Source organism: Schistocerca nitens, chromosome 12 (genome assembly GCF_023898315.1).
Source record: "Schistocerca nitens isolate TAMUIC-IGC-003100 chromosome 12, iqSchNite1.1, whole genome shotgun sequence".
NCBI classification, from domain to species: domain Eukaryota; kingdom Metazoa; phylum Arthropoda; class Insecta; order Orthoptera; family Acrididae; genus Schistocerca; species Schistocerca nitens.
In genome coordinates this window covers 7,767,633-7,839,721 of record NC_064625.1, presented here as the reverse complement: position 1 = coordinate 7,839,721, position 72,089 = coordinate 7,767,633, and the positions used below count along the sequence as shown (strand labels likewise).

General features: G+C 46.0%; 1 protein-coding gene across 1 annotated transcript; it reads left to right on the top strand.

Moving 5' to 3' along the window:
• The first annotated feature begins 16,467 nt into the window (after positions 1–16,467).
• LOC126214841 (uncharacterized) lies at positions 16,468–52,727 on the top strand. Its single transcript, XM_049941472.1, has 2 exons — positions 16,468–16,518; positions 50,194–52,727. Exons 1-2 carry the CDS (start codon positions 16,504–16,506, stop codon positions 52,048–52,050), a joined length of 1,872 nt encoding a protein of 623 aa, XP_049797429.1. The 5' UTR covers positions 16,468–16,503; the 3' UTR covers positions 52,051–52,727.
• Positions 52,728–72,089: the final 19,362 nt, after the last annotated feature.

Genomic DNA, 72,089 nt, shown 5'->3' with positions numbered 1-72,089 from the left:
CACCACGCCGGATGGTTCGGTCTGGGGACCACGAATTCATGTCACCAGCGAGGTGAAACTGGCTGATAGGCAGTTCGTCCGATAGTAGCAAGTGTACTTTCTACAACGAACATCCAAGAGCTGGGTTCAACAACAGCGCAAATGCTTCCCTCTTAACAGCTGTTGCACAGAAGAGCATCTCTATAAAGAGAAGCAGTCACTTCCACATCTACAAATGTACTCCGGAATACACTGTACAGTACGTGGGGTACAGCTGTAACCAGAGGTCACTGTGCCGTGTTTCTTGGTCGGCAATTCAGTCTAGTGACCGATTGTAGAATCACATGAAGGAGTACGCACTTGAAACCGCCGCAAGCAGTTTCCGTCGTTTTCTACAGTTATTATTGTTATCACGTATCAGTTCCCGTTTTTTGTCCAGTACTTACAAATATTTCAAGTTCTACACATTTAAGTGATGTGTTACATATGAAAACTATTCGAAATATACTCATAATTCCTCAGTTACAGAATTTTAAGGCAAGTAAAATCCTATACGTTTTTAAAATTAGTTATACAACGTGTGGACAGTAAACCCATACTTTGTCAGTCGCGAAGAGTCTTGTGCACTGAAGCAGAAAGGGCTGTTGCACCAAGGAACATGGGATATTTCAAAATAAAATGAGTGTCGTTAATGTCTTAACAATTTTACCCGTCTTGAAAATGGAAATTTATGTTAATTTGCATTAGCTTCATTTTCAAAACGCATTTTACTTGATTTTTGACAACAGTTCTGATTAATTTGATTTCAGTTACTGATTATTGGTGTGTAGTACAGTAATAATGTAACAGATAGACGCTTAAATAGAGTACTTAAGGGGCTCCGGAAAGGCTCAAAATCTTGAAAAGTTCAATTTTTACTTTTTTGCGTTTTCTGAATCTGCAGACCATTACCTTTTAATAGATATATAATTTATTCAATTCCGAAGACTACAACTATTTTCAAATTTTTTTTGAAATGTGTTCCACATGGGCGTGACCCACTGTGGCGCTGTTAAACTGCTGTCAAATGGTGTTATTATTAACGTCCGTGTTCATCAGGTACATTTTAGTGATGTGAGATAAAGTATGTGTTGTGGCTAACCTGTGATGGTTCAATATATATCGCTGGTGTGATTGTCGATTGTTTCATGTTTATTTACTCTGTCGTTATCTCGAAAATATTCGTAATTAATTCTGTTTCTTGAGTCTCTGTTTTGTTGAAGTATAATAATGAGTAAAAGTAAAGTTATTAGAAATCCTCTGAAGGCTTTTAAGAAAAGGAGAAATGTTGGAAAGCCAAAGGTATGTGTTATTACTGTAAACAATAAAGACGATCAAAATCCCCAACATAGCTTGTGTCCCAAAGAAGAAGACAGTTGGTGTAAATATAACAAAGGATTGCTAACTGGTGAAGTGTACACTAATAAGTATAGTCTGCCTCATGCAATAATGGAGGTGATAAAACCTATTTTCAGAGACTTAGCAGCACCTGAACTGTTGAAAAAGTGTATTCACGGAAAAACTCAAAACCCCAATGAAAGTGTAAATAGTGTTATATGGTCGAGAATCCCCAAGACTGTATTTGTTGGAATAGAAACACTTCACTTTGGTGTGTATGATGCTGTTGCGACTTTCAATGATGGCAACATTGTAAGGTGCAAGGTATTTAGAAATATGGGAATGAAGATAGGTTCTAACATGGTACGAGCGATGCTTGCTTTAGACAAGGAACGCCTTCGGGCTGCAGACAGGGCTGTAAAGAGTCTAGAAATACAAGGAAGAGTAAACAGGAGGAGGAACAAGAGGAAGCTGGAGGAGGAGTTTGCAGAGGATGAAGATAATCCATCCTATGGACCTGGAATGCACTAAAAAGTTAATCCAATCTTTGTCGCTCGATTCCCAAAACTTTTATTTTTTCATACTAATTACATGTTTTCTAAGGATCTTCCAAACATATTTGTTTCAAACTTTCAGTAAATGTTACACAGTACCTTCTGCATAATTTAACACAGCCTTTTTCCAAAAAAACTGTATATTTTTGAATATATAAATAAAAAATTGCAAAAAAATGTTGTGAATTTTCATTACAATTGAAAAAAAATCATCTTTAATAACTGAACTAAAATTTTGTAAAATCCCTGTGTTAAGTTGTAGCCCATATTCCAATAAATAATCTGTAAAAAGTTCAACTTCCTACCTCAAATACTTTGTGAGGAAAGATGTAATTTATAAGCGTTATTTTAACATTGCAAGTATAGGGCGTTCCGGAGCCCCTTAAGAGATTTTCTCGATTGGAATGCCTTTAAATTTGAATAAAATATCGACACCTAGGTGCATGACCGTGTTGTACCTTGGAACATGCTTTTACATTTGGTTCAAAAATGGCTCTGAGCACTATGGGACTCAACTGCTGTGGTCATCAGTCCCCTAGAACTTAGAACTACTTAAACCTAACTAACCTAAGGACATCACACACAGCCATGCCCGAGGCAGGATTCGAACCTGCGACCGTAGCAGTCGCACGGTTCCGAACTGCGCGCCTAGAACCGCGAGACCACCGCGGCCGGCTTTTACATTTGGAAAAAACTTTAATTTTCCGGAGTAATTTTTTTAATTTCAGAAAAAGACTACAGTACACGAGAAGTGGATGCCATTTAAAAACGGAATAACGAAATATAAGGGGCGTTCAAAAAGAAACGAGCCGGAGGCATAATTACAGAAGCCAGTACCTGTGTGTCTGAACTATTGCCTCTGACTGTTGAGACACTTATCCCTCTGTGACACAAGGCAGCGAATGGCTGTCTCATAAAATTCCTGAGGCTGCGATGTTAACCAGTTCCGCACGTGCAGCTGGGAGTCATCGTCCGAGGTGAATCATTTGCCCCTCAGAGCCCTTTTTGGGGAACCGAAAACGGCGTAATCACAGGGATAGAGGTCCGCATTGTATGGAGGGTGGCCGAGAACCTCGCATTTGAATTTCTGGAGGCCGTATGAGGCTTTGCATTGTCGTGGAGCAGAATGACCCTACGCGTGAGATTGCCCGGTCGTTGATCGCTTGGCGAAGGGTGGTCGAGGTTTGCGAGTAACGCTGGGCATTCACTGTTGCCCCGTGCTGCAGGAAGTGAATCAGAAGGGGGCCATTTTGGTCAAAGACGAATGTCAGGATAACGTTTCCTGCACTCGTGTGGACGGCAGAGTCCAGCTGTACGTGCGGAACTGGTTAACTTCGCAGCCCTGGGAATTTTATGAGACAGCCATTCACCGCCTTGTGTCACAGCGGGACAAGTGTCTCAACAGCCACGGCCAATACTTTTAACATACAGGTACTTTTTGAACGCCCCTTACACATTAAACTTCTACTACAGGGTTGGCCAGAGGCAAAAGTGTGAAACGTTTAGCCCTAATCACTTATTAGTACCAATATCATAATTTTTTCGACCTATTCTATTAGCGAGTAGGAGATGACTGTCTACTTGCTACTACACGCGCCCTATTCTATATCTTATGCTCTCGATTTCATCGTGAGATTTAACGTGGTGGAAGCAGAACTCCCGCAGCGTTTCTTGCAAAGCGATCTTGGTAACTACTCCAAACGATGGAGCACTACTCCAGAACAGGTCGCAGTAGCGTTTTGTATGTGACTTCCCTACCAGCCGCACTACACTTCCAACAAATCGCTGATACTGACTATACACATTCATGCTATTTCATATGGCGTCTTAGTGTGAACCACAAATATTTAAACGATGTGACGTGCTATAGACGCCCGCTACAAATCTTGTAATCGGGTGCTATGCAGAGTCACTTTTGTTATGGCCGTTACTACGCTTTTACCCACACTGAAGAGAGCTGCCACTCATTACACCAAGGCAGGAAATACTCGGTGGGAGTGTAAACAGGTAGTCCTTCTTCACGATTGTTACTGATCGTAGCTACTTGTCCGTAATCAGCAGGTCAGTACGGATAGGATTCTGCATATTCTGTGGTTCTCGAGTGAGTAAAACATGCCAAGATGCGTCGCTCTATAACCTGTCGCATAGTGGCCTGCATCCAGAAAAAACGTGGCGAAAACTGGAAAAAAATTCCTAGCAGAGAAATGTCAGCTAAGTAGTTTGGCCATAGTAATGTTCGGACTGTCAGTTCCCAGCAGCTGACCCTTAACGATGAATTTCAGGTCACACTTAGTGCCCTGTCCTGAGCAACTTGTCACACTAGATAGGGCGAAGAAACCGTCGTCTTGCATCTGTAATACTTTTTTTCCGTGAACTTGAACCACGAAATCTTGTATTGGAGGCTCAAATAGGAGGTATAGTACTTACTACATAAATTCTTATTCAGTTGATTAATCGGACATAATCTAATGTTTTTTTTCTAAGGAGCTAACGTTCTTACCTAAAACTGAATGAAAGAATTATAAGAGCACAATGAAAACAGAGATCAGTCACGTATTCCATGACGTTCTGCTAAATTTCGAATTTTTCAATTAACTATGTACTACTTCTTCGTGAACCACCTATAAAATTTAACTGATCGTCATAACTCCAGTAATAAGCCACATTTGAAACCACAGTCTCAACATGCATTTCTCGAAAGTCGTTTAAAAAGTGAGTAATTTAGTCGAAATTTTGACGAAGAGCGCAGTAATCACTATCCGCAGCACAATTATGCCATGAAGAACATGTTTTCGCTTTACTTTGTTATGTATAAATAATAAAGTAACAGAACCCAGTACGTTGCCCTCGACGGCGACTGTTCATCAGCGAGAAAGGTATCGTCAGGAGTGCCCCATGGAAGTGTGACACGAGCGCTGTTTATTTTTTATGTACATAAATGATTTGACGGACACGGCAGGCAGCAATCTGCGGCTGTTTGCTGATGGTGCCGTGGTGTACGACAAGGTGTCGACTGCAGGATGTTACAAGATGATTCAGACAGAATTTGTAGTTGGTGGGTTGAATGGCAGCTGGCTCTGAATGTAGAAAAATTTAAGTTAACGCGGATGAGTAGGATAAACGAGGCCGTAATGTTCGGGTACAGTATTACTAGCGTCCTGCTTCACGCAGCCACGTCATTTAAATATAGAGGCGCAACGTTGCATAGCGATACGAAATAGAACGAGCATGTGAGGATTGTGGTAGGGAAAGTGTGGTACGTGTGTAAAGGAGACCGCACATAGGACGCTGGTGCGACCTATTCTTGAGTACTGCTCGAGTGTCTGGGATACGCACCCGGTAGCATTAAAGGAAGACATCGAAGCAGTCTAGAGGCGAGTTGCTACAATTTTACAGCCAGGTTACATTTCGCGTTATGGAGACGAAGATAAGATACGAGAAGTTAGGAGTCATACGGAGGCAGGCAGGCAGTCAGTCGTTTTTCCCTCGTACTGTTTGCGAATGGAACAGGGGAGGAAACAAAAAAATGTTCAAATGTGTGTGAAACCTTATGGGACTTGACTGCTAAGGTCATCAGTCCCTAAGCTTACACACTACATAACCTAAATTATCCTAAGGACAAACACACACACCCATGCCCGAGGGAGGACTCGAACCTCCGCCGGGACCAGCCGCACAGTGCATGACTGCAGCGCCCTAGACCGCGCGGCTGGGGAGGAAACGATTGATAGTGGTACTAGGTACCAAGCGCCACGCGCCGTACTGTTGCGTGTTTAGTACGTACGTAGATGAACATGTAAATAAAATACGTAAATTAATAATGAGAAAAAGCAAAGCTCAGAAACTGATGAAAAATAAATAATGACATACACACTGTGTATAATCATTAAAGTCGTAAATGCATACAGTTTAAAGTACACTATACCAGAAGCAAATAAGTCTCGGAAAACATGGGCTCCAAAACTGTTACCTTAACGTCTATGTGCACTTGTTCAGTAGAAGAAATGTGTTTCATAGTGTAGAAGACGAATAAAGTGCCCAGAGCTCTGAAGGTAGGCGTTTCAGAGCCCATGTCAAACAGACGTGTTTGCTTCTAGAATCGTGTACTTTCAACTTATACATTTACGCCGTTAATTATGGTATTGCTTGTGTTAATGTCAATCTAAACTTGGTGTCACACTCGAAGTTGCAATGAGAGAGACTTTCGTATATATGAAAAATCGCACGTCAAGTACATTGCAATTGACTGTTAACAACGTGGACTTTCAAGAGCAGACAATGTGAGGCACATTATTTGAAATTTATTTAGCAAACTGACGGCCAAATACCAAGAACTAGGGAATCGAAATGTTTTCATTTTAGGAAGTTCGACAGCTACTGTGATATCCTTCTCTGTTATTAAAACAACAAGAAAACATCAGCTTGCTCTCAAAAAGAATTTGAAGAGATATATGACAGCGGTAAAGGAAGGAGACCGGAGCATTTTCCTCGAATTACAGCCGAGTGCGAATGAGTCTCCTTGGTTCAAATGGTTCTGAGCACTATGCGACTTAACTTCTGAGGTCATCAGTCGCCTAGAACTTTGAACTAATTAAACCTAACTAACCTAAGGACATCACACACATCCATGCCCGAAGCAGGATTCGAACCTGCGACCGTAGTGGTCGCTCGGTTCCAGACTGTAGCGCATAGAACCGCACGGCCACTCCGGCCGGCGAGTCTCCTTGCTTCGCTCAAAATGGGAAACGGACGCTTGAGAGTTTGTAAGGGACACCCATCCACCACAACGTCCAATGCAAAAAAACATAAATAAATAAAATAAAAAATAGGAAAGATTAATATCGAACATTTTCAGACTAACTTAATCGCAATGAAGGTGCCGCTCTTATTTATACGAGTCGTGTTTTCTGAAGTAAGATACATTACGCAATAAAAATAAAACAAGCGGACTGTCCTTAGCAATGTTTTTTTTATATGGAAACCCGTACTTGTAATTTTCTTCATAGCTGCCACCAATATCAAGCGGTTATCGTATCGTACAGACAGCTGTGAATACCATCCTCACATAAATCTGCCGCTTTAGCGTCAAACGCTCTGCAAAAGTTTCATAAAGCACACTTCTGGACATTTACGAGGAAAGGGATGTTACGGTAATGGCCGTGCGGGTGTGCACGGTGAGGAACGAAGCGGGTGACCTTCATTCATTACAGACGATCTGGCGCAGAAAGTTCACGAAAAAGTGAGACCGGCCAGGTGCTTTACGATTTCGACGTTACGTGATGTGCTTCCTCCAGTGCCAAAACGTGAGCGTTATGGAGTCTTTACAGAACGTTTAAATTACCGGAAGTTACGTTCAGGCGGCAGCTTTATACGAGGATGGTATTCAAAGCTGGTCGTGCGATATGATAGATGCCCTAATATTAGTCCGAACTATGGAGAACAGTGGATTGAAGTACAGTCTTTCACGTAAAAGTAAAATTTCTACGAAAATTTTACTTGCTTTATTTTTCTATTTCAAAACGGCACTTAACCCAACAAGATGAGCCTCGTCCTAATTGGCATTGTTAAAAACTCCTTAGGTACACCGAGCGAGGTGACGCAGTGGTTGAAGCACTGGACTCGCATTCGGGAGGACGATGGTTCAATCCCGCGTCCGGCCATCCTGATTTACGTTTTCCGTGATTTCCCTAAATCACTCCAGGCAAATGCCGGGATGGTTCCTTTGAAAGGGCACGGCCGACTTCCTTCCCCGTCCTTCCCTAAAACCGATGAGACCGATGACCTCGCAGTTTGGTCTCTTCCCCCACAACAACCCAACCCCTTAGCTACCACCAGTTTTCACAAAAATAACAGTACTTCTTTCGGATTTTACCCGTCGTACTGGATCCGTCATTTTCAGTTTCGTTGTCAGGTTAGTTATCAGCAAGATCAACAAAGCCTTTATACAGATTTCTTTCCAGGAATGGTAGCGCGTATTTGACGCATTGAGCGTCTCGATCATAAAGCTCTACGTTAAAAAGTAGTAAGGAAAAGGCAGTGCAGGTAGCCGGACTGAGGCATCACTGTGTGCTTCCCTTGTGTAACTTGGTAGACATGACAGCGCCCTAACGTCGCCCGAATTCAACGGTGAGGTAATGGGCGGGAAGGCGTTCGAGTTTGTCGTCAACAGCCAGTGCTGTGAGGTAATGGAGACGTTCCGTTTACAAACAGGACGCGCGTTCCGTAACAGACGCATTTGCACTTAGCTGCACGTATCGCCAGAGCAATGCGATCGCAGTGGCTAGAAACAGAACGACTTCTTGGGTGGGGAGCCACTGCTGGATCAGGGCTTCCTTACATTAAGACGGCTAAGGAGTCTGACCTAGCTGTTATATGTTTTTGGAACAGCTCGGAGTAATCCTAGAAGAGGAATGGATACTGAACCGTGTTCCTAATTAATTTAAGTATATCTTGTAGTTAAAGATTCACTACTACTTTGTGTACTCGGTCGAGCTACCAACAAATTCAGCTGTCAGTACTAGACCTAGATTCAAAGTCTGTGCAACCATCAACCTTACTTCTTTATTATAACTGTGTAGGTAACAGTTAATTTCAGGCCAGCTAAGGACCACGTTTAAATTGCCACTTCGCTTTACGTTTTCTTCGGTAGGAGAGACTGTAGTATCTAAGAACAGAAGACGTTTTTTGGTCGACGCTTCTATCTAATGGCTGATTTTAGGATCCACTTGAAGTAACGCGAACTACACATCTCCGTAAGTAGTTTCAGTCATTTTCTACAGTTTTTGTTGCTGTTAGACAACAGGTTGCGTTGTTCGAAGTATTTGCAAGTGTTTGGAGCTCTACAAATTTAAGTGCTGCACAAAATACACTGAGGTGACTAAAATCGTGGGACACCGCCAGCATCGTCTCGGACCACCTTTCGCCTGGCGTACAGCACCAGGTCGACGTGGCGTGGACTGAAGAAGCCGTCGGAAGTCCCCCGCAGAAACGCTGAGCCACGCTGCCTCTATAGCCGTCCATAGCTGCAAAAGTGACGCCGGTTGAGGATTCTGTGCACTAACTGACCACTCGATTATCTCCCATATTTGTTCGATGGGATTCGTGTCGGGCGATCTGGGTTGGCCAAACCATTCGCTCGAGTTGTCCAGAGCGTTCTTAAAACCTGTCGTCCATAATTGTGGCGCATTGTCATCCACGAAAATCCCGTCGTCATTTGCTGCAAATGGTCTTCAGGCAGCCGAACAGAACCATTTCCAGTGGATGACTGGTTCAGCTGGACCAGGGGACCCACCACACTGCAAGTACACACACCCCACACCATTATGGAGACGCCACGGGCCTGCACTGCGCCTTGTTGACAATTTTGATGCTTGGCTTCGTGGGATCTGCGCCATACTGGAACCGTACCGTCGACTCTTGCCAACAGTAACTGGAGCTCGTCTGACACGGCTACAGTTTTCGAGTTGTCTAGGCAACCAGTATGGTCACCAGACCAGCACAGGCTGTGCAGGCGATGTCGAGCTGTAAGTAAACGCACTCGCGTCCGTCGTCTGCTGCCACAGCCCGTTATCTCCAAATTTTGCCGAACTATCGTAACAGGTACTCCTGCCATACGTCCCACGGTGATTTATGCGATTATTTCACGCAGTGTTGCTTGTCTGTTAGCACAGACAATTCTATTCAACCGCCCCTGCTCTCTGTCGTTAACTGAAGGCCTTCGGCCACCGGCCACTGCATTGCCCGCGGTGGGAGGTAACGCCACAGATTTAGTATTCTCGGGACACTCTTGGCACTGCGGCTCTCGGAATACTGAGTTCCCTAATGATTTCCGAAATGGGTGGCCCACGTGTCCAGGTCCAAACATCACTCCACGTTCGAAGTCCCTTAATTTTGAATCACCTGAGTGCAAACGACATCTCCCCCCCAATGCACTTCCCTTTTATACCTTGTGTAAGTGGTACTGCCGCCGTCTGTATACCTGCATATTGCTGTCCCACGACTTTTGTCACCTCAGTGTACACGGTGTAAATTTTAACTTGACAAACCAGAATAACTCGAGAAATAAGCTTCACACGAAAAAATATGTAGAATCCAAAGTTGATTATTTTCGGGGGTGGGAGGGGGGGGGGGACATCTATCTGCTGGTGTTAAAATTTGCCCGCCACCACCTGCTGGGGGTGGGTCGGAGCCAACTTAAAAATTTCAAATGGGAACCCCCCATTTTTTATTGAAGAATAAAATTCTACATAAAAAAACTAAGTACATTTTGTCTTAAACATTTGTTTTGATTCTGGGTAGTTGGCGCTGTAATTCAAGTAAATCCATGTTCTCCTTGTTGCGTGGAGAATGGTTACGGATAAATATAAAATACTTATTTACTTCGTAAATTTTGATTCGCTAAAACTAAAAATCTCAATCTCTCCTCATAGGGTGGGGTTTGAGAGAGAGGAATTAGTTTTGCAGATGTTGAGCCAAATATTAATTTTTTTCCACAGATTCGGATAAAATTTGTTTGTTTCGTGCTCATGAGGTCATACAACTTTTATTAATGAAACAAATCATCTGACTAGTTTTAGCGAATCAAAATTTACGAAGTAAAGCAGTGTTTTTTATTTATCTGTAACAATTTTCCACGCAACAATGACAACATGGATTTTCTTGAATTACAGCGCCAAACGCCGGCCGGGGTGGCCCAGCGGTTCTAGGCGCTACGGTCTGGAACCGCGCGACCGCTACGGTCGCAGGTTCGAATCCTGCCTCTGGCATGGATGTGTGTGATGTCCTTAGGTTGGTTCTAAGTTCTAGGGGACTGATGACCTCAGCAGTTAAGTCCCATAGTGCTCAGAGCCATTTGAACCATTTTTTTTTTTTCAACTGCCCTTATCTTAACGAGTAAGCCATGTAAGCCATTTGCTTTCCACACATACCATTAGAGGAACGTTTCCTCTAGTTTTGATCAATATTACGAGCTGTAGCAATATGGAGATTTTTTTCTAAACAGCCTGTATATGCATGTATGTATGTACCAGCTGAAAAATGCTCCTATCGGAGCACAAAACATCGAATACGCTCCCCCTTATTTAACAGACTCTGATTGAAAAGTGCGGTACTTGCTGCCTCATTCTACCTTCCTCAGCGACTTTAAAAAATTTTCCGAAAACTTTTGGCATGCGAACATATTCTTGCTTTTTTCAACATACAATTCACCTCAAACTGCCACAAGCTCCCCTCACTGTAACTCACTCACATCCACCAGTCCCTCGCAGTAAGTCGCTGATACCTATGCACTCCCAGTCGGCCTGTCTCACTCATTCAGTCCAACACATTATCCTTATCTCTCTGTCTCTCTCTGTTACTGTCTTCTGTGTCACAGCCACAGTGCCATTCGTTCTCCCCTACTACCATAGATTCCTGTCACTGCCACTGTCTCCCTCTTGCTCTCTTCTACTGCTACTCTCCATTCCTTCCTTCGCACTGCTGCTGCTCTCTCTCTCTCTCTCTCTCTCTCTCTCTCTCTCTCTCTCTCTTCCTCGTTATCATTTGGTCTGTCTCTCCGTATCACAGCCTCTTACCCACTTCAACTTTCTCTTTATCTCCCCCTCCCCCCTTGGCACTGTCTCCTTCACTCTTTCCCTAGCACTGTTCTGTCACTACTGACTACGTTCCACTACCACTGTCTCCCTCTATTTCTCTCACACTCCTATTGTCTCCTTCGTTCTTTCTATAACACGACGACTGCCTACTATGATCCAGTATTTATTACTTTTCCATCTCTTTACCATTGCCACTGTCTTCTCCTCTCTCACCATAAAAAGGGCGCGAATGTCCTCGCATCTCAGAATTTTTGGGGTAATTTATAAGGTAGAATGAGGCAGCTGGCACCCTATTTTTCAGACAGAGTCTTTTAAACAGAAGCATATTCGCCTTTTTGTTACCCAATAGGAGCACTTTTCCGCTGGTTCCCTTCTTTTCCCTGCTGTAGCAGGGTAAGTCATTCACATGAACGTTACGGGTCAGTAAAATTTTGAGTTTATTTATATGAAACTGAAATAAAGTAAAATTAATTTTAGACCTCAGATCGGATGTAACGTGCAAAACATTTTTGCATGTGTTTCAGTACTACAATATGGGATTCCTAGATGATGACGGAGGCACTTTACTGCATATTTCTCCGTGCTATATCATTTTATAAACTATGTTTTCGCCTCACACCTGATTTCACCTACACAAGTTGCATAACTCTGAACCTCCATATCTCGGAAACAGATAGGGATACAAATATGATTTTTCAGGTTCTGAGAGATCTGGATCTTAGGAATACACCGCAAAGATTACAGAAATTTGCTGTGGATACCCATTTCGGAATCCGCGGTTGGATTTTCGTACCCACAAATCTCGATAACGGATGAAGTTTTTCGAAACTGGGAAATACGTACAGAATATATCTTTAAAATTTGATCAATTTCCAGCTGTTATTTATTACTTACATTTCGCCTATACCGTTTTTACATACAGAAGTAGGGTAACTTCGAAACTGTGAATTTTGGAAACGAACAAAGATATCAAGGAAATTTCAGAATTGTTCGAGAGCGTTATCTTAGGACATTCTTGGTAAAAGTTTCAGCCATTTTCTGTACATAGCCGTCTTGGAATCCTCGACTGGGTTTTCGTCCGTTGGTGATGGAGAAAAACTAATAAAAACCCTTTTTTTCGGGTTTTCTGAGAAACCACACGAAAACTAATGGTGTCCCCATAAGTCGGATCAGATCCACAGTAGACCCCATCAAATACAAAGAAAACCAACCGATTTGCTTCATTTACCTAAGCAGGGGCGGTGTGTAACATTTATACCTTCAGGCTGTACTTTAGGATGGTGACATAAAGGCGATCCTTCTGTTGGGTATACAAATGGAGCCTAGCTCAAGGGCTGTCCAGAACACATGAACCTACATTTTTATTTTCAGTAAAATACGAGTTACGAGCACCGGAAAATACCGTTTCCAGGTGCGGCTTCCAGGCACTTGATGTACTCATATGTCGAATGCATACCATTGTATGTATGTATGTATACTGCCTATCTGAAGGTGGCAGGGGTAAAATACAGGGAGCGACAGGCTGTGTACAATTTGTACAGAGACCAGATGGCAGTTGTAAGAGTCAACGGACACGAAAGGGAAGCAACGTTGAGAAGGGAGTGAGACAGGGTTGTAGCCTTTCAAATAACTTCCGGGAATTCAGCCAGGTAACACTTTCAGCAACCGCCGATATTTCGGCGGGAGAACACCCCGCCATTTTCAAGGCAAACTGCAACGCAGTTTGCCTTGAAAATGGCGGGGTGTTCTCCCGCCGAAATATCGGCGGTTGCTGAAAGTGTTACCTGGCTGAATTCCCGGAAGTTATTTGAAAGTTGTATACGCCAGGAGAAACTCAGGTCTCAGGGTTGTAGCCTATCCCAGATGTTATTCAATCTGTACACTGTACAAGTAGTAAAGGAAACCAAAGAAAAATTTGGAGTAGGAATTAAAATCTAGGGAGAAGAAAGTAAAACTTTGAGGTTTGCCGATGACATTGTAATTCTGTCATAGACAATAAAGGACTTGGTTCAAATGGCTCTGAGCACTATGGGACTCAACTGCTGAGGTCATTAGTCCCCTAGAACTTAGAACTAGTTAAACCTAACTAACCTAAGGACATCACAAACATCCATGCCCGAGGCAGGATTCGAACCTGCGACCGTAGCGGTCTTGCGGTTCCAGACTGCAGCGCCTTTAACCGCACGGCCACTTCGGCCGGCTAATAAAGGACTTGGAAAAACAGTGGAACGGAATGGACAGCGTCTTGAAAGGTGGATATAAGATGGACATCGACAAAAGCAAAACGAGGATAATGGAATGTAGTCGAATTAAATCAGAAGATGCTGTGGGAATCAGATTAGGAAATGAGACACTTAAAGCACAAGGTGATCAAAAAGTCAGTATAAATTTGAAAACTTAATAAACCACGGAATAATGTAGACAGAGAGGTAAAAAATAACACACATGCTTGGAATGACATGGGGGTTTTATGAGAACAAAAAAAAAAAAAAAACACCCCATATTGCTAGGCGCTTGAAAGATCTCTTGCGCGCGTCGTTTGGTGATGATCAAGTGCTCAGACGCCACTTTCGTCATGCTTGGCCTCCCAGGTCCCCAGACCTCAGTCCGTGCGATTATTGGCTTTGGGGTTACCTGAAGTCGGAAGTGTATCGTGATCGACCGACATCTCTAGGGATGCTGGAAGATAACATCCGACGCCAAAGCCTCACCATAACTCCGGACATGCTTTACAGTGCTGTTCACAAAATTATTCCTCGACTACAGATATTGTTGAGGAATGATGGTGGACATATTGAGCATTTCCTGTAAAGAACATAATCTTTGCTTTGTCTTACTTTGTTACGCTAATTATTGCTATTCTGATCAGATGAAGCGCCATCTGTCGGAAATTTTTTTGAACGTTTGTATTTTTTTGGTTCTAATAAAACCCCATGTCATTCCAAGCATGTGTGTCAATTTGTACCTCTCTATCTACATTATTGCGTGACTAATTCAGTTTTCAAATTTATACTGACTTTTTGATCATCCGGTAGTAGGTGAGTTTTGCTGTTTGGGCAGCAAAATGACTGAGGATGGTCGAAGTAGAGAGGATATAAAATGAAGACTGGCAACGGGAAGGAAAGTGTTTCTGAATAAGAGAAATTTGTTAACATCGAGTACTCATTTAAACGTCAGGAAGTCTTTTCTGAAAGTATTTATATGGAGTATAGCGAGGTATGGGTGTGAATCATGGACGATAAACAGTTTCGACAAGATAAGAATACAAGCTTTTGAAATGTGGTGCTACAGAAGAATGCCGAAGATTAGGTGGGTAGATAACGTAACTAATGAGGAGTTACTGAATAGAATTGGGGAGAAGAGAAATTTGTGGTACAACATGACCAAAAGAAGGGATCGGTTGGTAGGACACGTTGTAAGGCATCAAAAGATCGCCAATTTAGTACTAGAGGGAAGCGTGGAGTGTAAAAATCGTAGAGGAAGACCAAGAGAGGAATACGCTAAGGAGATTTAAAAGGATGTAGGTTTCAATTGTTACTCGGAGACGATGAGGCTTGCAATGGATAGAGCAGCATAGAGAACTGCACCAAACCAGTCTCTGGACTGAAGATCACCACAACAACAACATGTAAACTAACAAGGGAACCTCCCCATCGCACCCCCGCTCAGATTTAGTTATAAGTAGGCACAGTGGATAGGCCTTGAAAAACTGAACACCGATCAATCGAGAAAACAGGAAGAAGTTTTGTGGAACTATGAAAAAGATGAGCAAAATATACGAACTGAGTAGTCCATGCGCAAGATATGGAACATCAAGGATGGTTCGAGTGCAGGAGCGCCGTGGTCCCGTGGTTAGCGTGAGCAGCTACGGAACGAGAGGTCCTTGGTTCAAGTCTTTCCTCGAGTGAAAAGATTACTTTCTTTACTTTTGCAAAGTTGTGATCTGTCCGTTTATTGACGTATCTGTTCACTGTAATAAGTTTAGTGTCTGTGTTATGCGACCGCACCGCAAAACCGTGAGATTAGTAGACGAAAGGACGTGCCTCTCCAATGGGAACAGAAAACATTTGATCGCAGGGTCATACGTCAACCGATTCCTCCACAGGAAAACACGTCTGATATATTCTATACGACACTGGTGACGGCATGTGCGTCACATGGCAGGAATACGTTGTCGACCCACCTAACTTGCACACTTGGCGAATGGGTAAAAAGTTTCTTCTACCTTGCCCGATTTAGGTTTTCTTGTGGATGTGATAATCACTCCCAAAAAAGTGATGAAAAAATAAGAGTTTGTCACATAAACTGAAAATAAAAAATTAAACTTTTCACTCGAGGGAATACTTGAACCAAGGACCTCTCTATCCGCAGCTGCTCACGCTAACCACGGGACCACGGCGCTCCTGAACTCACACTATCCTTGATGGTGCCTATCTTGCGCATGGACTACTCAGTTTGCATATTTTGCTTATTTTTTTCCATAGTTCCACAGAACTTCTTCCTGTTTTCTCGATTGATCGGTGTTCAGTTTTTCAAGGCCTATCCTCTGTGCCAAATTATAACTAAATCTGAGGGGGGTGCGATGGGGAGGTTCCCTTCTAAGGCGGTCCATATGACTGTTGTTGAGTAAGATCGATAGGATACGAAACTAACTAAGACGAAGGTGCGATCTGTAGACAGATGTGTCGACCTGGCGACCTACAGTTGCGGTGTGCCCCGTACAGGTGTTGCGCCGCAACAGGACAACAATGAGCGTAAACACGGCGGGCCTCTGGGAGCGCGCGGTGACGGGCGCGGGGTGCGATCGCGGGACGTCCACCTCCCCCCCTCCCCCCCTCCAGCTGCGTGGCCGCTCGCTCGCGGCGCCACTCGCCAGTGAAAGTGATCCGCGGCGGCGGCGGCGGCGCTGCGCTGTGGCAGGGGCCGCGCCGGTATAAAAGCGGCGCGGTGCTCTGGGACGGCAACACTCGCCAACCACACACACAGCTCAAGGGTCGGAGATGGCGAGGTTGCAGGTGAGTCACGTCACACAGCCACGCTCGCGTCTAACTAACTCCACTCCGCGTCTACTCGCACTAACACCACGACACTCACTCACTCACTCACGTACCTCAACACCACACAGCACGAATGAGTTCTCCAGCTCACGGTAACATCTTACTCACCCCACCAGCATCTTTCGCAGTAATTTCTGCTACGGTTGGCTAAAGTACGAGGAGGGTTGCTTCCATAGTCCACTTATCTTACTAGTCATTTTCCTCCGAAACGGATAAATTTCGAAAGGAGCTTCAAAATTTCGACACTGGCTCTTTTGGTCAGCGCGGGGGGTGTCACAGAAATGCTCAACAATCTGGAGTGTTGAGACGCTGAGACAGTAAAGTCGTACGGCGTGACTGGCTGGAAAACGCTACGGTTTTCTTCATTTGACCACGGTCGATGTGTGAGAGCAGAACACCTATAACTGTTCAGTGCAAGTGAGTTTAAGGCGCATGTGTATACAATGATGCCATGTCTGTGTCGTATAGCAAGGAGGCAGAGAGTCAGTCCGACACACAGCCTACCCCTCCCCGGGAGAACCAAAGTGACGCCAGAGTTAACGTCCCTGTCAGACGAACGGATAACAGTCAAGAGTGTGTCCCGCGCCATAGCTCCACGAGCCACTGCGGAGAGGTTTGGAGTTTCAGCCAAGATTTGGCGCAAAGTCTGATGACAGAAACCTGGATGCCATCACCTCTCTTTCCCTTGACGGCCAAATACTAGCTATTTATATATGTGGTGTCTGTTCTTTTCGACGTGTCTACAAAAACAGACACTACACATGTAATTGATTAAGGCGATGACAGCCAATGATCTACCTCTTCAGTGCAGGTGCACACCAAGTCCAACTCTTGTGTGAATCGAGTAACGAGGCTAACGACCAGTGCGCTGTGTCAGTAGTGCGTGGTGTAAGCTGAGGCGTGCTAGAGTGGTCCGTGCATTTGTAGTGACCACCGTGTCCGGGTGGCGCAGTGGTCATTGCATCTGCCTAATAACCAGCAGACCTGGGTTCGAATCCTGGTCCGACACAAATTTTCAGCTCGCCCCTTTGTGTCTAAATATTAACAATGGCTATTTCTTACACCAGGATTCGAACTGGCGTACCTCCGAGTCGAAAACGGACGTGCGTCACCGACCTCGCGTGCAGAGACGCCTTAAAGACATTCCGATGGCCTTACTCGCAAAAATTCTAAAATACCCGCTCCAAAACAAGTCGAGAGACGTACCACTTGCTCCAATACTGACCGAGACAGTAAATTTAGAGACATTCTGACCGATACAAAACGATAGCGACAGTCTTCCGTCTCGCGTAAAATCGGCAAATGGAAGAAGAAAGGGCGCCAGTGGGAATGGTAGTGATTCATTATGTACCTTCCAACACATACCTTACGTTGGCCCGCGAAGAGCACACGAAGTAGTTGCGCGATAGTGAGAAATCAATGGAAACTTGAAGTGAACACATTTAGTCCTGTGTTCTAAGAGTGCTTCATCTTCAACGTTTCAGTTCAATATTTAGGGACCTTTACTGCAAAACCGACGCAATGAAAATGCATAAGCGAGGTACGTCACAGAGTGCCTGAAATGCACAAGACGGTGTACAAAATCAGTACGTCTTTAGTGTAAATAGGCACAAGAAAAGAGGTCTACTGCATTGGGCATGCACAGTCAAAAAAAATGTTCAAATGTGTGTGAAATCTTATGGGACTTAACTGCTAAGGTCATCAGTCCCTAAGCTTACACACTACTTAAATTATCCTAAGGACAAACACACACACCCATGCCCGAGCGAGGACTCGAACCTCCGCCGGGAGCAGGCACAGTCAAATGAATTTTAATCATTCAGAGGTATGCGACACAAACTATTCCTCCTGATTACCCTAGTCATTTCTGCATTAGAGTTCAACGTAGTCTCCAGGAGGTGCGCCACTGCAAGACATGGCCACAGACGTCCCTCATTAATCAAATGAAGCCCTGAAGACAAAAACAGATTTCGTCTTGGGCTGTCGGTGACCGTAGCTTTTACTTTCCGGATACTTTGTCGGTAATGCACTCTCATCAGGTAATTTTTTTTATATGTGTCGTCCAATTCCGACGCGTTTCGCAACTGCAACTTCACTTTCAACAACTAAACTACATTTTGGACGTTATATCTAACTCAGTCCATCGTCTTCACTTGGTCGCAAAATAATGTTCGTGAAAAATTTGTGGATCTCCACTTACATTCTTTATTATTTAACAAATCTATGAGTGAAACGCATTTGTCGTTTGGAGTAATAACACGCAATTCTGCTGCGTCAAGAACACGTCTCTTTTCATATTGTTCTGTTTCCATTCCGATTTATCAGAAAGGATCAGTACCGATGTCATATTGTTCGCTGACGATGCTCAAATCTACATTGTTGAACGATCGTAACAAGATGCTGAAACAACTGGGCAAAATGTCCAACTTGTGTAATAACTGCCAGTTCTTTTTAAATTTCGATATTTGGAGGGCTGTCGTACAAAACAGTTTGAAATATCGCATTACAAGATAAGCGGCAAACATGGCTTAAATATCTGCAGCTAATACAAAGAAGCGGTATGAAATGGGACGAACACGAAAAATCAAAAATAGAATGAAAGACCGAGATATGCTGCATGGGTTCTGACAAAATGCAGTGCATCTCTGAAATAAACTCGTTAGTTCGACCACTTCTACAGTACTCTTCCGGTGTTTGCAGTCCTTATTAAGCAGGCGTCAGAAGAGACATCTAACAACCTCTGTGGTACGCTGCTACAGCCCTAACACGTCGGAAGAGCCACATGACATTGTAACAGGGATTATCGTGGAACTTAAATCGGAATCTTAGCGGAAAAATACCTTTGTTCCTCCGAAAACAGGACGGGGTAAATTTCGAGAATTGGTTTGCTACGAAAGTTGTGCGACAGTTTATGCTGTCCCCGTCACATACGTCGCGTAGGAATAAAGGGAATAAGACGAGAGACAACAGCTCGCGTATAGTGGCATACAAGAAGCCACTGTTCCATAGTCTGACACGAAGAATTGAATACGGCAGTGATCCACTAATATTGACACAAATATCATCCCGCCACGCGCTATGCAGTGCCCTGCCGAGATTTCACATCAGCACAGCCTACTGTACCACGACAACTCGTACTTGCAACACCGTGCTCGTGAAACACGCTGCGTTGAGCTGTTTGTCAAACAGGACACGTTTCGTGACTCTGTTGTGTTCATTACGCAAAACGCTTGACATCGCGAATTTAGGCAGGATGCCTGTATTTTCTGCTGCATTATACAAATGTCTTTGAGGAATTTGGTTACACGGGAATATCTACCGCTTCTAGTGAACAAATACTAATATTACGTCCGATGCACTTACCTCTCCCATTGCGCTTTCTTCCACACCGGTGTATAGGCGGCAAAGGTAGCAGTACAGATCTCATACACGACGTGCCAAATTATTTTTATGCAATGGTACGAAGAAATTTTTAGAAAAAATATCTGTCGTAACGGATACGGCTGAACTGTAGAAGTAATACCGGAGTTTTCAAATGTTTCTCTGTCGGGATATATTAGGTACGCGATAGGAAAACCAGAGCATAAGGTTAAATGCTCACTTCTGAGCACTGTCATCAGTTTCTAAAATTTTTGCTTCGGTCGTCAAGCGCGCGACTATCTATACGCGTCCGTAGGAGCCCTAACTTTTCGTATCTTTGCGGTCCTTAAGCGAAATGAACGTTGTCTCAATAGGATCGTTTCGCGGTCAGCTTGAAATGCGTGTTCTCTCAATTTCCTCAGTAGTTTTTCTCAAAAACAATGTCTCCTTCCCTCCAGGCATTCCCATTAGGGTTTCCAAAGCATCTCCAGAACACTTGCGTGTTGATCGAAACTACCAATAACAAATACAGCAGCCCGCCTCTGAACTGCGTCGACGTCTTGTTTTAATCCAGACACTCGAACAGTACTCAGGAACGGGTCGTACTAGCATCCTGTAAGCGGTCTCCTTTCCAGGTGGGCCACATGTTCCCCAACTTTCTCCAAACAAACCGCAGTCGACCATTCACCTTCCCTACCACAATCCACACATGCTCCTTCAGTTTCACACACGGTTGCAACTTTATGCCCAGGTATTTGAAAGACAGGGCTGTCCTAATGCTGTATCCGAACATTACGGCTTTTTTCTCACTCACATTCATTAACTTACGTTTTTCTACATTGAGAGCAAGCTGCTATTAATAACACCAACAAGAAATTTTGCCTAAGCCGTCATGTATCGTACGGACCTCGGTAATTTCGGCAGATCGCCTTTATTTTCTGGTGCATTATTGAAATTTCACTGAAGTGCGATGTGGTGGCAGTTGGGTTACCTTTCCGTACACCACAGCATTATCAGCAAAGAACCCCTGACTGATGCCCACCCTTCCCGCTAGATCATTTATGTATGTAGACAATTACAGCGCCGGCCGGGGTGGCCGTGCGGCTCTAGGCGCTACAGTCTGGAACCGCGCGACCGCTACGGTCGCAGGTTCGAATCCTGCCTCGGGCATGGATGTGTGTGTGTTGTCCTTAGGTTAGTTAGGTTTAAGTATTTCTAAGTTCTAGGGGACTGATGACCTCAGAAGTTAAGTCTCATAGTGCTTAGAGCCATTTGAACCATTTGAACCATTTTTTTGAACAATTACAGCAATCCAGAAAGATATTTTCACTCTGCAGCTGAGTGTGAGCTGACATGAAACTTCATGGCAAATTAAAACTGTGTGCCCGACCGAGACTCGAACTCGGGACCTTTGCCTGCCCGCGAAAGGCAAAGGTCCCGAGTTCGAGTCTCGGTCGGGCACACAGTTTTAATCTGCCAGGAAGTTTCAATTACAGCAATCCTATCGCACTTCTCTGGGGTTCTCCTGACGACACCCTTGTCTCTGATGAACACTCGCCGAGGACAACGTACTGGGTCCTGTTACTTAAGAAGTGTTCGAGCCACTTACACAACTGAGAATCTATTCCACATGCTCATGCCCTTGTTAACGGTCTGCAGTGGAGCACCGTGTCAAATGCTTTCGTAAATCTACACAAATGGCACCTGCCTCTCTTCCTTCATCCGTAGGCCGCAGGACATCGTGTGAGAAATGAACAAGCTGAGTTTCACACGAGAGACACTGTCCAAAACAGATCTGATTTGTAGACATAAGCTCTTCGGGCTCTAGGAAATTTATTATATTCGAACTCAGAATACATCGGGGATTTTGCAAATTATACTAAATGTAATTCAAGGTTTTGTTTTAATTTTGGGAATCACACACACACGGATCTGACGTGCTATTGGGCTGATACGATAAGCTAGCGGTGAAGTACTGTAGCGAGGCGTTTGTTTACGTTCAGCGGAAAGGAGAACGGCACAGGTTGGTTGGTCGGTTGGTTGATTTGGGGGAGGGGAGCAAACAGCGAGGTCATCGGTCCCATTGGATTAGGAAAGGATGGAGGAAAGAAGTCGGCCGTGCTCTTTCAAAGGTACCATCCCGGCATTTGTCTGAAGAGATTTAGGGATCACGGAAAATCTCGCTAAGGTCGCAGGTTCGAATCCCGCCTCGGGCATGGATGTATGTGATGTCCTTAGGTTAGTTAGGTCTAAGTAGTTATATGTTCTAGGGGACTGATGACCTCAGATGTTAGTCCCATGGTGCTCAGAGCCATTTGACTGGAAAATCTAAATCAGGGCGGCCAGACGTGGGTTTGAAGCGTCGTCCTCCCGCATGCGAGTCCAGTGCGCTAACCACTGTGCCACCTCGCTGGGTGAGAGCGCCGTAACGCGACAACAGACGCGGGGTAATCCGTAGCGCAACGCTGACTTCCGTGTTGGCAGTTACGACGAGCAGGGTACAGTAGTTACAGTGAGCAATGCGCTAAGCGGACGTCAGCCGCAGGCGCGACAGTTACGCAACGGAAGTGGAGCGGCGATAAAGCGAGGAAGCGCGGGCGGGAGAGCGGACCGACCGTAGGGCGCGATTGCCGAACACCGCGTCGTCCAGATGCGCGGCGTCTCAGCGCTCCCTGGGACGTCCAGCCCTGGAGTGGGAGGAGGGTCATCAGTTTACGACGGCAGAGAGATGCGGCGGCGCGTACGGGGACCGGTCGACCTCGCGTGCTGCGCCGAGGCCGGCGCACAGAACACGTGTGGTGCGGCAGGAAGCGGACGACACATGCGGGTCCCCTCTTGGCGTCGTTTCCGCGTAGGAGAAAACCTGGCAGCGGCGTGGCGGCCCAGCCGCTGCGTGCGCGAAAGCCCAGCGCCACAGTAGTTCAGACCGTTTTTTGTGAAGGAAGTATGTGGATACAGAAGATCCTAATACATATGCGACTCGACTGAAGTCTTCGTAGCAGACAGTGGTCAGCAAGTAGCTCTGACTAGGAAGCCCACCTCAGGGCACTGTGCTAGGGCCGCTGTTGTTGACGGTGTGCGCACAAAGCAAGTGTATAATTGGCCTGGGGTGACGGGGGGGGGGGGGGGGGGGGACTGTAGTGCTTTGAGGCTATTGTGACTAAGTTTTATGGGAGCCGTTACCTCGCTAAAGATTTTTGCTGCGAGATGGGGAGATACTTGCACACGATCAGCGCCAGGTACAGAGACATACCTCACCCTGAACACAAACTCAACGCAGTGCCCGTGGATAGGCGAAAAGATTCGATGTCATTAGTCTGTGCTATCTGCGACCAGTCACTGGGATCGGTCACACACCTTGAAGGCTGTGCCTGAGGGCTCTTCGTACCATAACATACATTGAATTTTTGTCCACGCGGATGAATAGATAAGCGCGTTATCAAAAAAAAATGGTTCAAATGGCTCTGAGCACTATGAGACGTAACTGCTGAGGTCATTAGTCCCCTAGAACTTAGAACTACTTAAACCTAACTAACTTAAGGACATCAGGACATCACACACATCCATGCGACCGGTTCCGGACTGAATCGCCTAGAACCGCTCGGTCACTTCGGCCGGCAAGCGCGTTATCTCCTCGATTTCTAGGGGACAAGCACGTAAGGAGACTATTCGTATTTTCTGCCCTGAAAGACGGCTCTTAAGTTTTCTAAGCAGTTTCGAGAGAGATATGCGTCATCCTCCTTGGCGTGTCACACAATGAAGCATGTTCTGCGTTTCTGTTACCAAAGTACGGATCTTCCAAGTCTTTTTGTGTAACCTTCCTTCTAGACAAAATACGCTTTCCAAGTGTCCTTGCAATGAAGCATAGTCTTCTATTTCCTGGACTAAGAACTAAGCCTGTGTGTTCGTTTGAATTATATATCAATATACTGTCACTCCGAAACAGTTGTGTGGCATTTTTAAATAACTTCATATACACCACAGATTGTACATTTATTGCAATATCCACTATCGCCATTTCCACCTGCTAATGATTTTCAGCCGCTGAAAATAGCAGTAGTCACCATTAGTGAAAAGAATAAAAATGATGTTAGCTTTTACGGTTGATAGCAGTCTCTGTCAGGTACTCCATAGTTATGGGACGGATAGGATAAAAAGCCACGAAACTAAAATCGTGCTCACCACCCACGTCAGTTGGTTGGTTGGTTTGGGGGAGGGGACCAAACAGCGAGGTCATCGGTCCCGTCGGCTTAGGGAAGGACGGGGAAGGAAGTCGGCCGTGCCCTTTCAAAGGAACCATCGCGGCATTTGCCTGAAGAGATTTAGGAAAATCACGGAAAACCTAAATCAGGATGGGTGGACGCGGGTTTGAACCGTCGTCCTCCAGAATGCGAGTCCAGTGTGGTAGCCACTGCGCCACCGCGCTCGTCAGTAGCGAACACCGCACTCGTCAGTGTTGGTGTGTCATCTTCGAGGGACAGCACGCTTTGGCTTTTAGTGAAGCGGAGAACATTCGATGTTATTGTTCCAACGGACAGTTGCTAGTCTTCGCAGCAAGTTGACTTCTAGCTGAGACATTTTGGTCTGTGAGACACCTGTAGCGTTTTGGCTGCGGATATGGTTGCAGACGAATCGGCTTCTCGTATTTCGTTGCTAATACCTTAACACTGCAGAAGCACTGTTATCCGTTCGTCGTAGGACGAGAAGTGCAGTCATAAAAACAACATTCCGACAAGACTGAATTCATTGCTTTTGATTGGAAAAGGGGTCAGCAACAAAGAAAAGGTTCAAGACTACTATGCGGCTGTTTGTATGTGGAATGTTACGTGTCCGAACCACAAAAATTAAGCGGCTCAGAATACGCTATTGTACCTTCGACATAATTTCCGCAATAGTCATAAATTTGTCGAATGAAGGCACCATTTCTTCCACTGCGGCTTTAAGTTTGTGGCCTAGTTATCCAATGCAGTGGACAGCTGTCAATGTGGCTTGTTTGGAGTTTTCAATCCGCCTTGACGTTGAAAATGCACGCAGCGCACACCACAAGTAGAGAGTGTCCACTGGAATAGGCTGCGTGCATTTGCAGCCTCGGAACTCGTCCAAAACGGCAGAAAAGCGACATTAACAGCTGTCCAATACAGTGGATATCTGGACCACAGGGTTAATATTTACTGATACCTCTTCTTGCTCTCTATTTACAGCTGCAACTAGTTTTGGCTCACACAGCTGTTCTGAAGCTTTTACCTACGACGTCAAGAAGCAGGCCGTAGCCAATGTGGGACTCGTTCTTTACTGTGCGCTTGTTGACATCGTAGACTTGAAACCGGCTATACGAGACCAAACTAGTTGCGTGTATGGCGTCAGCGAGTCGAGCTCTCAATAAACACACGTACGGCTAATGGACGCAGGCTCTGGTTACTGCATCCATTCCAGCTCGTGACGCATCGGTTTAGCCCACCCTCGAACGAGTTAAGACCGGCATTGGAACGAAGTCCGAGAAACTCACTGGGTAAATCAGACACTTGTGACTGGCGTAATGTGAGCAGGCAGTCTAACTGAAGCCTTACTAAAGTTAGGCAGTGCATCGGCTCAACTATTCAGATACCGTTGTTCGACGTCAGTAGTGCATCTGGCTGGCTATTGCAGTCTGTGCACGGTGTAGAGGTTGGTCTTGAAACTGTCTCGCAATATCATGAAAGTATAGCAAAGTTGCCATCATAAAAACCTCTTGTAACACGTTCATAGATGTATTGGCCGTGAATCTTACAACAGTGTGTCTTTCCTTTAGCTGTAAGTGCGATCGAAAAAGGTTGCCGTATACTGTTGATATAGCTGTCAGTGGTTATGGTTTTACGGAAAAAGATCGGTCCGATATTTCGCCTTGCAGCAACTGCACGCCACACTGCTGTTTCCACACCATGCAGAAACTGCTGTAGTAACTGTCGCGGATTTCCCACGACCTGTCGTACCCGGATAAATTCAGGTGTGCTCCAGCAGAGGAAAAAAAAAGCAGCCTTCTGTGTCTGTCTAGGCATCGTGCACAGACTACAATAGCCAGCTGTAGTACTGACGTCAGTGGACGGTGTCTGAACTGGTCAGACGGTGCAGTGCCGCTTACTTCGTAAGGCTCCAGTTTCAATTTGTGGACAGCTATGTGCGCAGATGTTACTGACGACGGTCTCAAGTCGTAAATGAGCCAACGTTTTTTTGAGACTGCTTTCCAAGGCCGATCGTAACTCGTAATTCCAGTAAAACGAAATCACCACCTCTCCGCGAAACACCGGACACATCGCTTGCATCGTACGCGGGACATCTTGCGTTACAGGATGTCCGATGAAACACCTTTCAGCCGTCTCATTTCTAAACTTATTTTATTTAGCTACCAGTTTCGGCGATTTACTACACCATCTTCAGGCTCCTGACCGACGTGTAGAAAGATTCCACCTCGGTTCCGGTCGAAACAGGGGCCAGCGATACTGGTTTTAGTAGATTGCTGCTTGGCTATAGCGGTCACTTCAGCCATGATCTGGTTTGGAAAGTAGACGGCTGAAAGGTGTTACATTGGATATCCTGTGTAGAACAGCCGAGTCCCGCAACCGTCTCTGAAAACATGGACATACAGAGATCTTGAGTTACAGTCTGAGTGGAAATACGTCGCCCTCAAGCTACACGGTGACGCTTACATAGGGAAATTAGGAAAGTTGGTCTGTAATTACTGAGAACATTTCTTGTGGAGAAAGACAGAGGTATGGCCAAAATACTTGAAAAATGGATTAAAATCAATATTGACTGCAATAAAGTATTTGTTTATAATGGTCACCAGTTTTGGTCGGAACTGGTGGAGCAGTTGACGTTCGTCACCATCACGGTATATATGTTCTGAGGATGTCACATTCTGACCGAAACTGGTGACCACCATAAATGAATACTGTATTTTATTGCGGTCAGTAGCGTTTTTAATCCATTTTCCAGGAGCGTTTGTGTGTAGTCAAGTGCAGGTGGAGCTAGTGTGCAACGCACCTGCACAAGGAGCGGCAGTGTGTAGGGCGGAAAGCGAAATCGACGCCCCGTGACAAGTAGGTCGAGCGACCTACTTGTGGGAGGCGGCGCGACGGAACAGCACGCGACGGGACGGTCCACGTGCGCAGGCGTGACGTTCCAGCCGCCGCAACTGGAGCGACGGGCCTGGAGGCGCGCGCGTTAGGCAACAGTGAAAGGCCTGCGGAGGCGACAAAAAGGACCCCCCCCCCCCCCCCCCTGCTGGTCAGAGGCGGCCTTGTACGGACGCCCGAGGCCGCGGCTTCACTGGGCGGATGCTCCGTGGCGCAAGAGGACGGCCGCACAAAAACACTGGACTGCTGGAGAACTGGAGCCGAGCTGCGGTGGGTGAAGGGTCGCTCACCACTCGCTCTCCGTGACGGACGTTTCCTTCGAGTCTAAGTGGCGAGCGTGTTAGTAGCTAAACGTGTGTATGGAGGAGGAGGAGGAGATTACTGTTTAACGTCCCGTCGACAACGAGGTCATTAGAGACGGAGCACAAGCTCGGATTAGGGAAGGATGGGGAAGGAAATCGGCAGTGCCCTTTCTAAGGAACCATCCCGGCATTTGCCTGAAGCAATTTAGGGAAATCACGGAAAACCTAAATCAGGATGGCCGGACGCGGGATTGAACCGTCGTCCTCCCGAATGCGAGTCCAGTGTGCTAACCACTGCGCCACTTCGCTCTGTAAACGTGTGTATGGACAGCACCGTTTACGCAAGTGCCTTAACAGAATGCCTCAGAGGACCCGTTCCAGCAAGTTAGTCAGCGATCCGTGAAATGGCTTCGCCACTACTGGTCACTCGTCACCGGGCAAGTGTCTTTTTTTGTAAAAGACACTACAAGTCCGTCTTCGTTACGCCATTTTTTTTCTATTTATACGGTCGTCTCCTCCTTGCAGTTCGGCAACATACTTTGTTGTAGGAATGATACATCAATGAAGGTTAAGCGGGAGTGGAGGGCTCTTTTCTTTCTACTTTTCAGTCTCTACTTACAGGAGTGTAGTGCAATGTTTATGATCCTGCCCGTTATACAGCTTCGGTTATCATTCAAATTAGAGGCGAACTGAAAGTGCAGCAGAAGAAGTCAGATTTGCATATAAAAAGAAAACTGAAAAGTCGAATGTGTCGCACAGCTAAATAGAGCAACAGAAACACTCGTCATCGCTGTGAGTGGAAAAGGCGATCAGGATACGGAGCTTTAGAGAGACGGATATTATTCGGAAAAGTGAAAGCATCTGGCTAGGAATACGGAAGTGGTCGAGTTGCCAAGTAGAAACAAGCATATTGCCATCTTTCGTCTGTAACCAGGGATGGGAGGGACCACAGAACTGGTTTTATTGCTGCAGGTTTTCCTTCTCTTACGTGATAGATGTACGTTGCACTTTACGTCCTACGTTTTGCAATAGGAAATTGAGTGTGGAAGTAAAATCTTTTGGATCTGCAACCGCGAGTTCTCGAAGGAGTACTTTGGATACTCCAAACAAAACTCTTCGTTCATTTTTGAACGTATTTTCTCCTTTTCATGTTTTTAATCTCTTCCACATCTCGCAGGATAAGCTCTGAAGCAAGACTTATTGTCTGATTCGCCCTCGCCGTCCAGATGATCGGCAACTGACCGCCAGTGAAACCACGTGTGACCGCACGCCCCCCGTTATCACATTTAGTTATGCTACTAAATGATTCGCCACTCGACTGGATTGCTGGTGCATACTGAAGTAGCCTTGAGAGTGGCGCTAACGGCTGGTCAGATACCGCGTGTGCGGCCGTCAGATGTGCGGAATAGGTTGGACAGCACTCTGAGACTTTGCTGATGAAGCTGTTGTGTGCTAGAGAGACCACCGAGTATAGGGAGCTTCAGTGCACGTGGACAGAATGTCTGTCTGGTGCGATAAATGGCAGACTGTTACAGAACACTTGTTTGAGCAGTTCTTCAGCAATGCTTCAGTACTTGGTATCCACACCAGATCGGATTAAAGACAAACATAGAAGCAGTTCTGAGGCGTGATGACGGATTTGCCACCGGTCGGTCTAATCAGTAGCAGAATGTGCTTCGGTGGGAATCCTCGGAGGTAAGACGTAGTTCCCTCTGCCACAATCTGCTCACGTATTTTAAAGAAGCAGCAATTGTGACGGACTGCAGAACGACTGTACCGCCACCGACGTTCATCTCGCATAATGATCATACGAATAAGATAATGGAGGTTAGGACTCGTGGACAGGCATAGAGGAAGTAATTTTCTCCCTCGCTCCATTTGCGAGCGGAACAGGAAACTGAATAACTAGTAATGGCAGAAAGTACTCTCCGCCAACCACTGTACGACGGACTCAGGAGTGCATATCTAGTTGAAAATTACTTTAGGTGAATTTGGAGAGGTAGGCCGCCACTGAAAGCGTTCACCAACCTGACCTTCCTGAATTATTCCCTGGGTCACAGTACGGTCTATGTGAAGCTTTAATCTTCCTGCAGATACGGTCAGCGAGAGTACGCGGCTGTTCTACGCAGCTCTCGCGTCACCGCCGTTGAACGTTGTAAGTGCTGCCCGGAGGAAAGGCTACTGCTCCACTCTCTGCCGCGTATTGCGTGGCGACGTAATAGCACAGTGTCGGCAGCCGGACCTTCGGCGTTTCTATTACGGTAGCGGCGCGGTGAACGGAACGGATGTGGAGCAGTCACAAAAACTCTTTGCCCTCCACCGTGCGTCGCGCAGCGCCCGCAGGCGGTCGTAAAACGATCCCCTTTCCCGGATCTGGGTCACGCCGTGCGAAACCGTCCGCTCAGGACTCTGCGTTGCGGAATCGCCCCGCCGTTCACATTCTGCCCTCCGCTCCCAGCTGTTTTTTGGTGATATTCGTAACCGCTCCAGGCACTGGGTCAGCTGAACCGGCGAACTCGGGACATTTCTCCGGGGACGCAGACAAACTGGTTGTCTCCAGCGCGGCGGTGCGACTGGTTCTGGAAACTCGACTGGACACGACAACCTCGGCAAACCGAGTCTCGCAATCGCCCGGCGGGTCTTGTCCCGCAATTATTTGAAATCTGAATGGTCACCCAGATTCGTCCGTGCGTGAAGCAGGCGGCAGGCCTCAATTCACTCGTAGTATAAACAGAAAATGCAGTCTACGAACGATATTGTTTAAAAAAATAAAAGACCTCGTCCCGTAGAATGTTGTTCAAGCGGGTAGGACCCACACGACAAAGAGTAGTAACAGGGGATATTGAACCTATGCAGAGAAAGGCAGACCGAATGGTCACAGATTTCGATTAAAATATTATTGGGTGTTAGACCGTGCCGTTATAAGACCAGCTAAGCTGCCAACGTTTCGACAGACCTTGCAGCGATCCTCTTCAGGGTAGTCAACCGCCCTGAATAGCACTGCTGCAAAGTCGGTCGAAAAGTCGGCAGTGCAGTTGCTTTAGTGTTTTATAATGACGCGGTTTAATACTCGGCATTATTTTACTTACAATGACCCTGGCACCGGAAGTTTACAAACTTAGATGATAGATTTGTTTGAACCACAAGCGACCGACGGGGAAATACAAAGAAAAAAGGAACCTGAAATACCAGTCACTTGAGGATAGACGTAAAGTCTCCCCGGAAAGCATACTTAGGAAGTTTCAAGAACCAGTGAGAAATCTAGCAATCTAGTACAACCGTCAACGAATCGATCCCAAAGGGACCATGAAGAAATGAACATACTAATACAGCAAACACAGAGGCATGTAAGACACTCATTCTTACCACGTTGCATATCAGAATGTAACCGAAACCAGCCCTACTTAGCGATACAATGGAAGTATCCTCTGTCGCGCATTTGCAGCGGTTGGCAGAGTATAGAATATGTAAAAATAGGTAATACTGTGCCTATGAATTGATTCGATACATTTCTTTACGTCGCTTTACATTATTAATTCGCGCGTTTCCACTGTTCATTCTCATATAGCACTTCGCATTTCGGAATGCAGTCCATCGTCCGGTACGCTGATGTGCGCAAGTGCGACAGAAAACACTCGGATACGCCACAAAAGGAAGTAATGCCCATCGTGACTTAGCCTACTGTCTCGGTGTGTTTGCCATTGCTGCTCTTGTCCGTAGTGGGGTAGCTTAAACTGGTTATGCAGATATGACACAGTGACACTGCAGTGCTATTTTACAGCACTGGCTGGAAATGTCGGCAGTAGAAGTGCGACGCACCACCGCCTGGCGTTTTGTTGACACAGGATTCTCTATACTCAGTTCGCAAGTTTCATAAGCGCATACCGCGTAGCTCAAACTTAGTATACAATTTGCTCTCACGTAACTACAACGCTACAGTGTCAATGTCTACGTTTTCGTTTGAAGTTGTGTGTGTTTCCAACTAAAAATGTGTTTTTATCCGTAACACATGATAAAATTGAAAAGGGACTTCAGTTTTTCTTTGTTTCGTCATCTGTTAAATGCGTACACTGCATTCAATTATATCTCAAGTCAAGATTTTGTACACCGCATTAAAACTGCTGTTGGCAATTGCTTTTCCGGTCTTTCGTAGCTGCGTCATTAAGGCCACTGAAACGGTTCGGCGACAGGGAACACAATGGTTTATGACTGTGTCCGGGGGTCGTTTCGCCCCGTTGTCAGCACGGATGGCTATCCGGGGCAGAGCTTGAGAAATGCGGGCGAGCCCAAGTCTGCGTATCTTCTCGCAGATCGGCGAGAGCGGACGATGTTATCTGGAGACACGCCCGCCTCGTGTGGTGACAATGCACCTACCTACATGCGGCCGTCATTACGAAACAAAAGCGTCGCCGTCACGCGCCTTGACATTAACAACGTTGCTACCACGGCGACGCAATCGCCCATAGCTCACCAGTCTCAGTGCCAATACAAGGGAGGCAGATTTAAAGTGAGGAGGAGTTGCTCGGGGTAGCCCAAAGCTCTTACTGCGAGCATACGGAATATATTCTGAAAACGTGTGACCGGTTCGAAGACCTCCCCGCGACATGGCCTGAACGGCGGGTGTTGATCAGAGGCAAATGTGTCCAATGACAGCGAAGTGACAGGACCGGTCGTATTCCTCAGACACACAGGGTATGTAGCCATTTGCCACTGTTGTTGATGACGCAGTTGTCTACGAGACAGTGATTAGTTGTAGAGGGGTTTAGGATTATTTGGACAGAACTTCTGTCTTTCATTTAATCGGCTTTTGGTTGCTATACAACTATCTCATCAAGCATTTCGAATATTGAACGGAAAACCAAAGTGCACACGCAGATGAAGACGAGATTTGAATGGACGTGTGGAACCAGTTTCAAATACAACTCGTAACAGAAGGTTTGAATACGCGCGGTTGAGGTTGGACGGCTGTATGTGGAGCGAGCATATACGCAACGCAAAACAACGAACTGGGTGGTACAAGTCGTGTAGGATTGAAATAGTAGTCGGGATGAAGGTTACGAAAATCCACGCAAACTAGAGGCAAAATAAAGATCTTAAAAGCGGAAACACGCAGGAAGACCGAGATATTAAAGAGCTACTGCGAGGAAATAAAAACGAGATTGCATCTGTGCGAAAGAGAAATAATCGGATAGTAAAATCAGATGTAAAATCCGTATTAGGGAAGGCGAATGGAATACATATATTTGTTGGGAGGGTTCTGGTAAAGTTTAGTGCATTTTACCAGGAAGTAGCATAGTGCGAGCAACTTTAAGAGTCTTCCTGCAGTGCTTGGAATCCGTATCAAGTAGGCGTGGCAGCGGATGTCGAATGAGTTAAGGCAAGCGCTGCTAACGTCGTAACAGGACGGCACAGTCCATACCAAGAGAGTAGCTGAGAACCTCTGGTAACTTAAGTGGGAACCTCAGGGGGAAAGGCCGCGGTGCCCTCGCATAAACACGTTGGGTAAATGTCGAAAAACGGTATGCGAACATGGCTGTCATTCCGTACTGCGACCACCATTGTATATCTCGCGTAAGGCTCATAAGAATAATGTGAGAGATTGGAATTTGTTTGCAAACGTTTACACAGCCACTGTTCCCTCACTGTATATGCGAACAGAATAAACCCTAGAATTCGTAGTGTCTGTCATATTTTATTTTACTCGGACTGATAAACAGTTCTAGCTTTATGGCCATCATCAGACTTACATATTAAATACAGGCGAGGAACAAGTGAGCTAACTAGCTACGTAATACTGGTAATCAGTTCAGTGAAGGACTAAGCAACCCGTGTGTGGTCTGTCTTCATGATGTAACCAGCTTGCTTGTTCTCCATTTACATTTCATTCGTTTATGTTCAAGGTTGAGAAATTTTGAAAATACTTTCATTTTTAATTCTCCGTTGTAGATCTGATGATGGCTGTAATGCCGAAACACCTTACCTGTTAGAATGAAATAAAACGTGACATAATTTTCTAATTCTAAAGTTTATTTACCTATGTTGGTCACGGTCCCCCCCCCTCCCTCCCTCCCCTCCTCCCCAAAAAAAACTTCAAAACGACCCAGTTGCACGACTAATGGAAGAGAAAATCGTAGTGTCTTTTGCCACGTACTGGCCAATGTCCTGCAGAGTGTGTATATGGACGTGTGAGGGCTGTTCGGTAAGTAAGTACTGACAGGTCGCGAAATGGAAACGGCAGTGCAATATCTGTAGTACGCCTGTCGATCGTGTCGCGTCGCTCTTTTCAGTTCCGAGCGCACAGTGAGGGCATCGAGATGCCTATAACAATTATGTCTCCCGCCAAGTATGCGTGTCCATGCGAGGTTTCGCCTGTTTTCATGCAACCCCGCATAACGTGCCTGTCATGCATTTCCTTCCTCACGACAATTCTCGGCCACACACTCCAGGGGCAATGAAAACGCTCCTGCAGCATCTTCAATGAGAATTGTTTAGGTACCCACCATACAGAACGTAATTGGCTGCCTCTGATGTTCATCTCTGCTCACATGAACCGCTCGCTATGAAGACAACATTTTGGTACAGACAACCAACTGCCGACCAGTGCAGAGAAATGGCGGAAAACACAGCCGGCTGTCTTCTACGATGAGGGTATTGGAAAGTCGGTACAACGCAACGACAAATGTGTAAGTCAGACCGGCGACTCTGTACAAAAAGTGTAGCTAAGTGTTGCAAATAATTTTTTTTTATATTTTCGCTGTAGTTTCCGTTTCGCGACCGATCGGACCTTACTATCTGAATAGCCGTCGTAGAACGATGGACGCGTGCTGAAAAAATCACTCATTATCGTGAAGGGTCGAAAAGAATCAAATTAATCAGCGTTACCATTTGTGCCATTTGCATTCAGATCGTTTAGGTACGCCTTCTGATCCACGGTGAGTACGCGTTTAAAACCAACACGTCATGCTCCAAGGTGGGATTCGCAGACTGCAATGGCAGGCTAGGAGACTGCTACACAGCAGTCGTTGGGCGCATGTAGTGCGGGTCGGCAGACTTTTAGGGGCCCGAAGATCGCGCGCTGCTACTTGCGAGTACGGGGCAGGCAGTAGTGTACAGCACAGCGAGCTAGGAGTACAAGGCGGCGCAGTGAGGGCGGCACGCCTAACAGGTGCCAGGGACGCAGAAGGGAACAGACAAGAGGTTGCGCAAGCCGAGCGGCCGCCCGATCCTTGATCGCGGCGGCCGCCCCTCTGACCCTCCGAGTCCGGAGCGAGAGGAAGTGGAGCACGGGAAGAGGGCGTGAAGGGGCGGCGCCGAGCCTCTCACCGGCGCCGCGGTTACCACGGCCCTCCAGGCCACGTTGAGTAACACTCCACTGACGGGCCACGACCGAGTTCCGGAACTTCAAACAGACGGCGTCGCGAGTTTTAGGCTCACAACAGTTTCGTTTTAGACGCGTACCCACCGCTGGGTGTGTGACCGCATGACTCGTCCTCACCCTGTCCACTGCCGTGGGGATTATGTGTGCAACTGTTGGCAAGCCTGTCCACTGACAGACATTTCGCAGCCGCGACATCATCTTGCGACCTCTTCCTCGTCGGCCTTCTGTTTTCCCTTCAGTAAGCTAGACACTGAATTTCGCTTTAGACGAAACAAGTACGTTAACAAATCACGATTTTTGTTTAAACACTGTAGAACTTCCTCATACGCCACTCGTACTGTCCATAAAACCATGACGCGACTGCTGTTGTTCCCCTATTTTAAATGCCTTCACATTATTCGTTGTTTCAAGGTCCAACATTCCATGCCGTACAGCACCAGAGCGCAAACGCAGAATTTTATGAACAGATATGTGCGATTTAGGTTGCACTTTACATTATTAAGAACTAGTTGAAATTTCATGAGAGTATCGCGAGCATAATTTATTCGACATCTCCGATCTTCAGAAAGCGATATGGCAAAGGTATTTAAACTTCCTTAGTCGTTCGGCTAGCAGACTGTTAAAGCGCAACGTGGCGTTGTTGAATGTAAAAATGCTAATATGTCTCAAACAAAGATGTAGAACTGCCAAGCTCCTGAAGATCAGCTCCGAGAGTTCGAAACGCATAGTGCATTGAAATAAAAAATCGTGATTAGTGACTCAAGGCATGTTTTCTCATAATTTTTTACGGAAGTAATACAGTCACGTCGACAACACTGTCTACAATGGATAAAACTATCTTTCAGCGCCTATTGTTATTACGATCTATTTTGTTGACACCTCTTTCAGTGTCTGCTAGAGCTTCCTCAAAAATCAGTTCCGAGTAAATGTTGAATAGCAAGGGAAAGAAAATGCAGCTTTGCCGGAGTCACCTACATATCTGATTCTTGCCGTGCACAACACAGGCCAAACCTTTGGCGCTCAAACCAGTGTCTGGCGAAGCAAGAAACGCCAGCTTCGATTGGAACATGTATTCTCAGCGTTTTCGAGAACTTTGAATACCAAATTCGAGAAGACAGGCCTCTTGTTTCACCTTGCTGACCGGCTAGCGTGGCAGTACTCGAAACTAGGTCGGCAAGAGTTGGTCTCGGATACGCACAAATTTTTCATTTTCTCCTTAATTTTATCGCCATTCGTGTACTGCCAAAATCAGAATACTAGTGACATCTGCGGTGGTTTTCAAGAATACTTTTCACGATAGAGAGGTGGAAAATGCACTGAATATATATGCCTGACTTTGCCTGCTCTGCCATCGCACAGTGTCGGCCTATCACCTATCACGTTTAACATGTTTTGTTTCTCGAAGTGAATGCTGATACGCGTCGTCAGAGGCAGAATGTAAAGTAAGTTTCGCCCGACCTCACTGCTGTGCAGAGTACCCGCGCGCGTGTAAACACGGCGCTGACCTTACGCAACGACCCGATAGGGGGAGCGCAGAGCGGTAGCCGCCTGTGCACTCAGCCAGTATGCGACGTTATCGGGCTTTTCTCGTCGCGCTTAGCTTCCGGCACTCTGCGTCGCCGCTACGCTTTTCGCAACCTCCAACTCCAACGCACGCTCCGAGCACTGCCCCGCTGTGGCACGACCCTCAGTCAAATGGTGGAAGCAATCCCAGAGACGCTATCAGAGCAGCTACTACCGCATTACGTCAGTCTCCATTTGCGAATAGACGAGTTTTGCTGTTCGGGCAGTACAATAAGAGAAGAAAGGGTGATAAAAAACTTAGGCTGGCAATTGCACGGAAATGTTTCCCGAAAGAGAGAAATGTGTTAACATCGATTCTCGACTTAAGTGTTAGAAAGTATTTCTGGACGTATTCGTTGTGTAGTTTCACATGGAAGTGAAACATATACAATGAACAGTAAAGACAAGAAGAGAATAGCAGCTTTATGAATGCAGTGATACAAGACAACGCAGAAGATTAGCACGTAGATCGAGTAATTAATGGAGTGGGACTGAAATGAATTGAATAGCAAAGGATATTTATAGCACTACCTGACTAAGTGAAAGTATCGATTGATGTGACACATCCAGGAAACGTAGGTTACAATGGATATAAAATTGAGCATTTACACTCAGATGACGAGATATGCACGTGACAGAGTTGCATGGATAATTGTACGAGGCAGCCTTTGTGCTGATGACTGCAATTACTGTGGGGACAAGACGCGGAAGTGGGCCGCACCGGGGCGCTCACACAGCTGCTAGTTACGCTGTCGTGCGGCGTGCTGGCCGGAGTGCTGCGACAAAAAGCCCCGGGACCTTTAGCACAGAGTGCAAGGACTTCCCCGGGGCTGGTATTTGCAGCTAACGGTAGCCGCAGTCCTATTGTCCGCCGTCGGCTTAGATAACCTTGCTCTCTGGGTACGTGAGTTCCTTTCTTTACCCGGCGTCGAAGTCTCTCGGTTTCCCCCGCGTCGCAGCGGTAAAACATGTTGCCAGCACCTCGTAAGGGTCAAATAATGACAACACTACCTTCGATCATATGATTTAGAATATTTACGCCTCTCGAGTTTGCTTCTACGTAGCAAGAACAGACTATCCTGTCGCGGGTTTTCCTTCCCTCAGCCGAACGAAAAAAAATAATAAGTTGTGTCTCAACGTGAGTACAATAGTTGCTAATGTCTCGTTCAGTCAACTGTTTATAAGGTTCGCATGCACAGTGGATCTTCTAACAACGCGCTGTTTTAGTTGTTCGGTGTAATCTATGGTCGATTGATTTGGACAGCCGTACGGGAGTCCGTGAGTAGAGTTCTGTAACTCCCAACAAAGTAGCATCATGTAAAGATGAATATCACAAATAAACACAGCTGAGTGGAATACAACAAACATACACAAACGTTATTAACACATTACCGCCAACTATAGCGAGACATGGGGCTTTGACGCTCGTCTTGCAATTACGAAAACTGACACATTTATCCCGCGGATCGTTCCCGTGTGCTGTCTTCAAACATACGCGTGAAGGCTTGACTGCGTGGAAGGGCTCGTGTGGGGGCGGCACTATTTTCCAGCCCGGAGCGCGGCAGTGACGCAGCGAGATCCCGGGAGAAAACTCCGGCGCTGTGGGCGTGTGCGTGCGGCGTGCAGCGAGCAGATCAGAGCAGGGCTTAATACAGAGGGCGTGGCCGCCGCCCACTGCAGCTTTCCCCGCCGGCTGCAGGGCTGGTTTGGCAGCCGGTTTTGTTGCCCAGCTGCACGTAGGTGGCGGCGGAAACCGCTGCCGGGGGAAAGCGGACGCACCTCTCTCTCTCTGACACGGAACATATCCTGCGCTCGCTACAGACACTTTATGGAGCACTGAGCAACTCCTAAAGAGGGATCGGCACGGTGTCCGAAAGCACCAGTCAAGTCAAACAGAGCTTGATCTATTCGTTAAAAAGATCTAGATGGCAGCAGAAAACGGAGCTTGAGTTGACCTACTGTTTCTTGCCATCTTAGAGCGCCTCCCATAAACATTTTATCTTCCTTTGTGTCGCAGTCATTACAGTCGCAGAACACGGCACATAACTTACACTGATGAGCCAGAACATTATGACCACTGCCCACCGTGACGTGTTAACAAAACACGGAGGGGGATTATCCTAACGAAGATACGGGCTGCAAGCGGGGAAATCTAGCGAGATTAGCCACTGTGACAAAGGCCAGATTACTGTTACGCAGAGCCTGTGAACGAGAATATCGAAAACGGCGAAGCTCGTCGACTGTTCACGAACTACTGTCTAGAGCACCTACGGAACGAGGTAGGACAATGAAACTACCACTAGGTGCTAAATGGCAGGACGTCCTCGACTCTTCACAGAGCGTGGGGCTGCTCTTATAAAGTAGGGTAGACGGTGACCTGCGGCATCTCTACCGGAAAGAGCCCAATGCTGGCACACGGACCAGTGTTCCGGACCACGACGTGCATCGCTGAACACGGAGCTCCGCAGCAGACCACTGGCACTTGTTCACATGTTGACCCGACGGCATCGTCAGCTACGGTTGCAGTGGGCACGGGACCATCGGGATTCTACCGTCCATCAATGGAAACGTGTCGGCTCTTCGGGCGAATCACATTTTTGCTACACTAGGTCAGTGGTCGTCTCTACAAATGCCGCCATCGAGGTGAACGGCGGCTCGAAACGTGGAGCGCGCCACGGACGCAGGCTGGTGGGAGCAGTATTAGGCCGTGGGAGACGTTCTCCTGCGTTTGCATGGGATCTGTGTAGTAATGGAAGACACGCTGACAGCTGCGAACCACCTGCATCCCTTCATGCTTGAGGTCTTTCCCGACGGCGATGTCATCTGTCGGCAGTATAATTGTCCGTGTCTCGGAGCCAGAACCTTGCCACAGTGATTTGAGCAGCATTATCATGAACTCACGTTGATGTCTCGGCGACAAAATTCGCATCATGTAAATCCTATGGAACCCATCTGGGTCGCTAGAGGTGCCATCACCGCGTACTCATATCAGCGGCCCTGTATTTACGCGAATTACATGCCAGAGCTACCAACAAACTTTCGGACTCTGATAGGCAGGATTAGTGATGTATTTCCTTGCAGAGACGGACATACAAGCTATTAAGCAGGTGGTCGTAATGTTTTGGCTCATCAGTATATATTATTACTCGACCACGATATCACTGGACGTGGCGTCTTAAGGCCGTTATCGGAAACACGCTATGACATTCCAGTGGACAAGTACAGTGCTGACTGAGGAAAACACATCGCACTGTGGAAGATTTTGAGACACCTATGCGAATACTATCGAAACGAGACTGGTTCCCCGCACAGTGGGTTGCCAGCTAGGTATGTAGATGCAAACAGGACAGCCCGTTGTAAGGATAAGTCTACAGCTGCGTGCGCACTTAAATTTTTTTTGAGAATGAAGGATATATGTGCCTGAAATGAATACCTCAGGTAAAGTACAGAATAACACACAAGGAAACGTGTTTCCCTTAGAACTGTATTGGTCGTACTAAAATAATGACGCATTTGAGAAGTTTCGAATACTAAACAGTCATCAGAACTGAAAAAAGAGAACTATTAAATGTAATGACAGGTCATTTTGTAACAAATCGGATGAGTATATTTTTACATTTATGCCTTTTTTAAATTATATATTTAACAAAATTTTCACTTTAGTTCTTTTCTTAGTTTTGATCCTGACTGTTTAGGTGCCGAAATCGTGAACTTTGGTGTTACACCTGTATTTAGTGCGATTAAGATAGTTTTAATAAAAAGTTGTTTGAATAAGTTAGATCGCGTGATCTAAGTGAGAATGTCAAGTTTCATGAATACACAAAGGCCTGTGGTAACAAAATTGGGCGCGTGAAAGCTTCACATACGGCAATTTGCCTGCAAATGTCGTAGCACGATGTCGGCAGCCTGAAATTGTAAACAGTACGGGATGTTATCTTGCGGGGGACTTGAGACTGTGGATTCCAGTATGTAAATCTACGAGTAGGTTTCGACATAAGATAGACTTTGGTTACTGGAGACCTCAGACTCGTCGCAGCTCGGGCTGACCAAAAGGAGCGGCGGGGCAGTAAGGAGCGAGAGTGCGGGAACCGTGTCCGAGGCGGCCGGCTCGTTAATTACCGAGTGCGAGTCGGCAGATGTCGCGGCAGGGAAAGCGCCTAGCCTCTTGTGTGGGGCGCCCGGACCCCCGAGGTGTGGCGTGCTAGCAGAGCAACCGGTCCGCCAGGGCGCGCCGCCAGCTTTCGCCGGGCCAGGAAGCGGGACCAGGATGCGGCGCGCCGTGCTTCCTGCGGTGCGCCGCGGCGGGGTGCGAACTCGTTCCGTCCTGCCGGGCACCTCTTCAGGAACCCGGACTTTCACTGTGCAGACGCCGGTTTGCGGACCGCGGGCAGATCGTGTCGGAAGTCCACCACTGTCCCCTCCCTCCCCTGCACTATCAGGAAAAGTGGCCAGTCGTGTGGACACGGGTGAGAAGTAGCTGCAGAGTTCGCAAAGTGAACTCTAGTCTGGGATAGCTGCTGAAAATACCACTGCTCTCGGAGGGGCAGGAATATTCCTCTCCGTGAATACGAGTAAAAAACCTGACCACGTTCAGCACCTGTCGAATTATATCGCTGCTGCTTACTTGGGGTGGTATCCTGCCTCTACTTTGTTTTACTTTTCACTCATTCCATTCTCCACAGCTAGGAGCGGTGTGGGATGTTCGAGATTCGGCCCACTGGAGAGTTGCGGTTCTGTTCAGCCAAGTATCAGACGTTAATTTTAATAATTAACAGCCGAAGTTGCACTGTTTGCCTAGAATTTACCTAGGTTTCAGTCGGGATAACCCAACCTTCTTCAGAGTTGAGTTCCGGTACAGTACTCGTGACCGTCGCATCGCGGTCGCGAAGTGCGGCCGAGGCAGTTCCAGATAAGTTTTAATAGTCTGACGATAATTTATGGATTTGTAGTTTTAGCTTGACGATGTCCACTATGGAAAGACGGTAGTTACTGTTATTCTGAAGAAGGTTGGGTTATCCCGACTGAAACCTAGGTAAATTCTAGGTAAACGGTGCAACTGAGGCTGTTAATTATTAAAATTAAAATTAATATTTACACAGTTGCTGACAGGGCCGCGAAATGTTGAAGATATTTAAGTATCAGACGAGTTGACAGCGGCGTAGATGGGGGATCCCAACTGCGAATAAATATTAGGCGGTTACCAGTTGCGGTATACAGCTTACAACCACTGGAAACCTCCCCGAAGAATTGGGGGATTGGAACCGCATTAATTTATTTCTGGGAAAACGTCCTTAGATAAAAATGTTCACCCAGCCAAAAATTAAAATGTGTGTGTGTGTGTGTGTTTTTTATTGAACAGAGTGAAGCGTAGCCCGCCTAACAATAATGTTTATTTTACTCAAATGCTCATGCTACATCGATAATGTATATACCTGTTTCCGCTGACTAGTTACTATCGGTAACCCATAAACAATTCTTGGCCGTTGGCTCCAACGCAACAAGCTGTAAGTCAACATCTCGTAAGACTCAATCTTTTTAGAGTCATCAGCGTTCTCACTTGTCTGATGCGGCCGATGACGACTCCTCTGTGAGCCCATCTCTACATCGCACAGTAGCACTTGCAGCCTACGCCGTTATTTATTTGTTGGATGTATTGCAATGCCTCCCGCTGCAGATATTACCCTCTACAGCTCTCCAGGGAGATGTAGAGACCCTTACTGAAGAACCATAACTGTCTACAAAAGATACACAGCATGTTTACAAAACAACTGTCCCGCGCTCTCACAGGAAATAAGTACTCGTTGAGATGTGGTACGCTGCAGTTATATCAGTAACAAAGTCCTCACGCGCGACATTTGTTGGCAGCAGTAGGGTCGTTCTGCAGGCTGCTTCAAATGCCGGTTCTCTAAATTTTCTCAGTTTTGTTCCTCGAAAAGGAAGTCGCGTTCCCTCCAAGGATTGCAATTTGAGTCCCCGAAGCAAAGCCCGCCAACACTTGCGTTTTGTTGGAACCTACCGGTAACAAATCTAGCAGCCCACTTCTGAATTCCTTCGATGTCTTCCTTTATTCCGATCCGGTACAGGTCCCAAACACACGAACGGTACTCAAGAATGGGTCCCTCTAGTTTTCTTTTTCAGCCTCCTTAAACAAATGAACCACACTTTCCCAAACTCTTCCAATAAACCGAAGTCGACCATTCGCCGTTCCTACCACACACCTCACATTCTCGTTCCATTTAATATCGCTTTGCAACGTTACGCTCCGATATTTAATTGACGTGACTGTATCAAAAAGCACAACTAATGCTATACGTGAACATTATGGTATTTTTTTTTTCTACTCAGACGCATTAAGTTACATTTTTTTTTCTCTATTCATAGCTACCTGCCATACACCACAGCAACTACAAAGTTTGTTTAGCTTATCTTGTATCATCGTACACTCACTCAACTTCTACACCTGCCTGTACACCACAGCATCATCGGCAAAATGCCGCAAAGTGCTGCCCACCCTGTCCGCCACATTATTTAGTATATAGAAGGTAACAGTGGTCCTATCATGCATCTCTGAGACACTCTCGACTATACCCTTCGTCCGCTCCTCAGTCTGGAGACGCAGGAGAACGTCGCTGTGGGCTGCACTTTCCTCGTCTTCCGGAGCACCGATGTAATAGCCGATCTTTACACGTGGCGTGTCGGGTAGGAGAGGCGGGAGCGAATCTGACCGGACGGCCGCTTTCTCCGCCGTAAATCGTGGCCGCTGTTTCCGTCCGTCCGTCATGCAGACGGCCGGGTCGGTGCTGGCTTTCCCTCGCGTTGCATTCCGGAGCAAACGCGCTGCCGGCGATTTGCGTGAGTGATGCGCGAGAGCGGGTCGCAGCAACGTGAGGCGCCTCGCGGATGCTGCTGGCGGCGGCGGCGGCGCCTCTGAAATCCGGCAGACAGCCGACGCGACGTGGGCAGGCCGCAGCAGTGCCGGGTAACGCGCCACTTGCCAAGGACCGCTCACCGAACCGCGAGGGCGCGGGACCCGTGCCAAGTGCGCGCGGCGAGCATCTCCCGATGCAGAGTCCGTCCCCTCCTAATATTACGGACCTCACGTGACACTGCAGGGCTACACAGCAGGTGTCGCGGGTTCGATTCTCGCACGGGACGTGGCTGCGGCAGTTGTGTGTGCTGCCACTGAGTGTACTCACCAGGGTTACTCAAATACGTCTTGATTAAGGCCCCTGCGAGAACCATCCGTGACAGAACAGTTCCACCTGGCATGATGGATACCTCAGTACCAAAAAAGGCAGGACCTGTGACGTGTGAGCACTGCCAAAATATGGCTTTCGTAAGTCAGAAATTTCAAACACTAACACGAAATTTCTACAGACTGAGGGAACGACAGGTAAAACCCCAACTGGGGGAAGATATGTTTGTCTCCTGCACAAAAGTAAGAACACGCAAACGAACCCGCACTTGTACCATTTGTAGATTTGGAGAAATGTTTGACAATATCCACCAAACTATAGTGCTTGAAGTTTTGAAGGCAGCAAGTGTAAAATACAGTGAGCGAAAGATTAGTAACAACTTGAACAGAAACTAAACTCCAATTCTAAGCCAAATTTTTTTTTCTTCCAGTCGTTGATCACAATATCAATTCTTTTGACGATGGCCAGTTTCAGTCCGTAATGACCATCCTCAGATCTTCTCTACACCATGTTCTAAAGTGATGACGTATAAATCTAGTCAGCACAGCATCGTCACATAGATCTAAAATAAGATGTAGAATAGGCCACATAGTCCACACAGTCATTATTGCTACACAATTCTAAATGTCGAAGGACCTCCCAGGCAAGCTGTGGTTGAGAATGGAGTTAGACGTGGACAGAGCCAACCCCTCATGTTATTCAATCTGTACATGCAGCAAGCAGTAATCAAACCAAAGACAGATTTGCAAATTCAGGGGCAAGAAACAAGAACTCTGAATTTTGCCGAACACGTTGAAAGTCTGTCGCAGTGAATAAAGGAGTTAGAGGAGCAGTTGAATGGAATGGATTGTGTGTTGAAAAGAGCTAATGAGATGAATATCAAGAAAGGTAAAAGAAGAGTAATGGAGTGTAATTGAATTTTAAATCAGGCGATGACGGGGCAATCAGATTAGGAAATGAGATGCAAAAGGTGGACAAGTAGGTTTGCTATGTGGGCAGCAAAAGAACTGACGAGAGCAGAAGTAAGGAAGACGCAATGTAGACCGAGAGTAGCAAGTAATGCGATCATGTAAAGGGGAAAAATAATATATGTTAGGAAGTCTTTTGTGAAAGTATTTCTTTGGAGTGCAACGTTATATGCACGTGAAACGGGGACGGTAGACTGCAGAAAAGAAACTAGTGCTCGTTTTTGTAATGAGATGCTATAGAACAATGCTGAAGGTTACATGCATATATTGAGTGAGTAGTGAAAGGTTTATTAACGTAACTGCGGAAGTTACATGTTTATGAAACAATATAGCAAAAAAGGAGTAGGTTGATAGGTCTTAACGAACACCACTAAGGAAGTGAGGTGACTGAGGTCCGTGTCCCCAGCACGTTAAACCCTAAAGGGAAAACAAGCGAGGCTGTCACAAAAGGAATGCGGCGATTGGATGTGGATGGAGGCGCCCACAGCCATACAGAGCAGCCAGCGAGTGACCCCGGCCGTAACTCGTCCTGCGCGACGCGACACGACGCCTCACTTTCTCCCTGCGGACACACACACACACACACACACACACACACACACACACACACACACACACACACACACACTCGCGGCTGAAGCTCCTAGACCAGACCGGTCGGCAGCTCTCCGCTCGCCTGGCCGGCTAGACTGGCCACACCTCTTGCATCAGCTGACTGACACACACACACACACACACACACACACACACACACACACACACACACACACACAGAGAGAGAGAGAGAGAGAGAGAGAGAGACGCACATACAGAAGCGCGCGCCTTCCGGAGCGTCAGTCCAAGCTGCTGCATTTCCATCCAACACAGCTTTACGAAAATTGCATGTCGCAAACCGATTTTCGCCGACAAGGTCACATGTTAAGGTCTGAACGATTTTACTTACCCGTGCTGATACTGGCTTCCCACGATGTTACTTCTTTTTACTCTCGTACTTTGCTAAGCAGTGGTTCTGTTTCAGATTTAGTCATCACGCTGTCTGATTCTCTTGAGTTAAACAAAGGACGTTGATAACTTCTCGGTAAGGTCAATGTTTCTTCTACCACTTCCCAGGACAACCGACATTATTAAAATTAAATAGGAACCTGAGAACCTAAGCACGTTTCAAAGTTTATGTGTCACAGGAAATGTGACAGCTAGAACCCCATTTCCAGGATCAATACTACAGTGTTTACATGACCAACCACAAGCGATAACAGGGAATCTGTTTAAGAAATCCAGATTCGCGAATCCCATGTAAACGTAGTGGTAAACAGGCGATTCGCAAGCGACATCAACACTGCCTACCCTAAAGATGCTGGACCATTGAAATCTGTCTAGTATATCACAATCACTTTCTACATCTATAGTGTCCGCTCCTCAGCTGTTGCCGCTCATCCCATCGTCAACTGCGCGGTTTTACATTTCTGCTCGTTTAAACTAAGTTCCCAGTCTTTCAAACCACTTTGCAAACTCTCCGAACTTCGACTTGATATTTATACAGTTTTGTCTGGAAAATACATCACTACAGACAAATGTATCATCTGGGAAACGCTTGACGTTCCTGATAAGGTAACGAATATAGGAACCGATCGCTTGAAACGCTAATTACAATACTAATAGAAAATCATATTTCCCTCATTTCTGTGCCCATATTTTCCGTAGTTGCTTTATAATTATTGAAGGCATTTTAAATCCGTCTGTGCAGTTACAAGAATGTAGTTGCAAAGATAATATTATACCAGCGACAGCCGCTAACAACACTTTTGACTTTTGGTGCCAGTTTCGAATGTCACCAGTCATCATCAGGAACTTGTAGTTTTTTAATGACAGTATCCGCGTGGATACATATATGGCGTTGCACCCATTCACGACTGTGTTCACACAGGCATCGTAATGGAAAACCTTGTGCATCGAGGTGATTAATAATAAAACTGGTAGCAATAATAAAGAGATTTTCACAGCAGCTGCCGGAGGTGCAACACGATTCTCGATAAATATCTGCAAGCTGTGAGGCAGCAGCTACTGAAAATATTTCGAAATTGTTGACGCGTCCGTGTCTCCCCCACCCACGCTGTAATTGGCTTCATTCCGTTATCGGCGGCAGAGTGTACGAGCACCGAACGGAATTAACGACCACGCCGGACTGGGGAGTTAAGGACCGCTCCGGCGGGGACGCTAATGGCCACTTAGCCGCTGACGTACCGTCGCCGGCCCCCACCGCTTTGCATCTCCGACGCCTCACTCCATCTTTATGCTAATCCTAACTGGAACCGCGAGTAATCGAAAAGAATAGCCCGCGCCCAAGTTCGTTAACGCCATTAGTCCTCACAAACGTTGGCCGTCACGCGTGCTTTACAAGCCGTTACACTCACTCATATTCCTCTCGCGTCGTAGGTGGGGCCAATTGCTGCGGCACGCGATCGGTTTTGGCGGCCCGGAGGCAGCCCGGAAGTTGATGCGTGAATCAAACACCTTCCTCCCTAGGGCGGAAGCTCACTACATCGACTAGGGAGCTTTCCGGAGACTGAAGGAAGCGAATACCGCTTGGCAGTTCTTGAGAAGCAGAAGACTGGATAACACGGACCAGGTGGATGTCCAGCTCCTCGACCGCCGGGACACGTTCCACGCCGTTTGCAGATTTCTTGGGTTTACAACAGAATTTTCATTTTCTGTGCACGGTGTTTAGTTAGCTTCCCTGGTTGTCTTCGCTACACATCTTACGAATGAAACTCAGTTGCAAACTAAAGAACTTACAATCAGTCAGTTTCGCTTTCTTCCTGTGGTCTTGAGTCCAAAAAATGGTTCTATGCGACTCTCCATGGTACTCTAGCCTGTGGAAGCCTCTTCGTCCTCAATATCCGTCTACAATTTCCAACTCCCCCCCACATTTCTCTCTATTACAAAACTTAATCCTTTTTGCTGTCTCAGGCTGCGTCCTAAGAACCGATTAGGGAACTGATGACCCTGTAGTTTGATCCCTTTCTATGCAAAACAACCAGCCGATTGCTTCTTTCAGTCGGGTTTCTCCGTAAAGCTCTTTATTTCCAGTTCCATCCAGTACCTCCTAATTAGTCACTCGATCTAATTTTTGTCTGGGAACCAAACTTCCTACCTTTCTACACCATCGTCTAGTGAACGAAATACAGCCGGCCGGTGTGGCCGTGCGGTTAAAGGTGCTTCAGTCTGGAACCACGTGACCGCTACGGTCGCAGGTTCGAATCCTGCCTCGGGCATGGATGTGTGTGATGTCCTTAGGTTAGTTAGGTTTAATTAGTTCTAAGTTCTAGGGGACTGATGACCACAGATGTTAAGTCCCATAGTGCTCAGAGCCATTTGTACCATTTTTTTGTCCACCAGCCAAACAATTGTTACTGTTTATGTTTTGTGTGAGGTTCAACATGTGAGGTGGCGCTCTTAACTCCATACCCTGAATCGCTGGCCGATGAGGAGGCGCGCCCTCTGTGCTCTTTCCGCGTCTACACTCCGCAGGCCGCCTTACACTGTGTGGTGGAGGGTACTTCTGACACTGCTATCAGAGAACGATCCGTGGGAAGAACGAGTGTCGGTGAGACTACGCGTGGCTTCCTACTACTCTGATTTTCTCGTCTAACGTGGTGCGGGACGGCGGTGGGAGAGAGTGACGCCTTGTTCGACTCCTCGTGGGAGGTCCTCATTCGGGATTTGAGCGGTCAACATCTCCGTGATGCACACCGCCTCTCGTGTAGCGCCTGCCATCGGAGACTGCCGAGCATGTGCGGAACGCTCTCGTGCTTGCTGAACGAAGCGCTTCTGTCCTGCAGGGAGAAACGGTCACGCACCGGACCGGCGCAAGGACGAACGTAAGCAACATAGACGTGCAGCTTAGCACAGGCAATCCCGCGGGCAAACAAACTCAGCTCTGTATGGCCACACGAAGATGCACCAGCCTGCACAACGGGCCGCCTGGCGCCAAGGCATCTGACTAACAGATATTCCGTAGACGGTGGCAGGATCTGGAGGCTTGCCCAGTCGAACAATACTTGCCGCCACTTCCCGAGCCAAACTGCTCACCATTCGCGAAGTGATTGGAACGCCACAGAACATCCCGCCAATGTTAAGGACGCTCCCTCCTCCTTCATCAATTGCTCTTGGGAAGGTACCCCTGCATATCACCAGGTGGATAAATCAGCGGACAATTACAGTTACGGCGGGATGTTCGCCCAATGTCTGTGTGCGAAACAGCACATAAGGTTCATCCACACGCATCTTAACGTTGTAACATCGTCGACCGTGTCTTCCGGATGAGGGTTTAAAAGCTGCACTTACAATTATAGTCGTAGCACACTTATAGAAAGAAGAGCTACAGTTCGTTTGTCATTTCACACAAATGTACAGTTTTACTCCGAAACTGATGAAATTTTGCACACTTTACTTTCAAGACAAGAGGAAGATCACTGTCTACATAAGGTTTCGTAATCTGACTTGAAATATGTACTTAATATATGAACGATGAGCAGTTACCAAACATGTCGAAAAGTAATTGACCAATTTAGGCTTACCTCAAAGTTCCTGGCCGATTTACTTCACATTTCTACATTCAGATGAAAGAATGAAAAACATAAATGAAAAATTAAATGGCTAACAAACAAAATATATTGTGATAAACCGTTATTCCTATTGCAAGACTAAGTTACAGGGCCAATATCCGTCTTGGAGATAGGACAACCAGACGTCACTACATAGTGCGAAAACTCCTGAATTTGACAGGAACATGATTGCTAACTGGTGTTTATTTATCAGTTGCCGTTGTTACACTTGCAACGGAAAGAGGCTGGCCGTTAAAAAACCTACTGCTGAACGCAATAAAAACTACCATCAGCACGGGGTATGCCGCAGGTGAAGACGCATTCGTTCGTCACGTTCCCTTGACGCCCAGTCATTCAAATAAGCCCTTCGACAAGAGACTGCAGTTTCCCATACGCCTTGGATTCGCTATGAGTATCAACAAGGCACAGCACCAACCACTTTGTGTGGCAGACATAAACATCCCAGGCAGTGGATGTGTTGTGTGTATGACTCCTGGTAACAAGTGCGTCTGTCATCCAGCAGTCACGGGCAAACTTAGCTCAGATGAACTTTCCACGTACTGAAATAAGCCAAACTTTATTCGCAGTTCAACTCGTAAGTTCATGTACCATGAATATGGCTGGAAAAGCAGTCACTGCCCACCGATAGACAGAGCCACGTGTGACAGTAACTCATACTAGCTGACGGTAAAGTTAGACGTCAAGAGATCAGACGCCGCACTACTGCGTTCCCCAGGCAGCTAGGAGAAAATAAGGGAGTGACAGCAGTTTGGCGTGCCTCCATCCTAGAAATGGCACTTGACCTTAACATTCGTCGTCAACAGATGGTGACATGTCTATGGCAGCTTTCTTATCTCTCTCTCTCTCTCTCTCTCTCTCTCTCTCTCTCTCTACCCTTTTCTGAGACATGCTACTGTGTGCTACGAACAAATGTCACACGTGAGTTAAGATGCCACTTGTTGCTGTGTATAGTTCTTTTGTGCCTCACTAACGTGTTAGCAACATATTCATGTCGGTATTAGTTCTTATAACCTTTCCCGACTTCTCTGTCGTTTTCTGTTTTCTTCCCAATTCCCGTAAACAGCGCGGTAGCCTTGCTGCTTCGCGTCGCTGCGCTTCTTTAACCGGCGTACCGTTCCGGCTGTTGCAGGTGCTATACGTCCTCGCGGTGTCACTAGCGGTGCTGGTGGCAGCCGCAGAGGAGAAGGCGTCGTCGTCGTCGGAGGAGGAGCGGAAGGACGCCAAGGCGCAGCCGGTGAAGCGCGGCCTCCTCGGGCTGGGCTACGGCCTCGGCGGCTACGGCTCGCAGGTGGCCGACGCCCTCGTCCTGGGCGGACAGTCGCTACCCGCCTTCGGGGGCGGCCTCGGCGGCGGCTTCGGGGGCGGCGCCATCGGCGGCGGTCTGATCGGGGGCGGCTACGGGGGCGGCTACGGGGGCGGCTACGGCGGCGGCGGCGGCGGCGGCGGCGGCGGCGGCTACGCCCGCTACGGCGAGCACGTCAAGACCGTGGTGAAGGTGCCGGTGCCCGTCGACCGGCCGTACCCTGTCCACGTGAAAGTCCCCGTACCTCAGCCCTACCCCGTGGAGAAGCGCGTCGAAGTGCCCGTGCCGCACCCGGTGCCCGTGCACGTCAAGGTGCCCTACCCGGTGGAGAAGCGCGTCGAGGTCCGAGTGCCCTACCCGGTGCAGGTGCCCGTCGACAGGCCCTACCCCGTCCACGTCAAAGTACCAGTGCCGCAGCCCTACCCCGTCGAAGTCAAGGTCCCCGTCCCCCAGCCCTACCCTGTGGAGAAGCGCGTCGAAGTGCCAGTCCCAGTTGAAGTCAAGGTTCCCGTACACGTTCCGGTCGACAGACCCTACCCCGTCCACGTGAAAGTCCCCGTACCTCAGCCCTACCCCGTTCACGTCAAGGTCCCAGTGCCGCAGCCGTACCCAGTGGAGAAGAGAGTCGAAGTCCCGGTGCCGCAGCCGTACCCTGTAGAAGTCAAGGTGCCCGTCGACCGTCCTTACCCGGTTCACGTTCCGGTGGAGAAGCGCGTAGAGGTACCTGTCCCTGTCCACATCAAGGTCCCAGTCCCACAGCCCTACCCAGTCGAAGTCAAGGTACCCGTAGACAGACCCTACCCAGTTCACGTCAAAGTACCAGTACCTCAGCCCTACCCCGTCGAGAAGCCGGTACCCGTCCCAGTACCTCAACCCTACCCCGTCCACGTCAAAGTACCGGTTCCTCAGCCGTACCCAGTGGAGAAGCGTGTCGAAGTACCTGTCGACAGGCCGTACCCCGTCCACGTGAAGGTGCCCGTGCCTCAGCCGTACCCTGTCGAAGTGAAGGTGCCGGTACCGCAGCCCTACCCAGTGGAGAAGCGCGTCGAGGTTCCCGTACCGCACCCCGTCCCCGTGCACGTCCCCGTCGACAGGCCGGTCCCAGTGCCACAGCCCTACCCGGTCCACGTCAAGGTTCCGGTCGACCGCCCAGTTCCCGTGCCACAGCCCTACCCCGTTCACGTCAAGGTTCCCGTCGACAGGCCCTACCCGGTGCCCGTGAAGGTGCCCGTCCCGCAACCGTACCCGGTGGAGAAGCGCGTCGAAGTTCCGGTTAAGGTGCCGGTGCCTCAGCCGTACCCCGTCGAAGTCAAAGTACCTGTCGACAGGCCTTATCCCGTAGAAGTCAAGGTGCCGTACCCGGTGGAGAAGCGCGTCGAGGTGCCAGTTCAAGTGCCGGTCCCACAGCCGTACCCAGTCGAAAAGAGGGTCGAAGTTCCGGTGAAGGTGCCCGTGCCTCAGCCGTACCCAGTCGAAGTGAAGGTCCCCGTGCAGGTGCCCGTGCCGCAGCCCTACCCCGTCCACGTCAAGGTCCCCGTGGACCGTCCCGTCCCCGTGCCCCACCCGTACCCCGTCAAGGTGCCCGTCGACCGCCCCTATCCCGTCAAAGTGCCCTTCCCCGTGCCAGTACACCAGCCTCACCCTAGCTACGGATACGGGGTGAACGCCGGCTGGAAGAAGTAAGCATCGGCAGCTAGGCGCAGCTAACCGGGGCAGATATCTGGACACAAACAGTGCGACACTGGAGCGCCACCTTCGTACGAAGGGACGTCCGAAGACCACCGGGGACACGCCGACCAGAAGAGCTGCCACTCCGCTGTCTGCAGTCCTGGAAGACGACAGCAGAACGCAGCGTTCGCCTAGAAAAAAAGCACGGAAGAGCTCCACAGCCACACCACCCTCTGGCTGACGCTTCTAGTGTTGCCCACCACACCCTCGAGCGTTGCTGTCTGACATGGAAGCCCCTGGACAACACAGGTTCTTCCGCGTCTTCCAGGAGGCGGCAGAGCGGTGCCGGCCGCTCGGGACCCCGCCCCTTCCCGTCCTCCAGTGTGGACGGGCGCAGCTTCAGCGTCGCGCGGTAGTCTTCTTCGCCCTGAAGACTGCGGCGCTCCGGCGCGCCGAAACGTTGTACAGCACATCTCATCCCTCACGTCCTCCTCGTCGCCGACGACACCCCTCATGGATGCGCCTTCTCCTTTTTTTACTTCTGTTTTCGGTTTATTTGTAAGTATGTATAGCCATTGCATCGTAACAGCCATCACTTCCATATGTGTGTGTTTTATACGTGTCTTTCGCGTCATGTCTCATTTTTCCTTTTTTATACTGAAATATAGTGAAGTCATTTTTGTAAAAGTAAACTCTGGTGTTAAATTGATTTTACCAATTGCTACACTTCCTAACATTCCTTTATAATCCTGTCCAAGAGCATAGAAGTGCATAGCACATGTATTCAACAGAGTATGCAGAATCATTTGCTGTTTATCAAATACCTCTTAAGAAATATGGTACTGTGACAAAGCTGGAGCTGATGTCGTTGTTACCATGCACACTTAATCTAACATAAATGTCACGGGAGTTAAGCATTGTGGTATGCCAGCATCATAATGTTCTATGTCTTTACCACTACCACTACCACCACCACCACCACCACCACCACCACCACCACCACCACAATCATAAACTTCAAGGAAGGTACCATGAAACCATAAATTCTCTTTGTGTCATACTCATCTGCCATCTTAGCGAAGCATTTTGCTGTGGGTATAGGTATGAAATTTTGCATGGGCCATAGGTCAGTTCAAGGTTGTAGCGGCAGAAAACCTAAATATTAAATCCATTTCTACTTTGTCTTGCTTCTTGCTAGACGTACTACTGCAAACATCAATACCACAGCTTGGTCTCACGGAGAACTATTGTCGGTAGAAAAACGCCTTAGTTCAAAAAAAAAAAAAAAATCAAGATATGGTGGCCTTTACTTTGCGAGCCCCTCATTGCCATTCGCCTGGGCTACAGTGGATCATCAATATAGAAAAAGGAGTCTGGTGTGGAAACGTTAGGTGCTCTAACCTGTATATGCGTAAACACACTGCGGAATTCGATATATAAATTGTGCTTTGCAAATCGTGAGTCTCCAGCAGTAACATTAACTTTGCAAAAAAAAAAAAAAAAAAAAAAAAAAAAAAAAAAAAAAAAAGAAGGATCTAGTTAATATAACTTCCAACACGTATTGGGCGATCTAGTTAATATAACTTCCAACACGTATTGGGCGATCTAGTTAATATAACTTCCAACACGTATTGGGCGCTCTAGTCACAATGACCATATACTTCATAAACTTAAAATGTCAGAGAAAAGCTAGCAGGAATCGCGCTGGTAAAACCGAACGCCAGTTCCTAATCAGCACCGAAATCGGTACGCTATGCTGAACTCCACAAGTATCACACTATCTCGTAAATTCTAATACCTGAGCGTCAGATATCGACTATACCCTGACGCATAAAGGCACAAACTGCGCCGGTCATAAATGCAGCAGCTGTCTCAACCTTACACTATTATGAACATACACGATTACAAACATACAGCGAATAGAATGGGAATACAACAGATAATAATGTATGGCACAAGCTTAACATTCCTGGCCATCTGAAAGCGGTATGTACTTGAAAATGGTTACAACAGTAATAACTATATATTCGTTAGCTAGCTGACTTACATGTCCTGTCAGATAAGCACATTCATTCTGCAGCATCAGGAAAGACAGTAGCTAACTGAACAGCGAAACTGCCGTCTTAGGTTTATCCCATATTTTTCCTCTGAATATTTACTGCGGCAGGATTTGTAGCATAGTACTGGTTGACATCATAATGCACATTTTCAGTGGAGCTACTGGAAAATGGTTCCATATTTTGGACAATCGACAGCTCGTAATGTCCCTCTCTGCCTCTTTTTTTTTTTTTTTTTAGAACTGGGAACTGTGGGCTTTGTGTCTTAAGCTAATGTTTACTGCTGGACGAAGACAGGGTATGCAGTGGACCAGATTCTTACTTGATTTCGTAACTGCTCTTGCACTGTCTTGGAGTAGTACGACGAGCCTGCAGCTTGCACATCATTCCCAGCATTTAGCTGTGAAAGAGTGAGCAACAAACTGTCCCGACGACCCGCCCTCACAGTCTTACTTCCGCCAGTACCTCATCTACTACCATCCAGACTTCAGAGAAGTTCCCCTGTATGCCTTGCGGGAGTGGGACTCCTGGAAGAACAGATACTGCGGAGAAGACACTCAGCCACAACCTGAGGGAATGTCTCCGGAATAAAGCTTTCACAATACGCAAGAGTGTACGCTGGTCTGAAACTACCTGGTAGGTCACATCCCTGTTTTCTTGTTACGGATTTTTATTTTCTGAGCTATCATGTGGTACACGAAAGTTTTCCGCAATTGCGTTTCTGCTAGGTGAGCTCTTTGTCAGTCATGAAATCTAGACATTGCCCTACGTCTAACACCACAGTAGCTCCTGAGTGTTTGATTTGTATTTATTTTAATCGTTTTTACGGTGAACAGATGTCGACCATGTTGATTAGCGGATGTGCTTCCCGTATTGCGCAAATACAAACAGAACAACCTGATAATAATGTACGAGGATTGCCCAGAAAGTAATGCACCGCATTTTCCTTCTCAGGCGAAAACAATTCTAGGAATGCGAAACGTTACGCATGTATTATATGAAGTCCCCTGAGTGAGCGCGGCAAGTTTCCGTCACTTCCGACAGATAGAGTAGCCGCAGGACATTTTCAAAATGGCGTTTGTGGGTGATGTACGTTAGAAGCAATGTGCCGTCATCGAATTTCTCGCTGCAGGGGAATAAACTGTGGGGAATATTCAGAAACGCTTGTGCAAAGTCTACGGAGCATCTGATGTCGACAGCAGTTCAGTTGTCGCTGGGCACGGAGGGTGACGTCATCAGAAGGCGGTTCTTTTATTTGGTGCCACTAAAAGATGTCACTCGTGGAAGACATTTTGAGGACGATGAGGAGGTGATTCACGCTGTAAATCGCTGGCTCCGCCACCGAGGCAAGGATTGCTACCGACGGGGAATACACGCCCTCGTTTCGCGCTGGAGGAAGGCCTTAGAACAGGATGGAGATCACGTCGAAAATAGGGTGTGTAGATAAAACACCAATGTTCCGTGTGTGTAAGCCTCACTATGTTAAATAAAGAATTGTTGAAGAAACAAAGTGCGGTGCATCACTTTGTGGGCAAGCCTCTCAGAAACGGTAAGATGTGGCCTCTGAAGCTCAGGTCGTTCACGCGGTTTAGATGTAAGAGCTGTCTGGAAACGGATTTCTGGGGGACGCAGTAGCACGACGCCTGATCTCTTGACGCCTAACATTACCGTCAGCCAGTACGACTTACTGTCACACGTGGCTCTGTCTTTCTGAGGTCAGAGACTGCTTTTCCAGCCCTGCGTGCAGTACACGCACTTTACGACCTGAACTGCGAATCAAGGTGTAGAAAGTTCATCTGATGTAAGTTTGGCTGGAAAAGTTGTCCGTGTCTACTGGATGACAGGGACACGTGGTACCAGAAGTCGTACAAACAACACATCCATTCCTTATTAAGGGAGTACGTTCATCAAATTGACTGACAGCGTCAATTTTTCCACTTTATTTTTAATTTATTAGCACAACTCATGCATAATAAGTTGCCAAAGTTTCAATGATGTAATTGCATACTAAGTTCCTGCAAAATAATTAAGTTTGTTACGCAACCTTCCCGCCACAGTTTTTGAAGCAACACTTCAATACTGACTTGATGAACGACGATTCCACGACCTAAACTTGTACGGGATAAAACTGGAAGCTGCAATATCTACTCTTTGGTATTACAGATCGCATGAGACTCTGCTTCGTATCTTAGAAACAATAAGAAACCAGCTGATTTGTTTGTGAAGTAGTAATTCTTGTGTTGCCTTGTGCTTCCGACGGAGGTTTACGCAAATGTTCGCTTCTTTCATCACACAAGACTGCCACTGTCGCAAAGACTTATATGAAGTGCAGTATGAGCTCCATATTTCCACATGCTGTCTAGACATGAAGATCCCATTCATCATTTGTGCCACACTAGCTGAGCTTCATATCGATAGGATCGGAGGGATGACAGTCCCAACACTCATAAAGATAGGCTTCCAAATTATATCGTGGATACTGTCGGACCCAGTTAGAGGTTTCTGGCATATCCTGAACTACTAAAAAAGTATATATGAAGATAGTAACTGTTCTCGAAAGAACAGATACCATTGACGACCGTGCAGCTTCTCTCACGGGAAGCGTGCACGGGATAAGTCCCTGCAGTCGCGCTATTCATCTGTGTCCTCGGTGGCTCAGATGGATAGAGCGTCTGCCATGTAAGCAAGGGATCCCGGGTTCGAGTCCCAGTCGGAACACACATTTTCAGCTGTCCCCATCGAGGTATATCAACAACACCTTTCGGCAGCTGAGGGTTTCAATTAATTATCATTTATACTAAAAACGTGACTCCATGGCAAAACTCAGGATGCAGATGACTCTGAATTCACTCTTATTGAAATGATGTCCTAAAAACCACAGTTTCGTTTGCTGCAGTTGTAATACTTGCAACCGATTGGAGTTCTTGTATTTAATGGTGGGAACCTAGGGAGGATGAAGGCTGAACTGGCTTTGAGATGGGAAATTTCACTCAAGACATCTTGAGGAAAATTTATTTACAGTGCCTCTCTGCAACTTAAAAGTCACTTGAACACATGGTAAAGGAAAGAAGGCGAAAAACCAGAAACCAGAAGAGAAGCCCTGAAAGGAAGGAGGACCATGACTACAAATCTGGAGCCTTCTGATGAGACGACATAAGGAGAAATGCTGTTGAATTTTAAATTGCATTTCCTCAGAACTATGTTTTTTTAAAGTTTATGTACCTCTTTTTCAGCATCTATGAAGGCTAGAACCATGCAATTTTGAGTACTTAATTCTATAAACCCAATAAATGTCGTCTCAAGAGTACGTTTTGAAATTATGAGTGTCATCCGAAAAGTGCTTGGAATTTTGCGTAAATTTTATATTATACAAACAGAATTACAATTGAAATTTTTTAAAATTCTCCTATTCGATATATTGAAAAAACCTCATTGCAGATGTTTACTACATGCAAAGAGACCAGTGAGAGAAAGTTTTGTAGAAATATCTCTTTAACCGTATCTGAGAAAAAGGTACACACATTTTTGAAAATAAAATTTTTAAAGTCCATATAAGTGTTAAATATAAGCAATGCAAAGAATTTAAAAATAATTGTGTTAATTTCACTTAAAGAATGGAACAAAATTTCATTGCTGTATCTTCAAAATAGTGGATTTGCTGCATCTTTTAAATTGTGTTCATTTTTTATGAACATCCTCCCCCAGCTGATGTACATACATCTGAGGACTGTGGTATAAACTTCCAAAACGCGTTGTGTGGACTAGAATCAAGGTGACTCGTGAATGTAATTTCTTGAAACTTTCTGGCAGATTAAAACTGCGTGCTGGACGGAGACTCGAACTCGGAATCTTTGCCTTTCGTGGGCCAATCTTCTACCGACTGAGCTACCCAAGCAGGACCCGCGAACCCTCACCGGAATGTCCTTTCATTCAGAAGGGCTTGTCTTGTTAAGTTTCGCAGGAGAGCTTCTGAGAAGTTTGGAAGGTAAGAGCTGAGGTACCGGCGGAAGTAAAACAGCGAGGACGGGTCGTAAGTCGTGCCGAGGCAACTCAGTCGGCAGAGGATTTGCCCGGCAAAGGTCCCGAGTTCGAGACTCGGTCCAGGAAGTTTCATATTAGCGCACACACCGCTGCGGAGCGAAAATTTCTTTCTTATAGTAATATCTTGCTTTTACTGGGAACCACGGCAGTCGGGGTCAACACTTAAGTAAAGTGTTCGCACTTAAAAACAGTAGGCTTTCTCAGCCGGTGCTACGCTTCACAAAAGTAAGAAAGCGTTGGCACTGCGGGCTTCTTGTCTTTGTACGTCTTCATTACGCTTCGTACGTCAATACACACTACTATAGTAGTAGACCGCGTTGCCTAAAATCTATTTAGACCGTCGTGGAAAGTGCTCTATTCGGAGTAAGTGAGACGCAAACCTTTCGTTCAGGTTATCCAGTAGAAGAGTTTGCCTGCAGCCTGACACATTCTCCGCTGCAGTGGTACAATGCCGGGCCCCCTCCAGCTGACAAGCCTAACGAGTGTGAAGGAGCAGTCAACAAGAAACCTGACCCTCACATTCGATAGCCACGCCTGGGCAGGTTTGGCGCAAAAAATGTAATTTATATGAATCGTTTTCAAGCTTGCAATGTCCGTCGACGTTTTTCCAAGCCAAATGTGCAACACATGTCTCACGTGCGCAACACTGGTTCACCAGCGGCAATAATACCGGCCTGAGCTGGACTTCCGGCAGAAGAGCAGATCGTGGGGATTTCGAACCCTGGAAGCCAGGAAAGTTTCTAGCTAAGCTGGCTTGGATTTAAATGGAGACAAAGCATATAACTTTAAACTAATCTCTCTCTCTCTCTCTCTCTCTCTCTCTCTCTCTCTCTCTCTGTGTGTGTGTGTGTGTGTGAGAGAGAGAGAGAGAGAGAGAGAGAGAGAGAGAGAGAGAGAGAGAGAGAGAGAGAGAGACCATGCTTCTGAAAGTCTGCAACAATTTCAACCGGGAAACAGTCTAAAAAGCTTGTAAGGGTTTTGCAGAGGAGGTTGTGTTGAGAAATAATTGTTAAGAAAAAAAGTTCGATACTTTCGCTGTTTCCGAGTTGATTAGCACTCAAGTTAGCCAGTCAGTCCGTTGTACAACCAATTTCAAGCAGCCCGCCAGAAACGGTATCGCCATACGTGTCCTTGATCTAGTTTCCTAAAACTGAACAAGATACGAAAATTGTACACGGGATAGTAGTAAGGATCGAACCCGAGCCAAAGGCTGAACGGCCTCGTGCGCTATTATCATCTACGCTATGAGAGCCAATTGACACTAATTGTGTCTGTCGAGCCGCCTGAATTGGCTAATTCAATGGTAATTAATTCGCAAAAGGTGCAACGTATCGAATTTCTTCGTAACAACTGTTTCTTAGTACAACTTACGCTGCAACATCTTTTCAATCATTTCAAACCGTTTCTCACCATACTATCTACGGCTTACTATACGGAAAAATATACTGCTGTGCTAACGGAGCCCTACCAACTTTAGGGATAGAGTTTGGTTGTGAACGGGGTGACATTTATAAATGATAGTGAACAAAGTACATTATGATCTTAACAGTTTTAGAATACGGTAGAGAAGGCCGGCCGGAGTGGCCGGGAGGTTCTAGGCGCTAAAGTCTGGAACTGCGCGATCACTATGGTCGCAGGTTCGAATCCTGCCTCGGGCATGGATGTGTGTGATGTTCTTAGGTTAGTTATGTTTAAGTAGTTCTAAGTTCTAGGGGACTGATGACCTCACCAGTTAGGTCCTGTAGTGCTCAGAGCCATTTGAGCAACTGGAATCACTCAACAGAGGAAAGTCCACTGGACCTGACGGGATACCAATTCGATTCTACACAGAGTACGCGAAAGAACTTGCCCCCCTTCTAACAGCCGTGTACCGCAAGTCTCTAGAGGAACGGAGGGTTCCAAATGATTGGAAAAGAGCACAGGTAGTCCCAGTCTTCAAGAAGGGTCGTCGAGCAGATGCGCAAAACTATAGACCTATATCTCTGACGTCGATCTGTTGTAGAATTTTAGAACATGTTTTTTGCTCGCGTATCATGTCGTTTTTGGAAACCCAGAATCTACTATGTAGGAATCAACATGGATTCCGGAAACAGCGATCGTGTGAGACCCAACTCGCTTTATTTGTTCATGAGACCCAGAAAATATTAGATACAGGTTCCCAGGTAGATGCTATTTTTCTTGACTTCCGGAAGGCGTTCGATACAGTTCCGCACTGTCGCCTGATAAACAAAGTAAGAGCCTACAGAATATCAGACCAGCTGTGTGGCTGGATTGAAGAGTTTTTAGCAAACAGAACACAGCATGTTGTTATCAATGGAGAGACGTCTACAGACGTTAAAGTAACCTCTGGCGTGCCACAGGGGAGTGTTATGGGACCATTGCTTTTCACAATATATATAAATGACCTAGTAGATAGTGTCGGAAGTTCCACGCGGCTTTTCGCGGATGATGCTGTAGTATACAGAGAAGTTGCAGCATTAGAAAATTGTAGCGAAATGCAGGAAGATCTGCAGCGGATAGGCACTTGGTGCAGGGAATGGCAACTGTCCCTTAACATAGACAAATGTAATGTATTGCGAATACATAGAAAGAAGGATCCTTTATTGTATGATTATATGATAGCGGAACAAACACTGGTAGCAGTTACTTCTGTAAAATATCTGGGAGTATGCGTGCGGAACGATTTGAAGTGGAATGATCATATAAAATTAATTGTTGGCAAGGCGGGTACCAGGTTGAGATTCATTGGGAGAGTGCTTAGAAAATGTAGTCCATCAACAAAGGAGGTGGCTTACAAAACACTCGTTCGACCTATACTTGAGTATTGCTCATCAGTGTGGGATCCGTACCAGATCGGGTTGACGGAGGAGATAGAGAAGATCCAAAGAAGAGCGGCGCGTTTCGTTACAGGGTTATTTGGTAACCGTGATAGCGTTACGGAGATGTTTAATAAACTCAAGTGGCAGACTCTGCAAGAGAGGCGCTCTGCATCGCGGTGTAGCTTGCTCGCCAGGTTTCGAGAGGGTGCGTTTCTGGATGAGGTATCGAGTATATTGCTTCCCCCTACTTATACCTCCCGAGGAGATCACGAATGTAAAATTAGAGAGATTAGAGCGCGCACGGAGGCCTTCAGACAGTCGTTCTTCCCGCGAACCATACGCGACTGGAACAGGAAAGGGAGGTAATGACAGTGGCACGTAAAGTGCCCTCCGCCACACACCGTTGGGTGGCTTGCGGAGTATGAATGTAGATGTAGATATAGAACACTATAGAGAGCTAGTGACAGCAGTTATGACACTTAATCCTATCATAGTTTAAATTTATTTTGCATATATTTGAAAAATTATAGGTCAAAAAATTTTCGTTTGTAATAAATAATACACTTTTACTGTCAAGAAAATTTTAAGGTGACTGATTTTGAAAATAGGTGAAGTGGGACACATGTATCCCAGAACGTAGCTAGATCCATATTTTCTTGTAAACGTAAGATTTTCAGAATTGATGGAAAATATGGAAAAAAGTTTGACAGAACAGTATCAAAGCATTTATCCTCCAGACAATGAAAAACATGAAATATCGTACGCAATTTCTCCTTGATGATCGCTTTGACATATCATAAACCAACGTTTTGTACGTCCTATGAAGTTCTCTGGGCCTTATACGTGCCACTATACAGGGTGTTACAAAAAGGTACGGCCAAACTTTCAGGAAACATTCCTCACACACAAAGAAAGAAAATATGTTACGTGGACATGTGTCTCGAAACGCTTACTTTCCATGTTAGAGCTCATTTTATTACTTCTCCTCTAATCGCATTAATCATGGAATGGAAACACACAGCAACAGAACGTACCAGCATGACTTCAAACACTTTGTTGCAGCAAATGTTCAAAATGTCCTCCGTTAGCGAGGATACATGCATCCACCCTCCGTCGCATGGAATCCCTGATGCGCTGATGCAGCCCTGGAGAATGGCGTATTGTATCACAGCCGTCCACAATACGAGCACGAAGATTCTCTACATTTGTTACCGGGGTTGCGTAGACAAGAGCTTTCGAATGCCCCCATAAATGAAAGTCAAGAGGGTTGAAGTCAGGAGAGCGTGGAGGCCATGGAATTGGTCCGCCTCTACCAATCCATCGGTCACCGAATCTGTTGTTGAGAAGCGTACGAACACTTCGACTGAAATGTGCAGGAGCTCCATCGTGCATGAACCACATGTTGTATCGTACTTGTAAAGGCACATGTTCTAGCAGCACAGGTAGAGTATCCCGTATGAAATCATGGCGGTGAATCGAGGAAGTACAGTACATACTGACGAAACTAAAATGAGCTCTAACATGGAAATTAAGCGTTTCCGGACACATGTCCATATAACATCTGTTCTTTATTTGTGTGAGGAATGTTTCCTGAAAGTTTGGCCGTACCTTTTTGTAACACCCTGTATGTGTCACTATATACAAAATAGGTACATACCAGCAGAACTGCTGACGTGTGTAGTCATGTTTCAAATGTCTATGATGTATAAGAAAACACCATTAGGTACTTCAGGCATTCTTGGAATGGGGAAGATGGTGATTAGGTCTGATTTTCATGAAACCAAGCACAGTGCTACATATAAATACACGCCGCCTCATTTGCTCGCTCACAGCCTTCTATACATTCGCCCCGTGATTCGTAGCACTTTTCTCCAAATTCGGAAAGGTTCTCGCAAATTGCTAGCACTAGACAGATACGAGATATAGACGCCCCAACGCTCAAAACTTCGTATTACTTTAGTGTGACATATGTATCCCAAGGACCATGAAAATGTTAACCTCTATGAATGGATGGGGGTCAGAATAGACAAAGGGGCAACTACAGCACAGCTCCAGGAGTCCAGGAGCAACTGCCACGAAATTTTGTACATTGCAATATAAGTTTGAGATAAATAAGTAGCAGGAATTCAAAATAAACACTTAGTGGCGAATAAATGAACAGGGAACAAGGGGGTGTGGTAGACGCGATAAGTCACATTAAATTATTGTTTAAAATTATCTTACAACGAAATCTAAATTTGTGACTGAGGAATTCCCCACACAGTTACAAACACTAAGTCAATGTCATTTAAATAAATATGGGTCATGATACACACAATGTAGAAGATAGGCATGTGGCGGGAAACGAGATGACAAGCTCGGATTACGGAGTCGCAGTTTAGAACATACTGAAAATTCGTGTACAATAAATAATACGAAAGCAATTGGATCAGTAAGATAAGGGAGACAGTGTGGTAAGCGTAGAACAACGGTGTAGGGTAACGGCAGAATCTGAAGTACTTGGCTCGGTTTATTTTAATCATTCAGTATTAAGGGAGGAAGCTTGGTCTCACAAGGAACCCCTTCAGTGCGAGGTCGCGAAAGGTTAATGAAATTTACGGCAAGACGCAGTCAACACCTTCGCTGCGCAGTGCCGATGGTACTGTTACCGACGACTGTGCCGCTACAGCGGAGTTATTTAACGCAGTTTTCCGAAATTCCTTCACCAGGGAATATTCCAGAATTTGAAACACGAACAGCTGCTAGCATGAGTTTCTTAGAAGTAGATACCTTAGGGGTTGCGAAGCAACTCAAATCGCTTGATACGGGCAAGTCTTCAGGTCCAGATTGTATACCGATTAGATTCCTTTCAGATTACGCTGATACAATAGCTCCCTACTTAGCAATCATATACAAACGCTCGCTCACCGATAGATCTGTACCTGCAGATTGGAAAATTCCGCAGGTCGCACCAGAAACACCCTTCTTATAGTAGGAGTAATCCATCGAACTACAGACCTATATCATTGACGTCGGTTTGCAGTAGGGTTTTGGAGCATATACTGCATTCAAACATTATGAATCATCTCGAAGGGAACGATCTATTGATACGTAATCAGCATGGTTTCAGAAAACATCGTTCTTGTGCAACGCAGCTAGCTCTTTATTCGCACGAAGTAATGGCCGCTATCTACAGGGGATCTCAAGTTGATTCCGTATTTCTGGATTTCCGGAAAGCTTTTTGCACCGTTCCTCACAAGCGGCTTCTAATCAAGCTGCGGGCCTATGGGGGATCGTCTCAGTTGTGCGACTGGATTAGTGATTTCCTGTCAGGAAGGTCACAGTTCGTAGTAATAGACGGCATATCATCGAGTAAAACTGAAGTGATATCAGGTGTTCCCCAGGGAAGCGTCCTGGGACCTCTGCTGTTCCTGATCAATGTAAATGACCTGGGTGACAATCTGAGCAGTTCTGTTAGGTTGTTCGCAGATGATGCTGTAATTTACCATCTAGTAATGTCATCCGAAGACCAGTATCAGTTGCAAAGCGATTTAGAAAAGATTGTTGTATGGTGTGGCAGGTGGCAGTTGACGCTAAATAACGGAAAGTGCGAGGTGATCCACATGCGTTCCAAACGAAATCCGTTGGAATTCGATTACTCGATAAATAGTACAATTCTCAAGGCTGTCAATTCAACTAAGTACCTGGGTGTTAAAATTACGAACAACTTCAGTTGGAAAGACCACATAGATAATATTGTGGGGAAGGCGAGCCAAAGGTGACGTTTCATTGGCAGGACACTTAGAAGATGCAACAAGTCCACTAAAAAGACAGCATACACTACACTCGTTCGTCATCTATTAGAATATTGCTGCACTGTGTGGGATCCTTACCAGGTGGGATTGACGGAGGACATCGAAAGAGTGCAAAAAAGGGCAGCTCGTTTTGTATTATCACGTAATATGGGAGAGAGTGTGGCAGATATGACACGCGAGTTGGGATGGAAGTCATTAAAGCAAAGAAGTTTTTCGTCGCGGCGAGAACTATTTACGAAATTTCAGTCACCAACTTTCTCTTCCGAATGCGAAAATATTTTGATGAGCCCAGCCTACATAGGTAGAAATGATCATCAAAATAAAATAAGAGAAATCAGAGCTCGAACAGAAAGGTTTAGGTGTTTGTTTTTCCCGCGCGCTGTTCGGGAGTGGAATGATAGAGAGATAGTACGATTGTGGTTCGATGAACCCTCTGCCAAGCACTTAAATGTGAATTAGAGAGTAGTCATGTAAATGTAGATTCGACGCCCCCATATATTATCTACAACGCAGCCACAATACTCCCTGCTAATACCAACAGGGGTGTGACTGGAGGTATCCAATAGCGAGCACAGCCTTACGGAGGATAACTGAACTTCTCAGTCGACGAGTAACCCACGACAGTACCACACAGAAAGTAGTACGGACAAAATCAGAGCAATGGCAACCACAAACAAAGCAAATACTGCAATATATATACGATAAAAGTTGCCGCAGTTAACACTTCGTCAGAAAGGAACCCGAGAAATTTTGCAGAATGAGAAAGAAGTGGTAGATGAAATATTAGCGTTTCTGCAAGATGAGTCAATGGAATGTGAGGTGTCGTATACGCTCGACTGTGTGTACAATGTACATGAGGATCACAATGACGACGATACGTGCTTAACAAGCGAAACTGGTACTGCAACAGTTGTGGAGCCATGTAGTTCACCGTCCTTGTCGGACAGGGAGCCACAAATCATGTCTCCATTGAAACGTAGTACAGGACAACCGTTGTCCAACGAGCGGGTACAAAACACAGTTACGTACATGGAAGAGCATCGGCAGCATAGTAAAAAAATTCGAATTTCTAACACGCCCGCAGCAATATGACGGTGCTGAGAATAAGAAAAGCTAAGGACATAGAAGGGACGACAAAACGCACTTGTTACAAAAACAGGAGTCTGTGCGTTTCAAGGATGCTCGATACAATTTACAGGATGTCCGTGACAGTGACGTAGTACGTGATGCACATGAAATACCGTGAGCCACAGATTTGAGTGATTTCAAAGGAAGCAGTGGGTGATTCCGGAACTTCAAACTGTTCTACAGAATTGGAAGACGCAAGATAACGAAATTTCAAACAAAGCGTCAGCTGTACAATGCGCGGAAAACGGCCTGAAAATTCGTAGGTGAGAAAAAAACAAACTTATCCCATTGTTCAGTAAGGAATTTGTTTTCATCTCCGACCAGTCGGCATTTGGATAGGAAAAGCGTATGAAACGAACCCTGGAAATTAGGGGTACCGAGAGCGTTGTATCAGGATCAGCTGACATCAATTCATGGACTCATTCGTGTACAGAATGTTGATGTAGATGGTGAATTGGCTGAAACGTTATTTATTGTGCTGCGAGAAGTCGGAGGTGCTCTGTCCCCTACGATTCTTCCTCGTGGCCGTGATCTTGCTAGGACAGCAGCGTATATTTACGTCACAGCAATCAAGAGTGGAAAATAGACGGGAGAGAACTACAACTGTAGCGCGAGCACTGCTTTTGGCCAATAATTGGTCAAAATAACTTGCTTTTGCTTGAGTCTTTGTCTGTGTATAAAAATCTTACTCCTTTAGCGCAAACAATCCCTCCTGGTAAGTTGTGACGTTGAAATTCGTACCACCAGCTACCACTGGACAAATTCAGCTTCTGGATGTTTGTTTTTTCCGTGCTTACAAAGCATATTATCACACTATCTCCAGCTACGCCTTACAGGATAGCCAGTTTCACGCAAAGTCCCATGGCAGAGTGTTCCACATTCGGTTGCATGCCGTCACGTTCCTTCGGTTCTCATCACCCTGCTACACCAACATGATTAAGTAGGCATCGCTCAAGAGTGGATACCTAGCTGAACGTCCTGCAAAGTTCGTGGCTCCAAGTAGTTCGCCTCCGACCTGGACGGTGCGAATCTTTGCGATCACTGGGACGCGCCTTTTTTCATTCGGTGTTCATGGTGCAAGTTAACGGTTTTTCAATGCCGACGATGTCCATTTTCTGAAGTGTACATTCTACACACTGTTGACCTCTGTACCTCACGGACACTCGTTTTGTGTCTCCCTACTGATGCACATGGTGAGTCATTAGGAGCTTTTATTTTTCCTTTCATAACTCTTAACATTATCACCATATTTGTTCAACTTATTCATTGAAAAAAAAAGGCTTTGAAAAACTGAAAAGAATAACCAAAGGAATTAAATTAACGGGGAACGAATACACCGTATCCGTTTTGCACATGATATAGTAGTACTTGCTGACTCAGTAAAGGAAATAGAGTTTATGTTGCTAAAATTTGCCAAAAACCTAAGAGAAGGTAATCAAAAATTAAATAAGAAGAAAACAAAAAGTATGGTAGTAGGGAAGACAAAATAAAATGGTAAAGTTAATATTAAACTATAAGATGATGTTCTACAGCAGGTTGAGAACTTCCGTTATTTGGGGAGCACAATCACTGACGACAATAAATGTATCACAGATATAAAGAAAATAATAGCCTTGGCAAAGCAAACTTTCCAAAACAAAAGGAATTTACTAACAGACAATCATATAAGCCTAGAAAGTAGGAAAAGGTTTGTCAAAACTTTTGTCTGGGGTGTCTTAACATACGGATGTGAAGCGTGAACTCTGAGAAAGGCAGAGAAAAAGAGACTTAAAGCAATGGAAATGTGGATATGGAGAAGAATGACGAAAACAAGCTGGGTAGATAGAAAGAGTGATGAACAGGTCTTAAGAGAAGTGAATGAGAAAAGAACGCTGCTAAATTATGTAGGAAGAAGAAAATCAAAAATGATAGGGCACATAATGGGAAACAACCAGTTTATAAAGAATGTATTTGAACGAAAAGTTTTAGGGAAAAAACCAAGAGGCAAGCCAAGACCAACGTATTTTAATAACATCAGAGAACATATGGGGATAAAGTCGTATGAAGAATTGAAGAGGATGACAGTGTGTGTTTCGTAGCCACCTCGTCGTTAATCCGTCTAGGAACACGGCTTACACAGCGGAGTCTGACGCTGTCTTCACTCAGGCATCGCTTATAGATTCCTTCTGTTGACTCTACATTTAAATTATAACTGAACTGACACAACATAAGCGGTAACTATGTCTCCATTTCTTCAGTCACGTGGGCCGTCTCTAAAATTTTTTTTTACAAAAACATTGAATGAAAAACATTTTTGGTACAATTCTGGAAACATTTTCCCATGCTGAGATTGATTAAGGGAAAAAAAGCACACGTTCTTGTAGTGATGAAAATCGCTGGCAAACCATTTTTATGTTTGACACGAGGTGAAAAAACGTCGTTACACTACAGACCAGGTGACTAGGGGCAGCGCGACTTTAGTTCTATGTCTTTTCCGTCAAATAATCAAATCTTTGAAGTGCTTTGAGACAGCCGGTACTTTCAGGATGAAGATTGATGCGACTTTTTCGGCTATTTTTTCCTGATTTTATCGACGGCTTGTGGCAAACAAATTATTTTATAGCGTTCACCGATCCTCCGAAATCAATGGTCGCCACACGTTCAGCTTAAGAAAAGGAACAAGGAGTATTATGTTCCGGGCGCTTCGCGAACAAATCACTTTTGTTGATTTTGGTTCACTTTCGGAACACCCAAGCAGCTGATAGCCACTCAATTTCCGACTCCAACGAACATATCGAAGTTTGGTCTCCTCTTACGGTGATGTATACGGGTTTTTCATTTTATCGGTCGTATGTTTCGATCATTTCCTTTCACCACAAGACACGAGACTGTTTTTGAGCATCGGTTAAATTGTGCGGACTCGGAGGGGAAGAGATACTTAAGACTGCCGATGCAATATCGATGCACTGCAGTCTTCGTAATGCCCTGAGAATGCCTCTGATCTCTCAGTGGGTGATGTGTACATCCTGTGCAGTCACGTTGTGGATAGCATCGAAGTCCGGGAAAATAAGCAATTTTGTTAGAGATGACTCACTGCTGACGGAGTACGACCGTCACGAAATTCTGCAGACCAATATTAAAAACACTATTTCCTAAAAGGTTTATGTTTACCAAAGTGGAACTAACCGATTTGGTTTGGTTTTTACTAAATTCGTAAAGAAAGTCGTAGAAGGAAAAGCTTCGCGTGAATTAAGCGTTTTTTCCGGAACACTGTTTCTTTGAACGGTCAGTGCAAGCAAACTGCAGGGTGGGCTGTAAGTCATTTGTCACTATCAACCCTTAGACTTTGTTTTGACGAGAGTCATGGTAGTCAGTTGTGAACTTAAATAAATCGTATGACACTAGCATTTTGAGGCTATGGTGTTTGCTGTTATGTGACAAAGAAGGAATAGGAAGGAAGTTAACCACAGAAACAAAATGTATTTGTTTTACATACTCGGTGTGAACATGACCGTAATTTCAGTGATGTTCATGATTTGTTTGTGGAACATTTTCCAATCATCGAACAGTCGTCTCCGCAATGTATTCGCAAATTAAATTTTAGATTTAAGAGTCCGGGTTGGTAGCGTAGCTTCTTCGTTCAGGCAGGCCAATATAATCTTAATGTTGTCATTTCACGCATGTTTTGAGTAGTCTCCGACTAAACCTGGGCGAATAGCGCCCAAGAAGTAAGCAATACCAAGAACAAGCTGATATTGAGGCCATATGTGCCTACTGTATTTGAAGGCCTGAATGAAGATGATGAAGACAAGCGTACGGAATTCTGCGAGACGTAATCAGTCGGACAAGAAGCCGAGTCCAAGATTTACAAAGCATACTTTGGGGCGACGACGCGGCTTTTGAGGTGATCGGCACACTGGACAGAGACAAGTGTGCCCTCTGGGACTGTACGAATCCCCATGTGGCATATATGAGCGTGTGGATAGCGGTTTCCAGTGGTCGACTAATCACGCTTTATCTCTTTTGGCAATTTTTAAAATTACCAACAGGTGAAGGAACAATCGATACGGCAACAAGACGGAGTTCAAAATCTTCAAACGTGTGTGAAATCTTAAAGGACTTAACTGCTAAGGTCATCAGTCCCTAAGCTTACACACTACTTAACCTACATTATCCTAAGGACAAACACACACACCCATGCCCGAGGGAGGACTCGAACCTCCGCCGGGATCAGCCGCTAAGTCCATGACTGCAGCGCCTTAGACCGCTCGGCTAATCCCGCGCGGCCAAGACGGAGTACGTCCGCATTATGGAGTTGTTGTAAGAGACTTTATGAATGAAAACTCTGATGAATTGCTTGGTAGATGGGCTATTATTGAAGGCCTTTACAAAATGGTTCAAATGGCTCTGAGCACTGTGGGACTCAACTGCCGTGGTCATAAGTCCCCAAGAACTTAGAACTACTTAAACCTAACTAACCTAAGGACATCACACACATCCATGCCCGAGGCAGGATTCGAACCTGCGACCGTAGCGGTCGTGCGGTTCCAGACTGTAGCGCCTTTAACCGCTCGGTCACTCCGGCCGGCAAGGCCTTTACAATCCCCATGTATCACACCTTGGACCTTACAGTTTCGGGTATACTTAAGAATGAGGTTTATTCCATCAAGACTCGTGATGTTGAGCATATGAAGGAACTAAACCACTCAAATTTGAAAACCTACAGTTCTGGAAGTTTTGCGACAAAGCTTGCAATTCTGTGTTGAAAAGATGCAATGTTTGCTTAGAACGGAACGGAAACTACTTTGAGCATCTTATGTAGATGCACTGGGTTCTACATGAATTACTATTTTGATAATAAATTTATGCTGTATTTTTATGTATTTATTGTACCATAACGCATTTTTGACAACTGCCTCTTGGCCCACCCTGTACTGTCAATTTCGTTCACCTGCTCTTTGACAGAATTACAATGTCGTCGGCAAACCTTAAAGTTTTTATTTCTTCTCCCTGAACTTTAATTCCTACTCCAAATTTTTCTTTTGTTTCCTTTACTGCTTACTCAGTGTATAGATTGAATAACATCGGGGATAGGCTACAACCCTGTCTCATTCTCTTCTCAATCACTGCCTCCCATTTATGCCCCTCTACTCTTATTATTGCCATCTGGTTACAGTACAAGCTGTAAATAGCCTTTCGCTCCCTGTGTTTTACTCCAGCTACCTTTAGAATATCAAAGATATTACTCCAGTCAACATAGTCAAAAGCTTTCTTTAAGTCTAGAAATGCTCTGAACGTACGCGTGCCTTTCCTTAACCTATCTTCTATGAGAAGTCGTAGGGTCAGTGATGCCTCACGCAAAATCCATACTGATCTTTCAAGGTCGGCTTCTACTAGTTTTTCCATTCTTCTGTGAAGAATTCACGTTAATATTTTGCAACCGTCACTTGAAAAAACACACAGAAAATGTGGTGGGGAAGACTAACCAAAGGCTGCGTTTCATTGGCAGCACACTTAGAAAATGTAACAGATCTACTGAGGAGACTGCCTACACTACGCTTGCCCGTCCTCTTTTAGAATACTGCGGCGCGGTGTGGGATGCTTACCAGATAAGGCTAACGGACTACATCGAAAATGTTCAAAGAAAGGCAGCGCGTTTTGTGCTATCGCGAAATATGGGAAAGAGTGTCACGACAATGATACAGGATTTGGGTTGGAAATTACGAGGGCTATCCACAAAGTACATTACGTTTTGGAATTAAAAATAAATAAAGTATTGGTAATTTTTTTATTATATACAGATGAAAGCCACACTTAAATACTGCTTTTCTACATAGTTGCCATTTAAATTAAGGCACTTATCCTATCGATGGACGAGCTTGGAAATTCCTTCGTCGTAAAATTCGGCCGCCTGCGCCTTCAAACACGTAATGACTGTCTTTTGGGGCAGAAAATGTGTGAGTTTTGTGGATTTCCTGGAAACAGGCACTACAATAAACTCTCAAAGGTATTGCCAAACTCTGCACAATCTCAGAAGAGCAATACAAAACAAGCGCAGGGGAAAGTTGGGCTCAAAGATCTTGCTGATTCACGACAACGCCCGGACCCACACGGCAAATGCCACTCGTGAAGTTTTCGAATCTTTTAAATGGGAGTTGTTTCCTCATTCGCCGTACAGTCCCGACCTGGCACCGAGCGACTTCCACTTATTCCCAGCAATGAAGAAGTGGTTGGCT